Source organism: Saccostrea echinata, unplaced genomic scaffold (assembly GCF_033153115.1).
Source record: "Saccostrea echinata isolate AGI-Se365-2 ecotype Australia unplaced genomic scaffold, CSIRO_AGI_Sech_v1 ptg000009l, whole genome shotgun sequence".
In the NCBI taxonomy this organism is placed as follows: Eukaryota; Metazoa; Mollusca; class Bivalvia; order Ostreida; family Ostreidae; genus Saccostrea; species Saccostrea echinata.
The window spans coordinates 36368515-36440603 of NW_026889758.1; the positions used below are offsets into that span (position 1 = coordinate 36368515).

A 72089-nucleotide genomic window follows, 5' to 3' on the forward strand; every position below is an offset into this window, starting at 1 on the left:
TTTACACTTTGAAAAATTCTTTTTTTGACTTAATTGTCTTTCATATTTTTAAAATCGATGTTTTTTTGGCAACACTACATTTTTCCTGTTGCACTACCGACATGGTATAACATTTTTTTCAACATCAGCCATGGCCACAACTTGGTCAAACAAAAGTTGCTACAGTCTACAATTAAAGCTCAATACTTTGAAAATTATCAGGAACGTGTTTATTTCTACCATAAACCATTATTATTTATTTCACAGATCTTCAAAAAATATTGAATTTTCAAAATGTCACAAAAAGGTGTTGCACTCCTGACATTTTTAGCATTATTTTGGGCTTAACTTTTTTGTGAATTGAGATATCAATGAGATATTTGGCAGCTATGTAGACACTATCTAAAGACAAATACAGAGACAGAAAAATGTATTCCCAATGCCTGTACATTTAGAGCAGGTTGAAAAATATGGGTTTGGTCATTTTTTTTTAATTCTCCCATGTACACGATTTAAATAGAATTCATATTGATGCTAGTATATAATTCATTTTAATCATCATTGAGCAACAATGAATTTGGTTTCAGTTTATATTCTAGCTGTTTGTTACTCAATTGTTTTTTAAAAAAGTTGGTTGTCCATCCCATTTTTTTTGTAGACCAGCGAGCTACAGATCTGCAGGTATTGCATACTTCAGATATACATGAAGTTTGCTTCATGGTTCCATGCAAAAGAACACATGGCTTTTCCAGGTTATTCCTCTTTCTTTCTTATACAGATCTACTTATACACACCTGATCTTATTCATTCATAACATAAATTTTCTTCACAGATATTACATGCATGCCTTTATTCTTTTTCGTTATTGTAAGAACAGCAACTCTTGTTTCTATGTACACTTTCCCTATTTCAGAACCACAGTGCATTTGCCCAACAATTTTTACATTCTTGGATAGAAAAATAATTCCAAAAATAGTTTTGAAAATTTATTATAAAAGAAAAATTGAAAAAAAAAATGTAAAAAATTTAAATATATGTATTTAGTTCTTTTTCGGCTTGGGTGTGTCGTATCTGCTCTTGCTTCTGTAGAAGAGTAAAAATGGAATGGTGAGAGATGGCAGGGTCATGATGGCAAAAACCAACCAATCCAGCTGAAAAAAAATCATTTGTTCAAAATTTTAAAATTTTTTTAAAGCATAACAGTATTGTAAACACAGACTTTTTAATATGTCTCATACATTAAAAAAACCCCAGAATTTCATTAATGGATTATCTGTTATATATTTGGACAATTTCTATTACGACACAGTATCTTTTTGTTTCCTCTTCTGTACCCTTGTAAGGGTGGCTTTTTCAAAAGTTTAGATAAAGAGGACAGTGATATACATGACTGTACAGTCTTTTACTTTTTGTACATTCTGATTGTTAAAAATACCTAGATACATATGTACATGTACTTTATTTCTTACCCAAACTTATAGTTATTTTTAAGAAATAATTTTCGTAATACATAGTTTTCATGTCATTCCCTATGTTTTATATTTCATATGTGTTTATAAACTTGTACTTTTTTTAACAAAACTGTTTGTTTAAGGGTATTATAAATTCTTGTTCGATGGAATTCAAAATTCCAGTTAAATGGCATAATTTCTAGTTTAATGAATTTAAAAACTTTAGTTAAAAGGCATTATAAGTTTTAGTTTAAAAGCATTATAAATTTTAGTTTAATATCATTATAAATTCTAGTTTAATGGAATTATAAATTCTAGTTTAATGACATAATAATTCAGGGGAAGTAACCACAGTCCAGTACTTACAACATGAGGAGAGAATTTCCTGTCAAAGTCTTTGCTGCCAACAATACCTCCCTCTCCTGGGGCACTTGTAAATCCAATCTAAAATCAAATCAATATAATTAGACATAAAATGTTCTAAACACTCTTCAAAACTGTGAGTAAACATAACTTCCATATTTTCATACTTGTTTTAATAATATTAAAAGAATGTGATGGTTTTAGGAACTTTACCACGGACAGTTGTCATCAGAATTGATGATGACCATCTTTGGTCAAAATCAGTATTCACTTGTGAGAATTTTCTGCAACTTTAACCTTAAGATGTTAGTTTCCAGTTTTATCTTTGTTTTTGTAAATATCATTTTTTAAAAATTCTTTTAATTGAAAAATATTTTTAATTCCACCTATTCAAAAACATTTTTCCAAAAGATATACATGAACATGTAATTCAAAGGAGCACAAAGTTAAGCTAGTGAATGATTATGCAAGAACCTATGAATAATGACATCACATGAGGGTGCAATTAACTTAAACAAAACTCTATTTTTAAAAATTGTAGAAGTATCATACTTATAAAAAAATCTTTTGAGGGATTTAAGGCAAACTAGTGGGTATTGTTTTTTTTCAAAAAAACACATGTCTCCCCTTCTTTACCAACATTAACGAGTGCAAATATATGATCAGGGTCAAAAATAATAATGCAGTGCATCTCAACTCAAATTCTGTGTACCAAATTTCAAGTCTTCATGTCAAACGGATCTCAAGTAATGGTCTGGTCATGTTTTTCTTAATTTGACCTTGAAGAAAGTGGTCAAGGTCAAATATTTTGATGCAGTGCATTTAGTCTCAATGTTGTCTTTCCTTGTTCCAAGTTTGAAATCCTAATGTCAAAAAGTTCTCAAGTTATGACCTAAACTATATTTTCATGTAAACGATTGACCTTGACTTTATTAATAGGTCAAGGTGAAAAAATGTTGCCATTCACCCTTCCTCTATACCACCTCTCCATGTTCCAAGTTTGAAGTCTTAATGTCAGGGTTCTCAAGTTATGGTCTGGTCATGTTTTCTCTATTTGACCTTGAAGAAAGGGGTCAAGGTCAAAATTTTGAAGTATTGCATCTTGTAACAATGTCTTCTTTCTATGTTACAAGTTTGAAGTCCTAATAGCAAAGGGTACTCAAGCTAAGGCCTGGACTCTATTTTGATGTAAAAGATTGACCTTGACATTATAATAATTGGATCAAGGTCAAAAATTTTGGTGGCATGCATCCTTCCTTCATACCACTTCTGCATGTTCCATGTCTGAAGTCTTTATAACAAAGGATTCTTAAGTAATGGTCTAATCAAGTTTTTTCCCTATTTGACCTTGAGGAAGAAAAGAGGTCAAGGTCAAAAATTTTGGTGTGTTGAATCTTGTATCAATGTCTTCTTTCTATGTTACAAGTTTGAAGTCCTAATATCAAAGGGTACTCAAGCTATGGCTTGGACTCTATTTTGATGTAAAAGATTGACCTTGACCTTATAATAATTGAATCAAGGTCAAAAATTTTGGTGGCATGCATCCCTCCTTTATACCACCTCTGCATGTTCCAAGTTTGAAGTCTTTATGTCAAAAGGTTCTCAAGTTATGGTCAGAACTTGTTTTTTCCCTATTTGACCTTGAAGGCAGAAAGGGGTCAAGGTCAAAATTCTAATGCAGTGCATTTTGTCTCAAGGTCTTCTTCCTATGTTACAAGTTTGAAGTCCTAATATCAAAGGGATCTCAAGTTATGGGCTAAACTCTATTTTGATGTAAAAGATTGACCTTGACCTTATAAATTGGTCAAGGTCAAAAATGTTGGTGGCGTGCACTCCTTCTCAATGTCATCTATCTATGTTCCAAGTTTGAAGTCTTAATGTCAAAGGGTATTAAAGTTACGGCCTGGACAAAATTTGGAAGAAGAAGAAGAAGAAGAAGAAAATCGACAAAAACAATATGTCTCCCCTGGAAGGGGAGACATAAAAATTATTTTTCTGGACAAACTGGCAGTTTTATCAATCTAGTGACAGAATATAGAATCTATATGCCATTGCACCACAATTCTATCATCAGTTTTTCTTTCATTATTCATATATACACAGTTGTTAAAGAGTACATACCACTTCTGTTGCAGCATTTTCGGTGGGTTTGTAAGAGACTTCAGCTGCAGTAAAGTTGAAATAGCCATACTGTAATGGACGGAGAACAACAGCATGGGACACATTAGTACCACTGAGGACATTAAGGAATAAAATGTGCATTAATTCTTCAAGACAAGTTCCTATCATTAAGAATAATGAAATTCTCCTTTGTACTCAAACAAAAAACAAAAACAAAAAAAAACCAACAAAAATAAAACACACACACATATATTAATCACACCTGAAATTCGTAATTTATACATCAAATAGACTTTTTTTTTAATTGAATAAACACAATATCAGAACATTAAAGATGATTTAAAGTCACACTCATTAAAAAAAAAGACATGTAAATAAATATTTTTTTTTCAAAGTTAAAATTTCATTTCATATATAAAAGCATACATTCATAAAACAAATGTTAGACAGACAGCAAACAAAGTGAAAATTTGGAATGCAATTAATGCCAGATTCCTTAGGCCAGATAAAATTAAATTTTAGATTCTCATCCCCACCTGCCCCTCTCAAAGTGCCCTGTCCCATTGTTTTTTATTGGGGGGGATCAAAAGTATTTAATATGTTTTTACTCTATACCATTAAACAATGAGAAAATTTTGTATAAGAAAGAAACATATTTTCAATAAAAAAAAAAAAATCTGCAAACCCATCCCTATTTTTAAGCAAATTAGGATGAGAATTTAAAGTTTGAATTTATTTTGTCTTTAGCATTCTTGGTGTATTAAACTTTTAAACAATAAAATTTGGGGGGTTATTGAAAGGATATCTCATATTCCTACATTTTCATAGTGTCTACAAGTTTTCATAGATCGATCTGTTTAGATGTACATGCAGTAATGTGCTGAAACATTTGCCCTTTACAAGAGCTTAACAATGAGCTTTGAGTGTCTTTCAGAAACTAGCATCTTTATAGCAGAAACACAGTTGAAATTGCACATTCAAGAATAACATGCTTTTTTCCAGTGTTATCATATTAGACTGCAGGATTAAAATAAGTTTAACTTTTGTATAATTCTAGGTATATTTTTACAAACTGTATTACCACAACACACTTATATTTGATTACAGTATGAATAATTATAATCATCTCTAGCTCAGATTCTATATCATTGTTAGAAAAGGATACGGTGCAATTCTTTCCCACTTCACTTTCAAGTTGCCTTTGACAACCTCAAAGTCTTGTTCAGGGAAACCTTCCTCTTTTAAATTAACATTAAGAGCAGCACTGAAAACATAATTAAAACAATATAATAAGTCAAAGGTTATCCACTGTACTTACAATTTATATATCAAAATCTAAATGTCTGCATTACATGTATCCATAGGCTACAATAAGCACTGACAAAGTCTGTTTAAGGCAATATGCTTACAATTTGAAGGAAGTTGAGAAAAATTTTGCCCATGGCCTAATGTATGACAATTTTTAGGAATTAAATGCTTTAAAATTGTACCAACATTTCTTGCGCAAGTTCATTTTCTTGACATACAAGAGTTGTAACTTATATTCATTAAAAAATAAGAACTTACCTCCCCCCAATATTAAAGATAGTATATTCTACAGTTAAATCTCTGCCTTCTACTAGATACTGGTTTAAAACAATTTTAGAGGCCAAAAGTCTTGCAACATTGTCTTCTTCTGATAAACTGTTACCAGCAAAACTGATCAGCACTGCTAAAATCCAGAACTTCATCTGTCAAACAAAAATATTACCATATATCATTTTCCAACCACTAGCCCAAACAGTTCATTGCTAATTCAAATTAAAATGTTTTATACTGATGCATAAATATTTTATTTTTATTACAATTTATAATTCATATTATATTTATATAATACATCAATACATCAATGTATTCTGATGCAGAGGGAGTTGATATGGTACATCATTATCAATACATAAAATGAAGTAGCAATTTTTTTCTCCGGATGTATGTTTTGGTCTAAATATAAGAGTAGTTGTTGTGTTAAAAAAATGGCATAATTTGTTATGAATCTAAAAAAAAAGAAGTCAAATTTCTTTATCAGGCAAATGAAAAAAAAAAGTTGAAGTCTTTATTTTGCTATAGTCTTGCTTTTAATAAAGTGCAAAGGACTATAAGAATCAAAAATTTGAACAAAAAAAGTTGAAATCTGCATTTTTCTTTCTTAAAATCAATAAACAATAATCAAGAAACCAGTAAATGAACAAACTTGATCTGTATCATGGTATATAGTGATATTTTCCTAAAATATTGTGATATTTTTTCCCCTCAAAAGTCAAAATAGTTTATACACAGCCCTACCATTAACGTTTATATTTACTAAATAACGTAGTGATCCTAGCAATTATTCTTTATTGGTTGTGTATTTCAATCTAAAGATAAATTAATAATAGTTTTATCCTATATGGTTATATGATTTTTAAAGTTTAAAACTATATATTGATTATTAAAAGCACACTAGGCATATCAATTCGATCAATGATTGGAAGTTGGCAAAATCTTGAAGACATGGCTGACTGGTCAATGGCCACTTGTTGATATTTCTTATATCTAGAGTCCTTTGTTAATGTTTAAGAAACTTCATTATGAATATACACAGGGGTGTGCAATTACCATCACCCGATGCCCGGGACTACCAATTTTAGAGGTTGGGCTATCATAAATTTATACTGTGTTAGCCCGTCGGGAGAGTAAATCTAAAACGAAAGTATACGTATACTTACGTCGACTGATGTATGAATAAACTTTGTTGTAAAACCATAATCTTTAATTCGTTTTAACCTATATGTATTGTGAGTTGCTATCGCCAGTCATTTCAGTGACAATTATAGTCGATAAAAATAGGGAGAAGTACCTGACAATAACAACGTGCAAACCATTATTTGTTTTATTTATTTCAACTAAAATGTTTTTTTTTTAACCTTTTTGTTATACTTATACACGTATTGTTTTCGGTAGTTAATGGGCTAGTGACTGGCAACCTAGGGCTAGTAACTTTGTTACTGCCAATAGCCCGACGGGCTAGTAACTAATTTTTGTAATTGCACACCCCTGATATAACATTCTAATTACTTTGTTGACCTGAACAAAAAGGTTCTACCTCATTATCCTCGATAATTTTAAAGATGTATTGATTTAAGGGAGCCGACTGGGGTTTTATTGTGTGAAAACTACTATAGAGAAACTCTTTTAATTTTATACCATATGTACCTTACACTGACTTCAGTATATATGCCAAGTTTAGTGAACATCTACCGTCTGGTTATTTTCTAGGGACCATCTCAAAATACAGGTACATTTACTATAGGATTATATAGGAAAATACCATTTTTTTTGCACTTCGGAGCAAATTACACAAATGCTACTATAGACTTTTTGCTCAAATTATATTATTTGATGGGTAATACTATATTGTACATTTTGTGCAAGAAACACAAAATTCTACCGTCTGGTTTCCAGAGGGGGCATCTCAAAATGTCAAATATCATGATATTTACCTGTTTTCATGGAGTACAACAAAACATGACAGATACCACAGATTTACATAAAAAATGATAAAAATGATTGTGAGATTCTCAATTTCCTATGTTTAAAATTTCAAGAGAATCTATTTTATACTTTTTGTTTTATGATGTAATTAATGACCCCGCTTAAAGAACTTTGGTTATTCATAACTTCAAAAACAAGCTATTACGACATCTATCTACCCATCATTTGAAAAATCGTTTAAAAAATCAGTTATTTAAAAACATAATAAGATTTTTTAACCTTAGATTTCCTAAATTTTTTAATTTTTATGAATTAAGCAAAAATAGTTGCTTTAAAAGAGTAAATACGCTTTATTTTACTATGCTGCGTGAAGTATTGTGCAATGAAAAACCCAGTCGGCCCCCTTAAATGATGCAAGATTTGGAAAAAAGTAAACTATATAGCATGTGAGAAACTGAGAGATTTCAATCAGTTGCACATCTGTTATTTATGTCTCTGCTATTCCTTATAAGTTTTCTTAAACCTTCACGTCTAAATTTCTTTTCTTTTTTTGAAAGGCAAGTGTCTCTGCTATTCCTTATAAGTTTTCATAAACCTTCACGTCTACATTTCTTTTCTTTTTTTGAAAGGCAAGTGTCCTACTTAACATGAATCACATAATTAATGAAAAATAATTAACAGCTAGAACATAGAACATATATAAGGTCATAAGTATGTCCACCACAAATAAGTACACATATATAAATTTGTACAAGTAACCTTGCAGTCTTGCAGATAAACTAGAAACAAATATTGCAGAACATATGCACATTGACCTTTTTCTGCAATAAGAATTTACAATTCTTAGGAATAACATTTTGATAATTCTAATCTTTAGTATAGCAGATGCACAGATGTTACAAATACGATGAAATTTAATTAAAACACGAGTAAATTTGGCTTACTATCCTTTAATTTATTTTTTAAAAGGAAAATTTTACACATTGTGATTTTTCTTTAAATGAAATAAACAACGCCACGTATGCTGTCAGTTAGCTAGCATGATTAGTCTATATCATTTACAATATTCAGAACAAAGACTGGTGTAATTGATATATCAATTCAAATGTAGTCCTTAATGCTTATATTTCAGATTTTTAACGGATATGTAGGTTAACAATTCAATAAACTAAAACATCATCTCACCATACAATACCTTTCTTTCTCAGTTTCTGTCTACAAGCCGGTGTCCGAAGGGGGAAGTAATCAACGTGGCGGTGTAGTAATTTAGTAACTTCGATCCCGACGAAAAGTCCGTTTGACAAAGCGTGTAAAAACTAAAAACACTGGGGCTTGCTCCCGGCGTGTATTGATTATTAATAAAAAAAAAATCATATACGTAATACTAAAAACAACACGTGTTGTTTTAGTATTACGTATATGATTATTTAATAAATAATTATTACACGCCGAGAGCAAGCCCCTTGTGTGTAAAAATAAGAGAAATACTTGAACTTAAAATCAAAATCGAAAATCGGCTATGGAAATTTGCTAGAGGATTAAAAACATACACAATCAAAGGCGGATACAGGGCCGGCGCGCCAGGCGCACGCCCCCCCCCCCCCGACCTCGTTTGATTTTTTTTTTTATGTAGAACTTATGCCCATTATCCTAAAATCAAGGAAAAAACCTCTCTTATTTGTAAGTATTCGTCAGCGGACCACCACCAGGGCTTTGCCCTAGACCCACTGGGTGCTTCAATGCAGCCCCCAGCCCCCCTGCTGCCTTCTACCCCCCCCCCCCGTTATGAAATTTCTAGATCCGCCACTGACAATAGATCTGTTTCTGTTGTTATTAGTATAGTAATTATGGACTATACATTATATGGCATATGATAATTAAATTGTACATGAAAATAATAAGTAAACCAAAATCTAATTTTCAAACTTTATTACAAACAACAACAATTAAATAAAGTTTTACTTAACGAGGTTGGATCCTGATATTTAAAGTCTTAAACTTTTTTTGTCAAGTATATTTTTAAGTCTTAAACTTTTGCTGAATTTAAGCAGATTGATCAAAATTATCTTATATATTCAGAAAAGAAGAACAAAAGTGGGGGTCTATGATGTAATTTTTTCTTATTACTAAAAAAGTGTTAATTTTATGTTAAAATTGGCTCAATTTTTTCCTGGACTTTTACTATATTTGTTGCAATATAATGAAAGAATTCATAAGAAATAATTTGATAGATATTTCAGAGCCAGCATAAAACATTTCACTGCAAAAAAAAAAACAGCTCTGTGTGCAACCAGCATGGAAAAATAGGAATCTAACTTAACAGTACTGTAAAAGGGAAAAATTGATCATTTTCTTCTAAAAAACCTTCCGCCACAAAATAAAGTTCCTGGCTTAATCCTATTTGAATGGAATTTCATCGCGGTTTTTTCATTTGGACATAGTTTTATTTGCATTGTAGAATCCAGATTTAATGTTAGAACTTAAAAATGATGCGGAATTTTAGAAATAAAGGTCCAGACCAATATCTGCTCAAAAGCTCAGGATCGAACCTCCTTAAATATATTTCATTAGCATCAGCAATGTGTGAATGTAACTAAGGGTGAAATACCTGCAAAAGTAAGGGAAGAATGTAACCTAATATTATATACATGTATCTTCAAATTTTTTTATATTAGAAAGAAAGGAGGGGGTCAGGACCCCTGGAGTTTTCAGAGTTTTCAAATTTGTAAAAGTAAGGAAAAGTTTACCTCGGACCCCCCTCTACAATGAAAATACAGAACCTCCTATAAAACCCTAACCCCCGGTAAAACGGTAATAAGGAAGATCATTCATTATATATATATATATATATATATATATATATATATATATATATATATATATATATATATATATATATATATATTATATATATATATATATATATATGAAGAAAAGTGACTTGCCTCCCACCACCACCACCCCCACACAGGAAATATTTTGTTTTGGGGGTGGGAGGTGGACAACTTAATTATTAATTATTATTATTATAATATTTTTAAAAAAATTCGCTTGTCAAAACATCATTCGATTTTTTTAGTTAGTGGTTATGGACCCCCGCCCCAAAATTTCTGGATCCGCGCATGTCACTATTGGAAACTTCAATAAAAGTAATACAAATTTACCTAATATGCAAAACTTTTTCAGTAAAAAAAATCATTTTTCTCAAGAAATACAAATCATATTATTATTTCCTAATACCTGTATTGATTGTGTTATTATAGTGTTAAGCACAACTCTTTAAATATTCAATAAACCACTACTGTGTATAGATTATCTCAAAAGATATCTTAATTGTGTAACCCTGACTTTCTTCAAAATAGAAAACGTTAAAAATAGCAAAATAGGTACTTTTGTTGAATGATTATACCACGAATGACATAATACAAATGTCCAAGCGCAAGTGAATTCCAAACAAATTCTGCAAAAAGCTAAGTCGTATGGTTTAAACCAAATAAATAACAAAAAACAAACATGCATCAAAACCTATATAAAAGAGAGAAACAAATTGGTGGTGGTGGTGGTGGGGGGGGGGGGGGGGAGGTGGGTTCCAGCAATAAAAGCTTTCTATGAACTATTAAATTAAGAAACAAATGGCTGGACAAGGCTCTCTTTTCTGTAGCAATAATCTGAAACATAATAATATAATTAACAAAACACCTTACGCTTTTCTTAACCTACAAATTCATCAAATGTTCAATTTTTATCCACTAGGTTACAATCAATATACATAAGTTAAAATGCCAATTTTAGGTATACACATTATCGATCACAAACAAATATCAATAGAAGACTCGGGAGAAAAAAAACATAAAGCTTTAAAAGTCATTTGTCAGTGATGCACAATAAATGAATAATTATGAACATAATTATTTAAGAGGGCAGGGTGGCCATTTTTAGACTATTTAAATCTCCTGGAAAAGAAAAGCTCAGGTATAAGAAAAGGCATCAATATTATAGCTCGAACATTCGTTTTTTTTTCCTTATACTAAATAATGGTTTATGGCTAGAAAAAATAATATTTCATATAACTAGGTGGATCTGTTGAGTAATCTGTTGACCCAGCCTCCTTAAAAAAACAAACAAAAGCAAATTAATTGTTAACTAAATATATCACTTTCAAATTAACACATTTGTGTATAAACAGATATACAGTGACGGGAAGTTTTTAAAATATGTTCTTAACATATATGTGTATATATAACAGATATCCAGTGACAGGAAGTTTTTAAAATAAGTTCTTAAAACTTTAAAACTTTGATAAAAGACATTTGGACTTGCATGGCCTAAATCTATATACATGTATGAAAAAATGAGTTCTAATATATTATCCCATCCTGGTCCGTTATGATTCTTGCATTCTATTCCTGAAAAGATTTCAAACATGTAAGAAGTTTCCCCAAAAAATTTTCATGTAACAATTTGGAATATTGTCGTAGTTTAACGTTTATTCGACACTAGGACATGAAGAAATTTAAAATCTGACATTAAAATATGAACAGTAACTTCTACAACCTACATCAATTTCTATGAGAATGAATCGTCTGTTTTTTTAATAAACACACACTGGGCAAACGATCTTAATTGATTATAGATACTTTAATCCTTTCTAGATTTCTTTCAAATTTTGTTTAAATTGTTCTAGTTCTGTGGGGAAATTTCAACTAAACATTACTAAACAAACGGGTGCTGGAAAAGTTTGTAAGTAGCTATAGATCATTTGAGCCTCAGACCTGTCAGTCAAGGATAAACCTGATGTTTAGCTCGAATTTGGAAAATACATTATTTTACTCGAATCTGTGACCTAGATATAAAGCGAGATTCCAAATTCTTCTCGCGTAAGCCATGAGCTCGTCGTCACTTGAATCAAGATCCAGAAGCTTGGGTATCATTGTAACCTCTGTTCGACAGACAGTATCGGAAAATATTCCAAACACTCTGTTGTATCCGGAATATTCTTTCACGGTTGCTACTTTTATTTTCATATCGTTCCATATCCACTCTTCATTAGAAAACTCGGGGTAGGAGTACGAATTTACTTGCTTTTCACGAAGAAATGTTACCCTGTCTTTAAAATCCCGTGAGACACAAAGGTTATCGCCCTTCTTTTCCATCAAACGACAATTTTCATCAAGAAGTTCTTTCACATCACTCATCTGCCGTACAGATTCTATGTCAAGGATTCGCCTGGATTGCAACTTACATCGGACGTCTAAAGGGATCTTATTAGCATCTGTTTTTAACCGAATAATGTCACCAGCAAACCACTTTAAATCTGACAGACGAAACTCCTTAAAGCGCAAATCCTGATCAAGGACGCATAACCCTGTATGTGGCTTTCCAAAGTCTGCCTTACCAGTCTGGAGACTAACATGATATTTCTTTTCCTTTCCATTCTTTTTGAATCCAATTTCTTCGAGAAAACCATTGACTTTCTCCAGGTTACAATCAGATGGAATGAAAGAACTTCTGATTTTTCGCCGTACAGTTAAATTGTCTCTAAGGTTTGTGTAACTTGACCCTCTTCCACGTCCTCTTCCCCGCCCCCTTCCCCTACCACGACCGCGTCCCCTTTGATTTGAAAAGTGAAATTCTTTTCTTTCGATGAAATGTTTGCGGTGGAGAATTTCTTGCAAGTCTTTAATAGCCATTTGATCTACGTCTACATCTACCAGATATACTTTCCCAAAAGTCAATGCAAACCGAAGAACGCCATGATAGGTAACGTCATAGTTCTCTCTGACCACATTTATTTGCTCTAGAAAAATACGCTGAAATTCTTCACAACCTGGAGAATTATTATCCAAATGTTCTAAGGATGGTTCAGTATTTCTAAAAGCATTTTGCAGACATGGCAGAAGCGCAGGACCTCGATTTTTGTGATGTTCTTGTATTGGACCTCTAAACCACTGGAAAATTAGGATATCATTTGTCGATCTACAGCCTTCATAGAAAGTCACATATGCCCCTTCTATAAATGCTTTATCTCTTGCAAGTGTAGACACAAACTTAGAAGATTTCTCACTAAGGTTTTGTAACGAATTGTTTAGTTTCCAGAGTTGTTCTGAGCTACCCCAAGCTTCCATAATGATTCCTTTTGTTTCTTTAAAATTTGTTCTTCGAATTCTAATGACTGCCCCTGTTGCTTTAGAGAGCCGTCTTTCGATATAAGCCTCAGCAAACAAAAGAGAATCCCATGTATCGAGCGGAAGATTTACCACAAGATGATCATCAATGCGTTGAACATCCCCAAAAAACGAATTAATGTTATTTTTTTCTGCTATTTCTTGATATCCACAAAGCATTTCATTTAGTAGCGTTGTTGTGGTACTCTGATTTAAGGGGCATCTCAAGAGGTTTTTGTTTCCGCGATTTTTATGGGATGGATCTAATATAAAATTAATGACACCTTTCTTCACCTGGCTTGCAAGCAAAGCTCTATAATCTTTGAAAAAATGCATAACAATACTTGCAAAAGCTCTGGTTTTACTTGCAGATATATCGCCAATATCTGGGATGTACATTGTATCTGTAAATATATTGTTCTCAATACTATCAGGATCAAGCATCTTCATGTCTCTTGGAAGATCCCTCATGTTTAGAAAACTACTTATAATAACCATTGCAAATGTCATTTCATCGAAGCAATGTCCTGAACTAGCTTGGGACACAAGAGAGGTTTTTCTTCCCCAATCTAAAAGGAAAGAAATTACGGGAGTAATCTCTCTGTTTTGTTCAACAAACGTTTTGAAAAAAAATGATCTCCGTAGAGCATTAACGTCTGTTGAAAACTTGATGTAATATTCATTTCCCCCAAGAAGAACCCGGTATCTGGAATTCATGCCAGGTTCCGCGATATAAATGCGCTCTCTGTGGAGCAAATTTTGAATCCAATCAAAAACGTCTTTTCTGTTTCGTCTTGTACTTACATGGATATCTAGAGTTTTTTCATCGGTTGCCATCATACCTATTAAGGACGATCCGACAGGATAAAAAGATGTTCCTCTTACAGGAACAAGAATTTTTAACACAATCTTTTCAACATGTTTTAAGTTGTTCAAAGTTGTCTGTCTATGTTCCTTAGTATGGTAAAATCGATCAACAATAGACGACCCTATTTCAATCAAGTTATCAATACCCATGGAAAATTCTCCAGGCTTTCCTTCAGATATCGAATTTGCTGTATTTTGGTTTTTCTCACCTTTTACGGCAGCCAGTATGTCTGCAATGACCCAGGGAAAGCTCAGTAAAGGTTCAGGGTTCTCGGGACTTTGACTGTAAGTAACATAATACCAGGCGGAGGCTTTTGATAAAATTTCTTTCCTTATATTTTCCAAGTCCACGTTCGTTTCACCTCCAAATTCCTGGAAAAATTGTTCTCTTGCTTTCCCTCTAACAACCGACATTTTAGCCTTCACTATCTGCCCAATTTCATATTTCTCATTGCTTAGACACCCTCTTTGGGGATTGAGTCTCTTTATGACACCAGAAATAGCTTCTGTCTCATTTTCTATACCATACAAAGTTAATAATTGTCTGAGTTTATCATTGTACTGGTTTCTAGCAGTAACTGCATCATCTTCATATTTTTCCCACCCACTCAAGATCAATTCCTTATCAAGTCCTACATCCTTTATAATTTTCTGGTGGTCTTTTCTCCTCGTCTGTGCTTGTTCAAGTGCGCGACATTGACGAAACAACTTTCCAAGAACTTTTTTGGACATGTATTGTGGTTTATCAACTTTCTGCATGAAATCAGGATATTTATCAACCCTCAGATCTCTGATCATTTTAGCAGGTTTCCCCGTCTTTGGGAAGTCAACAGCATCAGAATGCATTTTGGCAAGCTGTCTGCAGGATTCAGTGAAGATGTTTTCTCTGTCTGCATGAACGACGTGTGCATTTGCAATAATGCCAAGGTTATCATTCTTAATATACTCACCAACAAAATCTATCATATCATCAACCCTAACATCTCGAGATAATCTCTCTTTTTCAGTTTTATGAAATTCCATTGGTTCCTTGTTTTCAATAGCATTGCAAAATCGGTCGTCCCAACTCACGAAATACATATCACCGTCTAGATCAGATCCTGACATTTCATCAGGATGTGGACGATTACCTTTCTGTGGAAATACAATACAGTCAAACATATGGTATAAAGCAGGAACATCAACAGCTTCATATTTCCGAAGATCCCCTGGATGAAAACACGGATTTTTCGTAACCACTGTTTTTCCTGTGTGAACAACTGAATCAATCTGCTGTTGTCCGGGAACTTTTGAATACTGAACAAACACTTGTCCATATTCTAACGTCCCGGTTTCATCCAGTGTTCCCATCATAATGCGACCCTTCTCATAGGGTAGCTGAATTCTGGCCCTTCGAAGCAAATCCCGAATTTTGCTTTTATAAATTGTTATCAACACGGAACGAAAAAATGGCTCTCTGATGAATACAATTCCTCTGTTCTGAAGGTTTTTAAACTTGATGTCAATAGATAACTGAAAAGAAGAAACAATATGCAAATAAATTTGTTTTCTCGGAATTTTAACAAAAATGTCTCAAACGTAATATTTCCTGAATGCTTACCCCTGACAGGGATTTCAGTGCTTCTTTGTCATAAATCATCATATCTGCTAAACTAAAAAGCATCTCTTCTTGAAGTGATAAGAAAACGCTATCTGGGACACCCAATCCAGACAGAAGAGTAATTACTTGTCTATTTAAATGAAGTCTCCCTGAGGAAAAAAAAATAATGTTAGAAAACAGTATAAAACATCACTTTTTATAGTACTCGTATGCAGAATTTTATGCACACATACCTGGATTTGTAACCTGTAAAATTTCAAGGTTTTTTGACGTTGATTGGAACTTGTTCATGCTTTCCCGAATGACGAGTACACTGCATTGTTTACTTAGAGTTGGGTCCTGTGAAACAACGCCTTTACACCCGCCGTATCGAATTTGGAATGCAGAGGGAGTTACTTTCAGCTCAAGGGTTGCCGACACCTACAGGTAATGAAAGTACAAGTGAATGAAATACTTTGAAAGAATTCAGCTTTCCTTAACGTATTCTTTTACATGATTTTTGAAATCGAAATTTTATGTCTAAAATAGTGTCTTCTTATAAATCTTAGTATTTGCCTGTTGGCTTCAGGAAGCAAGTAGAAAAATAGCAAAAAATGCTAAAAATACTAATAATCAATAGCAGACCTGACGTATCAACTAGACTTCAAGCTGAAAAAAATATCTAAAACTTAAATACTTCTTGCTTTTTAGTTTGACAAAATCTCACCTGCTCAGCAAGAAAAGGCGACAGTTTTCCTATTCCATCAGAAAAGCAGAACTCATTTCTTTTTATGTCTTTTTCATGTAGAACTTCCCCATGATTCACGCCAACAACCACCGTATCACGAGAAGCAGAAAAACAGAGTCCAAAGCGTGATACATATGATGCCACACATCGTTCTGTTGATATATCCCCACTTTGATCCCGAATTTTCTGTGCAGTGATACCTTTGTTTGGACAAAAGAACCAGAATCCATGTTCCCGAAGTTGACTGTTTGAACATCCTAAAAACTCATAGTGACGATCGAGGATTCGAAATCCCGTTCGTAAAAACTGTTTCATAGCGTCTGTAACTGAATCAAGAGCGGCTGGTTGAATAGCACTTACTCTTTCATAATCCTCATCACGGAAAACAATTCTTATAAAATACTCCTCATCATATTGCCGAATAATTCGATTTTGAAAAATTGGTTCTTTTGGATAAAATACGTGCTTTGTTGGCGTCAAGACTAATCGTCGGATCATTGAATACCCCGGAGGAAGATCTTCAGTCTCTTCGATCATCTGTCTGTTGATTTTCACTTGAGTAGAAATCATGTGAGCAAAGTGAATAAAAGGAAGGTCATTTGCTGTCATGGCAAAACGATACAAAGTCTCAGTTGTCAAAAACCCCATGTAACTCCTAAGAAGAGATATATTTTCTTCGTTTAAATGATCAGTTACTTTAAATCCTTGAGATAAAAGGCATATCCATGCGTATTCCATGTCAAAGTCGTTAAAGGAAAACTGCGAATCCCGTGGAATATGAGAGAGAACTGTGATATCTGCATAGACTACACTAAATCCAAGCCGTTTCAGTCTTGAAATTACCCGCCAGCCAACAGGGCACTCCGATTCACTCTTTGTGTTGTCTAGTGCATTTTCAGACCACTCAATGCAAAAGCTGCTTGATTTGCCAAACTCTTCACGAGTCGCTCCCTGAAATCTTACAATTTTTTTCTCTTCTGTTCTGTCCTCATCTATCCTTTTTCTAATGTAGAGTTTTGGATTTGATTTAACATTGACAAATAAGGCTGTAGACTGATCTTTAATGTTCACTATGATTGTATCATGCAAATAACTGTATGGAATTTCCACAACTTCGCTGCATTGATCATGAGATAAGGCGCTTTCTATCGACATCATTTGCTTGTCATTTTCAAACACCACTGTATTGCTGGCAGTCATTTCCCAGTGCTTTGAAAAATGTACTGGCGACAACATTGAGCCGCCATAGAATGTTACACCTTCAATTGTCATGAATGATGAAAAGTTAGAGTCATAAGCTCGCATGTTGCTTTTTCTAATCTCAAGCCAACAGTAAATTTCATTTGCTGGTCTCTTAGACAACCACAGATTGTTTAAAAACGATTCAAACTGTCTTACACTCTTTCCTTCGCTTGTATGAATAGTCATATTGTATGTTTTGGCAAACTCCCCATAGGAACCTTCATCCCCTTCAACTGCAAAAAATTCACATTACATTTATTTAAATAATTGTAAACCTTAATTGATTGATTTGAAAAGAAAAAAAAAAAACAATCGAACTTGGAAGGACAACGTTTAATTTTGCCACAGAATTAGTGTCCATCAGTGTATAGATATATAAAAAATGACCAATCTTTCCTTTAATTTATTTTTTATTTAAAATAAAAAAAAAACAAAAATGTCTATACATGTTTTAAAACTAAAAAACATACCTAAAAAAGAACAAAGGTACTGTGGAAGAAAAACATGTCATCATTAGGCGAAGAGAAGATAAAAATATGTAAAGAGCTTTCTCATTTTATAAATTTTAAAGCAATAATACCGTATTAAGAAAATTAATGTTTTCGGTCGTACGACACATTGGCACATCTTTCAATTACACATTGTGTTCAACAATGTGTCAAAATTTGAATAAAAAACGATTTGAGCAATCATTAAAAGCTGTACCTGTCCCTTTGTCGTGCAAAATTTTTGTGTTTGTGGGAATGTTTGTCCTGATTAGTTCGGCAGCTGAATCAGCATTCTTTAGGTAGTAAAAATGAACAGTGTATTCGTCTATAACCTTCGAATTTCCTCTTCGTTGTTTTTCCTCGTTTTGTGTTGTATCTTTTCTTTGGTCGGTCATTTGTTTCCTATTATAAATGGTAAAATCGCTGACTGATTCATTTTCTGTATCTTGAGAAGTTTGAGCGATGCTTTGGCTATGTATATCATTTCCCTCGACGTCTGTAATTGTCTCCATTTCGGACAGAAAACAAACTTCTCGTTCCTGATCATGAAGTATATGCACTTCCCGATGGGTCTATGTAGGAGTTTTTACGAAATCCTTCTCCTTGGAAACGAGAATGAAACCGAAAGTACACAATCTAGGTTGTATTTATCATTAAAAGTTTATCATTTACAATTATTCCAAGGATTCCTTAACGAATAAATGAAAAACATTTGTGTATTTATGAAATATACCTAAATCGATCGATAATTAATGTTCAGCCATAACTCGGTAATTTTTTCAACTGGGCCGAGAACATACTTTCACGGGCGACAATTCATTTTTATTTACAATGTATATAAAAATAATCTCGCTAAAAGCCGTTTATCTTGAACGTATTTTAATTTTATTATTACCAAAAAATTATACATCTGAAGACATTTGTTTGTAAAAGTTTTCAAGAAATCAAGTCTCCTTTTTTCAAAGCTTTCTTGCATGATACTATTTTATTGCATAAGCATATAAATTACCGGACATGTAATATTAAAAAAAGTTTTTTATTTTCTATTGTATGATATACAGGGAGGAATTGAAGCTGATCAGTACTGGCATGACCTTTCTAATGATCTTACTACTTACATGTTTACAAACGGGGTGTAACCAATCAAATAATTCTGCAGCAAGTTCAGGTTTTGATTCTTAGCTTGGTGGACGTATATTGGTGATCATGACAAGCGGACAATGTTACCATTTTAACTTTATAGTTTTGGGTAGCTGCATATTAGTAGCTCGCAGGTCTGAAAAATTGGGATGGACAACCAATTTGAAAGAGCTACAGTGTTGTCACCCATTGAAAAGAAGTGTTTTTATTGCGCACAAAAAGTGCGATATTTCTAGATTTATTTCTCAGTATTTTTAATCTGCAATCTTAAAATATTACTTAAAATATTATACGTACATAAAGCATTCACAGCTTAGTTGCAATTTGTCGTCGAAAATTGACAAAAACGCTTTACAAAATTATAATATTCTTAATCAGAAAGTGGCAGCCGCTGTCGGCCATCGTACAAACCTCCTTATACATAGGTAACTTACTACAGGAAAAGCATTGTCAAGTAAGTTTGCTGAAAAACATACGAGGGGCTCTAAAAGAAAACATATGAGGGACTTTGAAAGAAATGAGGGAAAACAAGGCGCCAAATACAGCCCCCCTTCACCTCACCCTCTCCCGCTTTCGCTAAAATCGTGAGGATATCAAGTCTGCCTGTAGCACTTTATTTTCTGGATGATATTTCAAGAGGTCCGCCTGCATGGTAGCTCCATTTTCACACTTTATTTTCCATTTAATATGCTTAATATTACGATTAATAATCAAAGACAATGTATAGGTTGCCACATACTTTTTTAGATATCAGGCAAAGTAGAAATATATGTCAACATAAAAAATGCACTTTAAATTTTTGGATAATCCAAGTCTTATTAACAAGTATGAAAATAGATTTACATGACAAACTTCTGATACTAACAAGTTCTAACAATTACTCGTTAAATATATATAAAATGCGAATATTTAGGAAATAATTATATACCATAGTTAATGAATGAAGAAATATAACCACTCTGCACATTAAAAAAAAGTGATTAATTATATAAAAAAAAATACATACATTTTTAAAAAAAAATATTACCAAACCATATTTTTTATTTAATTTATTGAACCTATTAAAAATATTCCAACAAAAGGCATATTTTTATCGGGCGCAAATACTAAAGAATTGATAAAAGACTATTACGTCATTTGAAAGTGGAGATGTTTTAAACTTTTGCATTGAAATTTTATGAAATAACTCCCCATTACTAAAAATAGAGACCCTTTGATTTTGAGGTAAAAGTCAAAGATCAAGATCTAAAATACAGTTATTGATATTACTTATTTCCTAAACATATCACTAGAGAGTCCTTAAGCTTTCACAATGAAATTAAATAAAGATTTTGAAACAAAAGGTGAAAGGACAAGTTCGAAAGTTCAAATAATGAATGAAATCGTTTACAGATTTACTTATTCACTGTCTTTCAGCAAAACATGACTCTATTATTTTGAAGTGAAAGGGTCAAAGGTCAAGGTCACAGTCTTGAATATTGTTCTAAATTATTTCTGAATGAAATCTCAAATAAACTTAGACTGTCCTAAAGTAGGGGATTAAATTCCTTGAATTAGTTTGTCTGCATAAAAAAGTCACAGTAATATTTTGATAAAACATATTACATGTAAATTTGCAATGGATTTTTTTTTTCGGCTTCTAAATATATCTACGCTAGTGCACATCTAATGGGGATACAAATTTTCAATGTTTATATCCTTCAAAATTTTTGAAAGAATTTCAAGACTTATATGTTGCAAGCGCGTTTCAGACTGATAGATTATAAAAATGTGTTTAGATACTAGTACGTCTTTTATCTAAAACTTATCATAAACACAAATTTCAGACGTGTTTAATTGTGATACATCGTCGCACTTTCAAAAACTAAAATTTATTTTTAATATTGAAGAAAATGGGGAAATTTGCGGTCTATTGATAAAAGACATAAAACTATAATTGAGAAGAGTCAGAATAGGACTGTAAAAAAGCAAAACCAGCAAACCAGTGTTGTCTGCTCATGTTCAGTGATTTGCGTAGTGTTAGCAAATCAAACACACCTGGTAGAACCTAAACCTAAACAATAACAGGCTTGTGCCCATGCATGTTTATAAACATCCTTGTTGTAAGGTTATAAAAAGATTTTTCAAGCAAGTTAAATTTAATAAACTGTTCTTTTTTAAATAAACAGAGGTTAAAAATCAATGTATCTATGCCACTTTAACGCAAGAAAAACCAAATATCATTTAGGGCACAATTATTTTCTTTTTTGAACTCGTAACATTTTTCCTATTTAATATGCCTTTGAATTGAGGTAAATAAATGGCACTAATTAAAAATTTCAAAAAAATGAACAAAAATATTAACATTTGAAAATAGTTCAGAATGTAAAATCAAGTGCAAAAAAGCACAGTAGACATTGGAATTACCCATTAATCAGTTATTTTTAAGCAAATCTTTTACCAAGATATAAAGCAAGATTCCAAGTTCTTTTTGCATAGGTCTTTAAGTCATCATCACTGGAAGTAATGTCGGGCAACTTAGGAACCATCGTTACCTCTGTTCGACAAACTTTGTCAGAAAACGTTCCTATGATGCTGTTATATCCGGAATATTCTTTAACTGTTGCCACATATATTTTCATATTGTGCCAGACACTCTCTTCGTCCAAAGAATCAACATAAGAGTATGAGTTTACTTGCTGTTCACGAACAAATGTTACCCTGTCTTTGAAATCAGGCGAAACACGAAGATTGTCATCTTCTTTTTCCATCAATCGACAATTTTCATCAAGAAGTCCTTTAATGTCATCCATTTGTCGTATTGATTCTATGTCAAGTATTCGTCTTGACTGTAGCTTACATCGAACATCTAAAATCATAGTACTGTCAACATCATCACTAGACTTTAATCTGATAATATCACCAGCGAACCACTTTAGATCTGCGAGACGAAACTGCATGAAACGCATATCTCGATCTAAAACACATAGGCCGGTATGCGGCTTACCGAAATCCGCTTCGCCTGTGTGTAGACTGACATGATATTTGTTTTCTTTCCCATCCATTTTGAATCCAATTTCTTCAAGAAACTCGTTAACCTTCTGTGGATTACAATCAGATGGGATAAATGAACTGCTAATTTTTCGTCTTAATGAAAAATTGTACCCAAGATTAGTATGATTCGATCTTCGTTGCCCCTTCCCTCCAGGCCCCATCTGGTCTGAAAAATGAAATATTTTCCTGTCGATGAAATTTTCTTGGTGCAGTGTATCTTGTAAGTTCTTTATTGACAACTGAGTTGCAAGAACGTTAACCACGTAAATTTTACCAAAAGTTATTGCAAAACGCAAAGCACCATGATAGGTAGAGTCGTAGTTTTCTTTGACGACATATACTTGCTTCAAAAAGGTGTGTTGAAATTCTTGACAGTCTAAATTATTATTGTCAACATGCTCTAATGATGGGCTAACCTTTCGAACAACATCCCTTAGGCATGGAAGATGCGTGGGCCCGCGATTTTTGTGGTGTTCTTGAATTGGTCCACTGTATGGCTGAAAATGCAAACTATCAGTCGTCGATCTACAACCTTCAAAAAAAATTACGTAAGCTCCTTCAATGAATGCTTTATCTCTTCCAAATGAAGTAACAAACTTTGAAGATTTTTCGCCAAGCTCCTGTAATGACTTGTTGACAGTCCACAGTTGCTCTGAGCTTCCCCAAGCTTCCAAAATAATTCCTTTTGTTTCTCTGAAATTTGTTCTTCGGATTCTTACTACTGCACCTGTTGTCTCAGAAAGTCGCCTTTCAATATATGCTTCAGCAAACAAAAGTGAATCCCATGTATCGAGCGGAAGATTTAGCACAAGGTGGTCATCATTAAGTTCAACATCTTTGAAAAAGGAATCGATACTATTCCTCTGTGCAATTTCTTGATAACCGCAGATCATTTCATTTAGTAATGCTGTTGTGCTACTTTGACTTAAACGGTGTTTCAGGAGGTTTTTCTTTCCATTTTTATGGGATGGATCTAAAATAAAATGAATTTTCCCCTCCTTAAGCTGGTCAGCAATTACAGCCCTATAGTCTTTGAAAAACTGTAAAACAATATTTGCCAAACTTTTGGTTTTGCTAGCAGAAATGTCACCCATATCCACAATGTATATAGTGTCTGTTCGGATAACATTTTTTTCAACACTTTTAGGGTATGACACTTGCATATCCTTTGGAAGATCCTTCATTTGCGAAAAACTTCCAGCGACTATCATTGCAAATGTAATTTCATCGAAATTGTGTGTAGAAATAACTGAGGTTCTCCTCCCCCAGTCTAAAAGGAAAGAAATGACAGAAACAATCTCCTTGTTTTGTTCAACTACATTTTTGAGAAATATCGATTTTCGTAAAACGTTTACATCAGTTAAAAACCTAATGAAATATTCTATGCCATCAAGATTGATTCTGTATTTTGGGCGCCAACCACGATCAGCAATTGAAAAGCCAGCTGTGTGCATCGTGTTTCGTATCCATTCAAGAGTAATATTTTTGTTTTGCCTCGTATTAACATAAAAATCAAGTGTTTTTTCCTCCAAACCCATCAGTCCTACTAAAGATGTTCCCACAGGGATACACGACATCCCCTTAAAAGGAACAAAAATGTCTTCTACAATTTTTCCAACACGTTTCAAATTGTCCAGCGTTATTTGCCTTTGATTCTTTGTATAGAAAAATCGACGGACAATGGAGGATCCTATATCAAATAAGTTGTCCTTAACGTTGTCGTCTTCTGTCATGTCTTCCTTTATGGATTCTTGTCTTTTCTGATAAGTATCGTCTTTTGCCAATGCTATCACATCTGCAATTACCCAAGGAAAGCTTAACAAAGGTTCAGGATTTTCTGAACTCTCACGGTATGTTACATAATACCATGCTGAAGCTTTCAGTAAAATTTCTTTTCCTATGTCTTCAAAATCAACATTTGCTTCGCCTCCAAAATCCTGAAAAAATTGTTCCCTTGTTTTCCTGATCACAACGGACATTTTCGCTTTTACAATCTGACCTATCTCATATTTTTCATTGTTCAGACATCCCTTTTGAGGATTGAGCCTCCTTATGATACCAGAAATAGCTTCGGTTTCATTTTCTATACCATATAAAGTTAATAGTTGTCTCAGCTTCATGTTGTAGTTGTTTCTCGTCACAACTGCATCTTCCTCATATTTCTGCCATCCATCTAAAATCAAATCGCCATCAGCCCTCACAGATTTTATGATTTTTTGACGATGTTGCCTTCTTGTTTGTGCTTGTTCGAGTGCTCGACATTGACGAAACAGCTTTCCTAGAATCTTATTTGACATATACTGTGGTTTATCTGCCTTTTGCATAAAATCTGGATATTGTTCTACTTTCAATTCCCGCGTCAACTTTGCTTGTATTCCTGTTTTGGGGAAATCAACGGCCTCAGAATGCATTTGAGCAAGCTGCTTGCAGGCTTCAGTGAAAATGTTTTTTTTATCTGCATGAACGACATGTGCATTGGCAATAATGCCAAGATTGTCATTTTTAATATAATCGCCCACAAAATCTATCATATCATCAACCATGACATCATGAGATAGCTTGATTTTTTTAGCTTTCTCAAAGTCCATTGGTTCTTGATTTGAAATGAAATCGCAAAATCGATCGTCCCAACTCACGAAATACATATCCCCGTCAAGATCAGATCCAGACATTTCATCAGGATGTGGTCGGTGACCTTTCTGTGGGAATACAATGCAATCAAACATATGTTGTAAGGCTGGGACATCAATGGCTTCATATTTTCGAAGATCCCCGGGATGAAAACATGGGTTTTTGGTTACTATTACTGTTCCTGTGTGGACAACAGCCTCTTTTTGTTGCTTTCCAGGAACATTTGAATACTGGATAAACACTTGCCCATATTCTAATGTTCCAGTGTCATCAAGTGTACCCATCATTATACGTCCTTTTTCAAGAGGTAGCTGTATTCGTGCACGCCTCATCAAATCACGAATTTTACTCTTATATATAGTTATTAACATAGATCGAAAGAATGGTTCTTTGATAAACACAATTCCTCTTTTTTGAAGATTCTTGAACTTGATTTCAATTGATAACTGTAAAGGGAAAGAAAATTTAGAAGACACGATGAATAGGACGTGCTATGCGAAAATTGTCAAACATAGCCTTAATACATACCCCCGAGAGAGCTTTTAGTGCTTCTTTGTCATAGATCATCATATCTGCCAAACTAAAAAGCATTTCTTCTTGCAATGACAAGAAAACTTTATCTGGGACACCTAGTCCGGACAGAAGAGTAATTACTTGTCTGTTGAGATGTAGTCTGCCTACAAAACATATATGTATTTAGTAAATGTATCTTTGTCATTTCTTCCGTCCTGTACATACATGTATGTAAGTCGTTTTAAATACCTGGATTTGTCACTTCCAAAATCTCGAGTGTTTTTGACTCTGAAGTGAACTTGTTCATGCTCTCTCGGATGACAAGAACACTATTTTCTTTACTTAGAGATGGATCCTGTGAAACAACTCCTTTACATCCCCCAAATCGAATTTGAAATGCAGATGGAGTAACTTTTAATTTAAGCGCATCTGTAACCTAAAATAAATTAAGTACAAATATTTCGATGTAAAAAAATATTTTGCACACAATTTTATTTCGACAATCTTAGTTAAAATTATTGCGATTTAAAATTTGCAAAAGTTTAAAACTTAAAATCTCTGACAGGGCAAAACAAAACATAAGATGCAGTTTGAGGACTTCGTAAGCCCTGGTCATATAACTAGAAGCACATTGACGCCATGACACCATTGTTCACAGAAATGTTTCATATGGAGTGAAAAAAAGGTCGTTCAACAAGTTTCAGTGATTCGCCAAAATGATCACTTGTACAATCGGTCTTATATTTTAAAAACTAAATCAGGAAATCTTTATTAACCAGCATACATGTTTTATTCATTTATATGTTTAATATTTGGATGTTTTACTAAAAAAAGGTAAAGATGATAAATAGAAATCGATCTAAAAAAATCTACAAACAATACAAATTTGTAAACAGGGCATAAAACACGAACCCTGGAAATTTCAGAGGTGGGATGAGGTGCCTAGGAGTATGCACACCCTGTTGACCAGTCACACATAGCATAGGTATTGATCAGGTAGATGGAAAATTCCATTGTAAAATTTAGTATAAAAACATCCAGTACTAGTTTATATTTGCTAACAAGGTCATTATCATAGAATTTATGACATTATGACTTTAAACGAGTTTGTTGAAAACCCTGTAACATCAACTTATCTGTCAGTGCATGGCAAGTTTCAGTTTAAAAATTGATCGTACTCAGAGCATGATTTCTAGTATCGAATAAACACCATATGCAGTTGACGGCGTACATGTAATATTACGCAGCACAGTTAAGGCGACAATAAGGAGGCGGGGCCTAATTTATACGGGAAATGCTTACTATGACATCACACAAAAATATAAGTTCTTCAAATCACCACAATATGAAATGATTTGCTATTTTAAACTGTTGGATAGCTTTAAACCACATCAATACTTACTATTGCATGTATTTTTGTCGTTGGTTAAATCCCACAAAGCAATATATATACAATTCACTGATCGCAATGCACTTGTCAATGTGACGTCATATCGTAAAATTTGTCGCAGTTTGTATGCAGTGAGAGGCGGATCAAGTTATATTTTATACAATGAAAAATGTATTTTGTAATTAAATGAAATATTATTTGCAGATATATAAAACGCTATTAACTTGGATGCGATGTCTATTTTATGATTTTATTCATATACTTTCCGTACATTCCCTAGACAAGCGATACTGCCGTATATTTGTATGCAGATTCATTGAAGGGTAATAGAAGGGTCGTAATAAATCGATATATTGCAAGGGCATACCCTCAATGAATTATGACAAGCTTTTACACATAAACTGAAGAAGTATGAAGATATTTGAAAAGTGCTGCAAACCTGATGAAATCTTGCAAATGAATTAATTATGTCTATATTTAATGTATTTGACCAGCAAAATATTCAACATACGGTCTAACAAATGTAATTTTAGCAATTAGATAGTAGAATCTATATAGGTTCGCAGCACTTTTCACAAATTACAAAGAGTGTTGAAAATGATTAAAAATTAAACTTAGATTTTCAACTTAGTTATGCCCTTGCATTATTGGAATTAATAGATGACCTCAATACTGCAGATATATTTGCTAAAATCACGTGACAAGTCTAAATAAGAAATCTAATCGTCCTCAACATGTAGTTTTCAACCACATTACATTTGTCCGATAATAGTAAAGTCCTAAAAAGAATCGCTCATCCTTGTAAAGAATGTATTTTTTATCTAACAAAATCGCCGATATTTTCATTTGGCACCTTAACTGTACTGCGTACTACACAAATAAGGAAAATTGACGATGGAAATGCTAAAGTTATCTAGTTTGTCATACAGTTTAGTTGTTAGTTGGCCCTTATCGTCTACAGTCAGTAAAATATCCAAACATGAAACAGATGTGATTGACCTGAATATAGACGATAATGGCCAACTAATAACTAAACTGTATGGTAAACAGAATGACTTAAGCTTTTCCATCGCAGCTCTGTTAAGGCTGCATAAAGGGGGCGGGCCTAATTTATACCGGAAAAGTTTACTGTGACATCACACAAATATAGCAATTCCTTACAATAACAGAAAATGAAATAATTTGCGAATCTAAACTGCATAAGAGTAATGAACTACATCAAAACTTACCACTGCATTCATTTTTGTCGCTAGTTAAATCCCACACAGCATGATATAAACAAGTCACTGATCGCAATGCACTTGTCGACATGACGTCATCATGGTAAAGTTTGACGCATTTTATGTGCAGTGAGAGGCGGATCAAGTAATTTTTTCACAGTGAAAAATGCATTTTATTATTAAACAGAGTATTATTTGCAAATCTTAGGTAGACCATTAATACAAATCTGAAACGTTTGTTTAGTGCCATTATTTAAAAAATATCGAGAGAATGTATTGAATTAATTCTACCGTGTTTTTGTCTACAGGGTGTGCATGGTTCACGCCGAGGTGCCTCATTAAATCGCCTTTTCGCAAGGGCATACACTTAATAGATCTTGACCATTTTTTAAATACACATAACAGACGTATTCCTTAACTTGAAAAGTGCTGCTGCTTTCCTGAAATCGATAGCATAATTTAATAACTACGTAAAATACTTGGTAAAGGTCACACATATTTCGACATTAGCCTGATAACTTGAAATTTAAACTAATAAAATGCGAATTCTATTTAAAGCAGCAGCATTTTCCATAAACTACAAGTTCTGTAGAAACAATCTATTACTTTAATTTTTAATTTTAACTAGGGTATGCCCTTGCGATATTGAAATTTGTTTGTGACCTACATACAGTACACATTAAATGCATTTATCACGTGACTATCAAATAACGTGACTAAACCAAACTCAGTACAGAGCGGGGTATACAATGTTATTTCAAAGAATGTTAAAGTCATAAGATAATATAGTACCCTTACAAAAATAAATTCAGTTTTAAAAGGTTTGTATTTATGCACGTTTATATTCTGTTGATTTCTTTGAAGTACGCCTTAACAGTGCTGCGATCGTCAACTTCCCTTATACATGTATACGTATTTATACTCCCACATTATATGCATATGGTGTTTATGTCTCCCAATAAATTCGATACGCAAGAAGATGTTCGGAGTATGATCAATTTTTAAACCAAGGCAAGCTACTGACAAACACGTTGATGTTACATGGATTTCAACAACCCCACTTAAAGTCAGCTTTATACTGACACGCACGTAGAAGTAAGTGAAAGTTTTATTGAAAAGGATATTTCTAATGAACCTGAATCGCATTTGTCAAGATATGACACATCTCAAAATATGTTAAATAAAGACCATATAACTTTAAAGAAAATGATATAATTTAAATACATCGATTATATCTTAATAAACAATAATTCATACTTGTTAATTTACGTGGACATGCCACCTAATCAGCAATAGTTAAATTTCTACTGTCGTGGAGAGAGAAAAGTTTTACGTCCTGAATGCATATTATACAAGGCTTATCGGCCGCTTAAAGATTTTTACGAGCTGTAATCTACACAGATCTTCGTGGTCTTACTTGTTCTGCAAGAAAAGGTGATAGCTTGCCAATACCATCAGAAAAGCAGTGCCCATTCCTTTCGATGTCATCTTCGTACAGCACTTCCCCAGGATTCACGCCAACAACCACCGTATCACGAGAAGCAGAAAAACAGAGTCCAAAGCGTGATACATATGATGCCACACATCGTTCTGTTGATATATCCCCACTTTGATCCCGAATTTTCTGTGCAGTGATACCTTTGTTTGGACAAAAGAACCAGAATCCATGTTCCCGAAGTTGACTGTTTGAACATCCTAAAAACTCATAGTGACGATCGAGGATTCGAAATCCTTCTCGCAAAAACTGTTTCATGGCGTCTATTACTGAATCAAGGGCGGCTGGCTGAATAGCATTTACTCTTTCGTAATCTTCATCACGGAAAACAATTCTTATAAAATACTCCTCATCATATTGCCGAATAATACGATTTTGAAAAATGGGTTCTTTTGGATAAAACACGTGTTTTGTCGGTGTCAATACCATTCTCCTTATCGTTGAATAACCAGGTGGTAATTCTTCTATTTCGTCTTTAAGCGGTTTGTCTTTACTCATCTGAGTAGAAATCAAATGCGCAAGGTGAATGAAAGGCCACTCACTTGCAAACGCTGCCAAACGATGCAGTATCTCAGGAGTCAGCAATTGCAATGAACGCCTTAAAAGTAGCATATTCTTTTCATCTAGGTGGTCAGTCACTTTAAATCCATGGGACAAAAGGCACCTCCAAGCGTATTCCCTGTCAAAGTCGTCAAAGGAAAAATTCAAAGCTCGTGATGGACAAGACATTATTGTCACATTAGCATATACCACAACAAACCCAAGGCGTTTAAGTCTGGAGATCACTTGCCATCCTTTTGGGCATTTTGAGTCGTCATTTGTGGTGTCTAGTACATTTTCAGGCCACTCGATACAAAAGCTGCTTGATTTGCCAAACTCTTCATGCCTTGCTCCCTCAAAACTCACGATTCTAATTTCTTCTGTTCTTATACTTTTTATCAATTTTCTTTCAAAAAGCTTAGGATTTGATTTAACATTGATAAGTATTAGTGTAGAGTGGCTTTTTAAGTGCACAATAATTTTATCATACATGGCACTGTACGGAATCTCTATAACTGTGTACATAACTCCTGGAGGCACATTGCTCTGAATGGACATAAGCTGTTTATCATTTTCAAATACAACTTTGTTGCTTCCACTTTTTACCCAGTGTTTTGAAAACAGTACCGGCGATAGCATTGCTCCCCCGTAAAATGCGATATCTTCTATAATTGTGAGTGATGAGAATTTACAGTCGTAAGCTCGCATGTTGATATTTGTGATCTCTAGCCAACAGTTGATCTCATTTGACGGTCTCTTGGAGAACCACAGATTATATAAGAAGGATTCGAACTGCCTTATTTTCATGCCTTCCTTCGTATGAATTGTAGCATTGTATGATTGGGCAAACTCTCCATACAAATATTCTTGTCTTTCATCTACAAAGGAATAGACATACAATACACTATTTTAAATTATCGGTCGCACATATATTTTTTTAACCTGGATAAATAAAAAAAAAAAGCGTTGTTACTTAAAATCTACATATTCAACATGCGTGTATCTGGAGAGAGGAGGGACTGAACCTCGAACTAGAATTTCCTTCTATTTTTAAAGAGTTTTAAAATTTTACATGGAAAAGTTACTTTAAAATTATCTTGGACCCTCCTAAGTTGGTAAGGAAAGTCACATATATGAAAATGTGAAGATATAACGAAAAGAGATCGATCTAAAAAAAAAAATCTACAAAACTGTGAACAGGGCATAAAACATGGACCCTGGAAATATTATAAGTGGGATCAAGTGCCTAGGAGGATTAAGCATCCCTTGTCAAACAGTCACACCCGCCGTGAGCCCTGTGTATTGATCAGGTAGACGGAATACTCCGTTGTGAAATTTAGTGTAAACACAAAGGTCTGACAATTGGTATGAAACATGTCAACCAAAATATGATCCAGTGATAGGTTATATTTGCTACATGTAACAAGGTCATTATAACGTCCATAGAATTTACAAAATGCTGACTTTAAGCGAGATTGTTGAAATTCCTGTAACATGAACTATCTGTCAGTAGCCTAAAAGTTTTAAAAGTAGTTAAAAAATTGATCGTACTTAATGCATGTTCTTGAGTATCGAATTAGTTGGGAGACGTAAACATCATATGCAGGTGACAGCGGAATATTACTTCATAAATAAGGAAAGTTGACGATGGAAAAGCCGAAGTCATCTCGTTTGTCATACAATTTAGTTGTTAGTTGGCCCTTATCATCTATGTAAAGGAGAAAAGCAGAAAACTGTCCATTCTCTCACAGAATGGACAGTTTGAGGCCTTTCTCCTACTTAAACATGATTTCCTTTGTTCTGAAAATTAAGTAAAAAATGTACAAAATGACAGGTAGCACACATACAAGGACAAGTTCATTATTTACGGACTGGACAGTCACAGGTAAGCTGGGGATGCAGAGCAATTTGTTGAATAGCTATTGTGTTTCCAGATGCAAATAACAAAAGGTCTTTTTCTTAAGAATGGACAGTTAAGGTGAATTTTGTGGGATACTAGTATTTATACAAGTATGTGATGCTTCAAAATTAGTTTACAGTTTGCGTTGTAAAGGCATACATGTTTTTCTGTGATGGAGAGAGTATATGACAGAATCAAAATCTTATAAACCAAAATATGCACAAAATTAGTGATATATGGATGTGGAAACAGAAAAGTAAAAGAAATATTAGCCAAATTTTGACCCAAAAATGAACTTCGACGACAGATATATATGATCAAATTCAAATCAAATCTGGAAATGTTTTATTTGAATTCTATTTTTGAGGATATATTAACTGCAGCAGTGTATTGGCGAGATGCAAATTATGTTCCGAGTGTTGGATTAGCCATGAGCCAATCTTCGACCTGAAATGTTTTTCAAATGAAATTTGGAAATGTTTCATTTTTATTTATTTTCTACCGAAATATTAACTGCAGCAGTGTAGTGTTCATGGTGCAAACTGTTTTCTGGGTGGATGATTTAATATTAGACGTACTTCTGTCTGAAAATGAATTCTCCTCGAGGGAATGATTTTTCCGGAATTTAAATCAAATGTGAATTTGTGTCATTTGAATTCAAGTTTTGTGAAAATTAAGTTTTGGGTATTGAAATAATGTGCATCATTCATGGATTTAAAAGAGTAAAATCGAGTTGATGCTGTGCAGACATTGTGTTCTGGATTAACTTTGATCTCCGCGTTCTTTTTGTTATTTACATGTAAATTAAAAAGTATTTAATGTATTTGATTTTGTTTCCCTCTTGAACACATTCCAAAGTTAGCCTGTAACTCTCCATTCTGTTTGTTTTAACTGTCCATTCTTTTTGAAAAGAACTGTCCATTCTTAAAAGAATGGACAGTTTTCCAAAAAGAATGGGCACTTACAGGTAACTTATTGGATTGTTTGAGGAGTTAGCTCAACATTAAGCTATAGAATGGACAACACAAACAAAAGGTTTACGTCACAATCATGTTTTAAAGTCAGTTTAACATCCAAATATGAAACAGATTTGGCAGATTCTGTTGTGTCTTTTATTTCGAGTTCACTGGAATGTATCTAGTCGACATATGAATGGAATTAACTATACGAGGGTCGTAAAATCGTGGACAAGCTGTCTAGAGTGAAAAATAATCATCACTGCGTTTTAAAATGTTCACTACTCTTTAGAACATTTTTCATCAATGTGCATAGCAAAGTTCAAATAGATATATGCTCAAATAAACAAAATATGAGATTTTATGTTATATGTGGTATTGCCTTAAGGCGCACGGATGATAACGTCAAAGTGTTTAAAGCAGCGTTACGTATCCTCTTTGCTAACAAAAAAAAATTGGACAAGCCCGCTTAAATTCGGGAATTTCATTGATGCACATACATATGTACTTGAGTTTCTCTTTATTCCATCATAAACAGTCGAGAAACCAACCTCGCACACACATGAGACCTTCTGAAGATTTATTAGTAAGTTATGGACAGTACTCTCACTATCATTCAACTAAATAGGCTATCTTATATCGACGGTCCACGCTGGCTGACAGCATCTTTCGCTATTGCCGGTAGCTGTGTGTCCGTATGTTTTTTCTACCAGAGAACTCGATCAAAAAGCTTCCGCTTAGAAAACTCCCATTTCACTTGTAGTGATATTTTCTTCTATAGTCATTTAAAGTTTCTTAAGGCGTCATTACTACATCTAATTCAAACTACTGTCCGATGCGCCAACGTCATCAAACGCGCCATTTTTCGTGTGTTGTGTTCACCACTTTCCCATTTCAAATGCTCGGGAAACTGCCAAATATAAAGCAAATGCCTTGAAATTTTCCAAAATATGACATAATAGAAAGTGGATTAAAAATAGGATAATTTTTACCCAAACTTTATCTATTTAATACTTTTATTTCGAAATAATACTCGTGTTTTCTCTAATGAAACCCTGATCGTGCGCCGTAGGACCGTATCCTGTACACATTCAAGCATAATAAAATCTTTGTCTATATTTCATATTAAAAAATTAAGATGCACTTAAATATGATAAATTAATATTTGCTGAAAATTTCAGCTTAGTGCGCCCATTATTTTTCGATAAAAAAGCTTTGTCCACGATTTTACCGGACGACTCTCGTAATTGTTAAATTAATTGATAAAATATCGATATATCTGAATGTTGAGTTGTAGGCTCTGGCAAGTGTTTTCTGCTTCTCATGTAGAAGTTTTTGAATAAATTCTGCTCCATACGAATACAAAAAAAAGATCGGCTAATAAAGGTGCACAATCAGTTTCCTTCGAAATTCTAACAGTTTGTTGGAAGACTTGGTCTCCAAAGACTATATAAATGTTGTCAATGAGGAATTCCAGCATCCTTTTGATATCAACATAAATGTGTATTTTTAAGGTATAGTGAGTCTCTGTTCCATGTTTTTGTTGAGCAAAAAAAAGTACATTGTAACTATGTTTTATACATACTTTGAAGATATACTAGTACTTACAAAATGGAGTGAAGACCCACTTACATGGTAAAATTGTGTTGTAGTATGAAGAAATTTAATTTTTGCCCTCTTTGGTTTGTGCATGCCATTTTATAGATGAATAATTTTAATACATGTGAGATTATTGCAAACTGGCAATTTTTCAAAAAGTATACATAAATATTAACTGATATATCACAGGAACTTTTATTTTAACGGAGATTTAATTTTTCATGTTCTTTATCGTCGAATCATAGGCATTTCGCACGTCTTGTTCGCCCATCTTCTTTGTTCCGGGACAAAAGAGTGTGTAAGTCTTTAAACTGCCAAAGCCTATCGAGCAATTGTGATTCAGGAAAACGGAACTTCTTATTTAATAAGCTAATAAAGTTAGAAATATTTGTTGATAAACAATAAATAAAAGTTATCACAGTTCAGTTTTGCAGAAACGTACAATCAATGGTACATGAAGAAGAAATATTCTATGTGATTGCTACGGTAACCTTTTTTTTTTAAATTAAATATCTTTCATAAGGAGTGGCATTGTTTTAATTCTTTGACTATTGAACCTTAGAATTTTTGGTTTATTCTCACGTGTACGTGTACACGTAATTTTTTTTGGAGCAAAATAAGAAGTGTGTTATGAAGAGCCAAAACGGGGAGTTTCATATTTCTAAATATTTCACCTCTAAATACAAGTGGTACTGGTGAATATGGAGGTCCATTAATCGTCTATGTATAGCAAGGAAATCGTATGATAATGTTAAGCTATGAGCCGTGTACAAAATCGTGAAATGTGTGTCCATGCCCAATTTGATCCTACATGTATATTTGAATTTAAATGCACTATAAAAAATATTTCCTTTGATAATTTTGCTAAGGAAATCAATTCATTTACCTTATTAAGTAAAAGACAAGTTTTCAATATCTGGAGGAATGGTTAGGATATTAAGCAAATTCAAATACATAAAATAAATTAATTCACTACTGCAGCATACATGTAGATAATCATAATAAGTGAAATGTCACTTTATACTGTATCACACATGTAAGTCTAGCTGTAGAATTTAGATATAAAGCTATAGGTATATATATACCTATTCTCTTTTCATCCACTATATCTGTATATGTCGGAGCGTTTGTCCTCATCAGATCCTGGGCACAATCAGCGTTCTGTAGGTAGTAAATATTCACAGTATATTTATCTTTTATCCTTGGTCTATTCTTTTCGGGACGTTTTTGGATTTTATCCTCCGTTTTTGGATTGCTTGCCTTAGCCTGGTCATTATTATTCCCAAGTTTACCAGCGGCTTCACACTTGATACTTTCTCCGAGTTTATCGCTTTCCTCTAAGTCTGACGCTGTAGCCATTCTATTACTTGGACTTGGAAACTAAAAATATTTTGCTAAACATTGTAATAATATCTGAATGTCATTTTCTATATTTACGATCTACATCTAAATATATCGAAACCGAAAGTATGTTGTTTTATGGGGATATTGCTAATAAGCCGTTTGGCAAAAGGAACTGAACAGAACAGAAAGTATTGGTGATTAGACAAAACTTTAAATTGATCTATTTTTAAGTTTAAGAAATATAGTGAATTATAAACAACTTTCAACTTTTCAAAAGACAGTTTACTACGAAAGCCGGATAGGCTCATTTTTGAGAAGACAAAAAAATATTTAACTCGTAATAACGAGTTAGTATCTCGTAATAACGAGTTAGTATCTCGTTATAACGAGTAAGTATCTCGTTATAACGAATAAGTATTTCGTAATAACGAGTTAGTAATCTCGTTATAACGAGATACATGTAATTATCTCGTTATGACGAGTTAGTTATCTCGTTATAACGAGTTAGTTATCTCGTAAAAACGATTTAGTTATCGCGTTATAACGAGTTAGTATCTGTTATAACGAGATAACTAACTCGTTATAACGAGAAAACTAACTCGTTATAAAGAGATAACTATCACGTTATAACGAGTTAATTTTTTTTATCTTGTCGAAAATGAGCCTATCTGGCTTTTGTATTTAATATATTTTAATACATTAAGTTTAATATATTAAGTTTAATATTTTAAGATTTAAAAATAAGATTAAATAAGATTTAATATATTAAGTTTAATATATTTTGCGTCATTATTACATTTTGCGTTAAGCAAAACGACGCAAAATATATCAAACTGAGATTATTATATTTTGTGTTATTACATTTGCTGATCAACGCAGAATTTACACGTAATAACTCACGCTATGGATAATATATCAAAATTTAGATATCATTGAAAACTATTTTAAATACATTTCCTGATGTTTCAAAAATTTATTACTCTGTGGTATTTAAATAATATAAATACATGTATAGCAGCTGTATGCACTTTTTTGTGTTTCTAACATTCTGTTTCTAAATTTACACAAATTTTAGTAACGCCAATTGAAATAATTATTCGTATTATTAGATGCAAAAACTAAACCCTCAAAGTTCAAGGGGGGGGGGCTATTTCCCGAGGCACAAAAAGTTAATTGAAGAATTTACAATTAAATATTGCAGAAACCCTTTAAAATATAACCTGTAGATAAAATCAAATCCTATTCGATTTATATAAAAAGCAAGAGGCCCAAGGGCCTTGACGGTCACCTAGGTATAATTAATACAACACTGTAAAGGATCCATAGAAGTATTAAACAAAATTAACTGATAGAGGAAGCTATGTTGCCCGAGAATTTCAAAAATCTGGTGAAAAAACTCTCGCTTATTGTACATGTAACATGCAAGACCCGAGCGATCTCCTTTGGATCGTACTTGGTTTGCCCAAGTATTACAAGGATGATAATGAATGCAAAATATACAAATACAATGGACACTTGCCTAGTGTGTAATGTATTCAATATATTGTGAAATCACTACTTTTCATGGGGGTTTAATTTTCATGGTTTTCGAGGTATGAAGAGACTCACGAATTCTTGTCCACCACGGAATGTAAAATGCTATATACATTTAACTACTCAGCAATTCTTCATCCAGAACTCAAATCCCCACCAACCAATAGTTTTTCCTCTAACCACGAAAATTTGACCCCTTGAGGGGGAGTATTAAAACGAGCCATCAACTTCTCAATAGAGAATAAGGTTCCAGCTGACTGCATAAATTTTCTGTTCTCTAGTTTTAAAAGTACTTTTTAAAATAAAAATTAGAAATCATTTTATTTTATCTGTTGAAGCGTATTCAAATGTATAAATGGAACATGTATTTGGTGTGGTAGTTTAAGCTTCAGACATGTCCAAGATTTTTCAAACTGAAATTTGACACTTTAAAAAATGATAATTATAAAATCTTTTGAGAAAAAAATTCACAACAACAAAAATGAGACACAGACCTCCCACCTGCAAATGTATATATTATATACTGTGGAATCATTTAAATTCGTGGGGGTCAATGTTCGTGGGAAATCAAAATTTTATTGGTTCGTGGGGATGTAATTTCATGGGCAGCTCGTTTGTTTGGTAGATTTAATGAATTAATACGTTGACAAAATAATTGTTCATGGGGATGTAAATTCGTGGGTAATGGTTACCCACGAAATCCACGAACATTGATCCCCCATGAACAATGATGATTCCACAGTATAGGAACAAGCAAGTAATCAAAGACAAGAATAAATTAATAAATATTATAGTAAATAAATAGTAAAAAATAAATAAAAATAAAATTAAACAAAATTAAAAATGCATTCCTCCCCCCTTCTTGAGTTCATACCAGAATTCTGAATTCATTAAAGCTTTTCATGCAATATTTTACCAATATTAAAAACACTTTTCTTGAATGTATTATTCAATAGGAAAATTATACTATGTCACAAAAAAAACTTATTTTCTAGTTTGTGTATTGAAAATAATCCTGAAGACATTCGTAATTAATAAACTTTATTAACAAATAAATTCGAGTTGTTTCTTTTCCCTAAAGTCTAGTGAAAGGGGCCACAGAGAGATCCGCCCCTCCATTGTGCGTATTACGGGAATTCGTTAAACTGAGTTTTTTGTTTTACCAAAATGTAAACAAGTACGCCTCTGTTAGGGTTCAGGTCTATTTTATTGACACAGTGAGCAGTATATATTAACATAGCCCTGAAATATAATAAAACAACAATATTATATCACATCAAATCAATCCTATTTATGCATCATTTATACATACATCTAGCTCTCATAGATAACATATTTATAATCATACATTATAGACAAGATGTATCTTTATGTACATTGACTCTCAATTAAGGGAGATAACTCTGACATCTGATACATAGACATTACATATTTTCTCCCATAAAAAGGCATAAAAAATATTACTAATTAAAATAAATAGTTCCTCACCATTCTGTTGGAAAAGGCTTTAATTACCACATGAATGTATGATGTCATAAACATGTATATGGACTCTGTAATTCAATACAGTATACATTAAAATATATATTCCATTAAAATAAAAAAAAAATCATCTGTTCACTTTGAACAAAATAACCAAATATCTTGGTCATAAAATATATAGTGTAACTTGAACATAACAATTTACACTTTCAATATATAACATTACTGATCTTCAAAATCAATAATTCCAATCATAAAAATAAATATCTTTCTCTCATGGTCATTCATTCTATTAATATAAAGTGTAGATGGGATTTATTATAATTGCATTTTTACAGACTACACAAGTTAATTAACTATTAGCAATAAAGAAAAGTTAGTACTTACCAAAAAGTGAAAAAAGTCAGTCTCCAAGTCAAGGTCATGAGAGAGTCCATAAAATGAAGTCTTGGTAATCTCTCAACAAGACAAAGAATGAATATTTTGGCGGTAAAACCAATGACCAAAAGAATAAAACCAATGAACTCCAACTTTATAAACAAACTACCAATGAAAACCAAGAAAACACCAAAACCTCTTACCTGCCCTAAGGTAACTAATTATCTATATACAGGTGTACAAGTTTACAGGTAGGGCTAGGGAAATAAAGGGGTGGATCCAACATTTTATGTTTTTCTATTATGGTAGTTTAATTTATTTACATTTAATTTAAAAAATTTATTTATTAAATATATTCCACACTACTACAACCTCCCCCAGGCTGCAGAATGACGTCCACGTCATTCAACGGTGAAGTTTACGGCAAAAATAACAGATATGTACTAATATTAAAAACACATTACTGAGATGATGACACAATATTTAAAAGAGTCGTCTGGCACAAATTAGAGTCCACACTCTGTAATAACCCATCCTTCATCATCTCTTTTACAGAAATATAGTAAGGTTTATTAAAAGGTGAATAGAGTACGCATATGAAATATCATTAATTACAGGTTATTAAAAATATCTTAACAGTTTCCGCTGATTCAGTCAATGAATGACGTCACATGTCAGGTCTATGACGATCGAGTGCAAGTTAGTTGAAAACGAAAGTAACCAGGATGTGTACTATAAGGGTGTTTTTGATTATTAGAATTGATAAAACTTCATTAACGCAGGATTGGAATTAAAATTACGATTCTCCAGCATCTCGTTTATGCGGGAATTTGTCGCGAGATTTAAGATGGAAAAGACTATATATTTTGTTTCTATGTATATAACATTCTTTTTTTGTATTTTTAATCAATCAAATAACGTTAATTAATTATTTACAAGGATTTGTTGATTCATACAATTTAGCAAAGAGGAGTAACTCTCATTTGCTTCACTTATTACAATTTTGTAGTCTGTTTGCTTCCTAGATACCCATGAGCAGAAAAGAGACACATTCACTTATTTATGATTTTATGTTTACATTTATATTATTGCATTTAGTTTGTTTAATACTCAGGGGCAGAGGAGAAGATTTTTCAAAGCATTGATGCATTTTCACCATATAATCATTAGAGCCCCTTCCAAACACTTGAACCCCTGACCCTAGGGCCATAAAACTAACAATTTTGGAAGAGGCACCATTGCTCATCATAAGGATGCACTTAGTTCATCGGCGTAAAACCCAGGAACAGAGAAGATTTTCAAAGAATTGATGCATTATCACTATACATATAATCCTTATAAATGTAAATATAAAATTATAAAATTTATAATTTAGCTGCTATACATGTATTTATATCATTTTAATACCGCAGAGTAATGAATTTTCGAAACATCAGGAAATGTATATAAAATATTTTTCAATGATATCTAAATTTTGATATAATATCCATAGCGTGAGTTATTACATGTACATTCTGCGTTGATCAGCAAATGTAATAACACAAAATATAATAATCTCAGTTTAATATATTTTGCGTCGTTAATACACTTTGCTTAACTCAAAATGTAATAACGACGCAAAATATATTAAACTTAATATATTAAATCTTATTTAATCTTATATTTAACATCAATTCTCTGTAAGGATCAAAAATGCTTGGCCACGCACTATCATGGAATTTTATCTTATCACTATAATATTAGAGAGTGCCCTATATAAAGACTAATGGTGGGTAAATTTTGGACAGTACCTCCTTGGTTTCCATAGCAACGACTTTGAAATATTTTGTTATGGCAAAACTGACCTGATTGTCATCACTGTGTAAAATAATTCTGTGCTTCCTTAATGTAGAAAAGTTATGAACATAACTTGGGTTTCATTTTATAGCTAAGTAATCAAAGTTTCTGTGCACCTAATTTTTATTCAGTTTAACGCAAGGTTTTTAATATAATACAGATCAATTTACATGAATTTATCATAGAAATGAATACAAATGTGCCTATTTCTTGATATGCATATAAATTTTTGCAGGCAATTGAAACTTAGAAAAAAGATCTTTTAAGTAAGATCTAGCTTAGATATAAAAGATGCAAAAAGATTTGAGGTGGGGAAATCAGTTAAAAGTCATATTCCAATCCCCGCAAATTATAACTTTTCCTAAAAATTAACCTAGAGTTATTTCCCTTTGCTGACTCTTTTGCATTGAAGACAACAAATTAAACTGGTGTTATTTTCCTTTGTTGAATCTCCTGTATTGAAGTCTTAAGAAGTTTATAACAACATGTGGCAAAAACAGACGCCAGAAAAATAAACATGAATCAACAACAGAAAAATGATGTGTTTTTCAACTTTTTAAAGTGGAATTCAGGTGTGAATGACAAAGTAAGTCATCAATCAATTAATGAAAATGAAGGAGACACTGCTTTCTCAGCATTCAACTTGATAATGATTAATAATAGATTTTTAAAGTCAAATTCACTTTGCGAAATATTGAAACAAAATTTATGAAGTCTGACTTGCATTCCCATCATGTGGGGTTCCATGTACTCTAAAACCCATGAGAAAGATGCAACTGGAGAAGAACAGCAAGCAGAAGATACGGCAGTCAGTGGGAATGGTTAGAACAACCCTAGGCACAGGTATAAATTTTGATGTTTTCAATATTCATTTTGTATAAAAACAGTGGCGGATCCAGGAATTTCATATGGGGGGGGGCGCAGTAGAAGGCAGGGGGTCTGGAGGCTGCATCGAAGCCCCCAGCGGTTCCAGGGCGAAGCCCCCGGAAACTGACGAATTCTAACAAATAAGAGGTGGTTTTTTTCCCTTGATTTTAGGATAATACAAACAAAATTGCGCACTGGCGCTGGATCCGCCGTTGAAAAACTACATGTAAGAAGCTTTTTCAAATAAACTGACATAATGTTTAAATTAAATATTCTTTTTTATATAATAGACTTAATTGGTCTATTTTCAAAGATCACCATGTTAGCAGGACATTCCAGATATATATCTTATTTATATATTTGCATTATAGGAATTTGTGCTTGCTTCAGAAAGCAACTTACTTTGGCAAATCATAACTACAAAGTTTATCAAAAGGAGGAGAATGTTATAGAAGATGTAAGTTTGCATGTAATGAAAAATATACACATGGCAATATAAAAATATATTTATATTTTTGGTAACGTTGTTCAATTTAAAATCCGATTTGGCCTAAAAATTAGTAGGGGTTGTGGGTAAAAATTAGAGATGGTCAACTTAACAGAAAAACATAAAAAAATTTAGCCTAAAAAGAAGTCATATAATTCAGATTCACTGTAAAAGAAGAAAACATATTTAACTGCAGCTATAAATACACACTAATAAGATATAAATATAATATACCCATGTAAATGTATGTATTCATGATTGACAATAATTATGAATTTCTTTAATTTGAAAAAAAAATATATTCTAAACATAGTTTAGATGTACTGGTGCTTTGAAAAGAAAAAAAAGAAGATGAAAAGATACATAGAGAAATAATTTTCAGTAAAAAGCAGGTGAATTTTTTTTAATATAACAATTGTCTGGATATGGAAATGAATAGCATTTTTCATTTTTTAATGCCAACTACCACAATGAATTTATCAAATCTTTTATAAAAGTCATAATTTTGACAAATTCTGGGGGTGTAGTAATTATGAAAAGAAATACAAACTGGAGTATGTGATGATAAATTGTTTCAGTTACTTTTATCTTGTACTTGGCTACACTGAAAATACTGTATTTGTACACAAATTGGCGTATTCAAAATTTAGCACAATCACTGGGAGTAATCATGAATTAGCTCTACATACGTCTGCGCCATGTATTGTATTTATTAATGATTTATTTAGGATATTAATTAATAAGCGCATTTTTGTCTGCGCCAAAGGCAATAAAATATGAAGAACAGGTGCTTGGGGACGGAAACCACCCCACCCCCTCCCCTGCATTCCGTACCCCAAGGGTTCTCCCCAACTTTTTAGCTCACCTGAGCCGAAGGCTCAAGTGAGCTTTTCTGATCACATTTTGTCTTTAGTCCGTCTGTCCGTCTGTCTGTCTGTCCGTCCGTCTGTCTGTAAACTTTTCACATTTTCGACTTCTTCTCAAGAACCACTGGGCCAATTTCAACCAAACTTGCCACAAAGTATTCTTGGGTGACGGGGATTCAAGTTTGTTCAAATGAAGGGCCAAGCCCTCTTTCAAGGGGAGATAATGAAGAATTAGTGAAAAATTAATAGCATCTTTAAAAATGTTCTACTCAAGAACCACAAAGCCAGGGAAAATGAAACTCATGTGGAAGCATCCTCAGGTAGTGTAGATTCAAGTTTGTTCAAATCATGACCCCCGGGGTAGGGCGGGGCCACAGTGGAGGATCAACGTTTTACATATAAATATATAGGAAAAATCTTTAAAAATCTTCTTCTCAGGAACAGCAAAGCCCTGATTGATCATATTTATGTGGAAGTATCCTCAGGTAGTGTAGATTCAAGTTTGTTCAAATATTGACCCCCTGGGGTAGGGTGCGGCCACAATGGCGGATCAAAGTCTGAAATAGAAATATATAGGAAGATTTCTTCTGATGAAGAACTGCAAAGCCATAATTAGTCATTTTAATATGGAAGCATCCTCAGGTAGAGTAAATTCAATTTTGTTCAAATGATGAACCCCGGGGGTAGGGTGGAGCCCAATAGGGGGATCGAAAGTTTTACATAAGAACATACAGAAAAAATATTTCTTCTCAAGAACAGAAAAGCTGTGTTTAGTCATAATGATATGGAAGCATCCTCAGGTAGTGTAGATTCAAGATTGTTCAAATGATGACCCCCTAGCGTAGGGTGGGGCCACAATGGAGGATCGAAAGTTGTACATAAGAACATATAGAAAAAATATTTCTTCTCAAGAACAGAAAAAACTATGTTTAGTCATATTGATATGGAAGCATCCTCAGATAGTGTACATTCAAGTTTGTTCAAATGATGACCCCATTGGATAGGGAGGAGCCACAATGGGGGATATTTTTTTTTGTTATTTTGACATGGAAGCATCATCAAGTAGTTTAAAATTCAAGCCCCCCCCCCCCCCGGTAATCTTTTCAATACTGAACTGATTTGTGCTTTTGCCTAGCCAATGTGCTCAGGTGAGCGATGTGGCCCATGGGCCTCTTGTTTTTAATATAGAATTTTTTTTTCTATAACACATTCAATAAGCTAATAACCTAAAACTAACCTTTTATAAAAATTCATAATCTCTGATACTAAAAGTTTTTAAAATATTTTATATAAAAAAAAAAGTCGGGGAGAACCCTTTGGGTATGGAACGCAGGGGAGGGGGTCCCGTCCCCAAGCACCTGTGATATGAAGCCAGTTTTTTTTTAAGTACACATGCAGGAATTTTGAGGCAATTTATTTCAAATTGTAAATACTAACTACGTACTAGCTTAGAATTGTAATAAAAATAGATATGTATATATACTTGTATTTGTTGTCACATGAAAAATGTAGTAGATATTAAACAGTTGATTTTTAATTAAAGTTTACATGTATGTTTTTTATTCCAGGGGAAAAGATGAAGACTATTTCAAGTACAGTGCATCACTTTTCAAACCCATTTAAAACTCTTCTTGACTGGTCAGACACAACACCACATAATGGTCAACCTCTGATGTAAAGAGAAATCATGGAAACATCAAGCCTAGTTGTTTCTATTGTGTACAAAATTGTTATATAACAGCTATTTTCTACATTTTGTTTATTTCTAAATACACATTTTGGATCATGTTTAGATGTAGATTCTTGCTTGATTAATAATTTGAAAAAAAAACCCATGTATTTCAAAGTAACGATAAAATTATACACATGAATATGTGTATGTTTTCTGATTGTAAGACTATATATTAATGGTTTTATTTTTAATGGGGTGTTTATTTTTGGTCAGTCTAAATAATTCTAAGTTTCTTTAACTATATAAAATTAATATATAAAAATATGCATCTGAGCAAAAGCAAAATTTAAATGAAGGAAATTAACATTAGCTTATCAAATTTCAAACCTGCTAAATCAATATCTACATGTACCTACCTATGTATAAAAAAAAAACGTAATAATTTATTATTCATTTATTATTTTCTGGTTGGAAAAGTATCATTAGAGTTTTTATCCATTATCTTTTCTCAATTTTTTATCTAGTATTTGAAAATGTTGTTTACTGAAATAAGTTTAGTGAAAAGTTGAATAGCTAATTTTCTTTAAATTTTGAGTTATCTACCCTTTGTAAAGGATCATGAAGAAATAATAATAATTGAATTAATTTAGCTTTATCTTATTTATTATCTTTAATAATATGTATTAATCATTCGGTTTGTCTTATCTATTAGTGAGAAAAATGCTTGGAAAAGAAATTTTATAAAACAACCAGTGTCTAGCAAAATTTTGAACAAAATATTATTTGGCAAAATGCCAATTTTCGAAGTTTAAAATACCGAAAACGAAATAAATCCCCACTCTACTTTTCATAAAAGTTAACTAATATTATTATTGTGTTTTTAAAATTTCATGTGATTTTTTCTTGAATTGCCTGCATTTCTTGAGAGACTTCTTGAAATATAGGGTAAAAATGGCCATTTTCAAAACGTAAGAATTTGGTCATCTTGGAGCCATCAACTGAAGAATTTGCAGTGACTTGTAGAAATTTTTTTTATTGTGTTATATAGTGCTTCATTCGTTCAATTCATATAATGTATGAATTATCTCAAAATAATAAAGATAAATAAACCACATGAAATCAAGTATACAGCACTTTTATGCTTGAAATGAGAGTAAATGGGGCAAAAATCTATTTTAGCCCGTTACCATGGCAACCAAGGGAGTAACCTTAATTTTTAATGTTGATTATGTCATAATGTATGGGCATTAATCACCTGAAAAAGTTTCATAAAAATCGCTCATTGTGTGTGCCACAGCCCTACAGGAAAATTTTGGTCCTTGCAGAGAATTGATGTTTAATCTTAAAATATTAAACTTAATATATTAAACTTAATATATTAAAAGATATTAAATATGAAAGCCAGATAGGTTCATTTTCGACAAGATAAAAAAAATTGACTCGTTATAACGAGATAGTTAGATGTATCTCTTTATAACGAGTTTGTATCTCGTTATAATGAGATAATTATCTCATTATAACGAGTTAGTTATCTCATTATAACGAGTTATGTCTACACAATAATTCATATTTGTTTTAGGTGCAGAACTTTCAATCCAGCAAGATAGGGAAAGGAGGTTGCTCTGAGTATCAACAATTTATTAGTGATGTCTATCCTTTTCTATCGTAGTTCTAGGTAGTGAAGGCATATGATTAATGAGTCTACAAGAGACATTAGAAATCGAATTTTACATGTTTTATATTCGTGGTACTTGTAGTCAAGTACCTGGAAAGGTCTAGTTTATGTTGTGTAGGCTCCACAGTTATAAAGAATATTTAGTTGGAAAAGCAAGGATTTGAATAGAGTTAGGACCTGAAGAAAACAGATTTCAAATATGGTGACAAGCTATTATAGTATTCATTTAATCCTAAATAAGAAAGATTTTTATTTGACATATGAAGTATTGAAAATTTCAAGATTTCGTTTAGATTCACTGTGGGGATAAAAAAAAATTGGATGCTGTAACCCCTTGTGTAATATTCATGTTAACCTTATAAGCGAGACTTTATTCTTTAAATACCTGTTTTATTACGAAACACAATAACATAATTTATTTGATTGCAAATAATTCCCAATGATAATCCTTCACTATCAGTAACATATGTTTTCCCCCAGAACAATGTTACTTTAAATCAGCTTGAATAAATTTGTACTTGTGCTGCTGTTGATATGAGAGGGGTATACTAGAACCAGCCATTTTTGAGAGCAATATTTTTCTCCAGATGTAATGCATCTTTTACCTTAGTTATTCGTTATACCTATAACATATTTGCTATTAAAAAAAAAACCCAAGGATAATCTAATATAAAATCTGTTCCTAATTCTGCATAAAAATTGCATATTAAAACATCAATAAACAAAAAGTATATTTTCTATTTAATATCTTGAAGTCATTCAAAAAGGGAAAGGGGGCTGGAGTAATTTTGTAAGTGTTTATGACAGTTTTCCCAGTAAATAGGATAGACTTAGGGCTGTTGGTCGTGGGTCAGTTAAATACGGCTCCCCATTTTATGGGTTGACCAGACCTGTTGTTTCCAAAGGTTTCGGCCATCTGGCGATTGCCCAGAGCCATTCAACTGATGCTTAATTCATTGTGCTGTTGCTGCTTAAAACAAACTCATTTACTGTGGAAATGCCTGCTGCTCTCAACAAATTCATGAATTGGTCCGCTTGCTTGAAACAAACTCAGTTACTGTGCAAAATGTGTACTGCTTACAACAAATTTATGCAATGCTTTACTTACTGAAATATTTTAGTTATGTTCTCGGTTAACCCGTATGTAAAGTTTATGTAAAATACATAAAATATAATTGCAAGGTTAATTACCGTTCGCGGTATACCCGGAACGGCCATTATGTTGTTTATTGATAGTATATGTATATTTTGTTTGATGTGGTGGACAATATTTGAGCCACACCCAACATTAAGGACCTGATCATATGTCATAAATGAATGATCAATAATTAGGCGGCTAGCCATGTTTCAACAGATTTCTCTTTCCTTATTTCTGGTTTCTATCCCCACAATATGAATTGTTTTCCTATATATAAATAATAGAATCTATTAATTTAAGGAATAGATGCAATTATTTTATGAGGAAAACATTGTTGCTGCTATTTGAGCTAGAAAATAATTAAGATCGGGATTGGAATATCTCAAATCCCCCTCTTTGCCCTGGTTCCAAAAACCATGGACCTCACAATATATGTCTCACGAGTGAAATAAATTCCATATCCAACTACAAAACATTAAATTTTCTGTTTATTTATATAGAGGAAAATAAAGCAAACATGATTCCACGTTTATTTTATTATTGGCGATTGTTGGTCGTGGCATATTAAAAAGCAGCAAGGAGTCGCCAAGCCCAGTTTACACCAAGCAGCAGCATAATAAGCACAATAATGGCCGTTCCGGGTATACCGCGAAGGTAATTAATCTTGCAATGTTATTTTATGTGTTTTAAACTTAACATTTATGTAGAGTTATCGTTCCGGGTTAACCGCGAAGGCAACTTAAAATATTTTAGCAAGCAAATTATTGCATGAATTTGTTGTAAGCAGTACACATTTTGCAGAGTAAGGTTTGTTTTAAGTAAGCAAAGCAGACCAGTTCATGAATTTGCTGAAAGCAGCACACATTTTCACAGTAAATAAGTTTGTTTTAAGCAGCAGCAGCACAATGAATTATAGCATCAGCTGAATGGCTAGGCACAAACTGAAACATGAAATGACACAACGGAAAAAACCATTTCATTGGAATGCCATGCTGGAATTTTTCGAGCGATGTTGAACACACAATTAAAAATCACATCTTAGTAAGGCCAATGGAATGCCACGACGAACATCTTTAAGTAAAGTGAATCCTCAAATCAAAACCTGAAATGATAGAGAAAGCCCAACAGTAGACAAAACTTCTTAAATTTATTTAAATCATGATGCTAAATTCCATTAATACTCTAAGGGGATGGGATGGGATTAGAAAAACTGTGACTGAAAGCATTTTTTCCCCCAAAATTCTGTCTGCTTCAAAATTCGTGTACCTTCAAACGAATATTCGAACACTCCATTTACACTGAATAAACGTTGAACACCAGATACCAGACTGACAGCTGGATGGACAGACAGAAACCAGGCGACCAAGTATGATCAGAAAAGCTCACCCGAGCTGAAAGCTCAAGTTTAAAAAAAACCTATAATTTTTTGTAATCAGCATCTGTGTATAGTATTTAAAATGAATTGATTCAAACACTCCATTTCGATTTAATAAAAAAAAATGGACACCGGACATGCAGGCCAATGATTGTCTTCTTCAATATCATAAACTCAATATTAGTCAATATAACAATGCAATTGAGAAAAGAAATAGTAAACACAATTATATATATATATATATATATATATATATATATATATATATATATATATATATATATATATATATATATAAATAAGCAATTATGAAGAATGGTCGTACATAAATATAAAATAAACTTCTACACTTAACGTATTTTTTCTACATTTCATATATTGTATAAAGTATGTTAAACATGTATCTCTATATCTTTCTACTTCAGTCTTTAGAACTTGAATTAATAGGGAAAAATGTAATAATAAATGCCTATAAAGTATCTTTTTGTACTTATATTCAGTAAGTGATCTGATATGAAAAATGTAGGAACGGCGTGCTAATACGGGTAAATCTATGGAAAACAATCAGGTGAAAATGATTGGCAGCTACTTGTCAAATTTATCCCCAAAGAATAGTGCCATTTCCCATAATTGTTTTGCATATTGTCTGATTTCTTCATCAGAAGACCTGATATCAGGTAGAAATGGTATTATAACTACCTCTGTTCTTTCTGAAATTTTGAAACACTGACAAGATTTCACTTGATATTCCTTGACTCTAGAAACCTCCACACGCAACGTGCGCCAAATTCTTTCTTGAATGTTTAAGGTTTTATTCGAATAAATTTCTGTTTCTTTCTCCCGAATAAATGTAATATTACTGTTGTTAACAATAAATTCATTTGATTTTTTCTTAATGAGTGCTCCACTTCTACTATGATTTAGAAGGTCATCGTATCCTCCAACAGTTTGCAAAGCGTGTCTGTTCAAACTTCTGTAAGACTGAAGTTTGCACCTAATGTCAATGGAGTTTTCATTATAATTTTTTTGTGTTGATTTTCGGATTATTTGACTAATAAACCATTTTATCTGGGGAACCTCAAGTTGTAAGAAATGCAGATGGTCATCTAGGTCGCACATACCCCACTTTCCAATTCTAACTTTTACGTTCCTTTGAATATTTTCTTTGTTAAAATTAGCATTTAGAAACTTCTTAAAGTTGTTTGAATCACCCTGCATTGGTAAAAAAGCGAACGAATAGGGCACACAAATGTGACCACTTCCATGGCTCGCAGATTTCAGACGTTCACGTCTTTCTTCAAAATTTTGCAAAGTGCTATTTAACTCTGATAATGGCATACAATTTTTCTCTATGTCCATTATATAAAATGCACCAAATGCTAGAACAATGCACAAGTCGCCATGGAACATAGCACTATATTCGTTTCTGATTTTCTCCCATTGTGTAAGAAATGAATTTGGAAAGGAATTCTCACCACATTCATCACTACAGTTTCTAAGACGGGGATAATACCGATTCCTGCTGGTATGATTGTGTTGGCATAAACCTCTGTGGGGTTGAAATATTACTTCTTCATTTTCGTGTCTACTCCCTTCAAACAAGATTGAAAAGGTTAATGTACCATCGACAGTTGTCTGTCCGCTTGCCGTAGATGTTATCTTTTTAGATTTAACCGAAAAGTCATAAAGAGCCTTGTTGAGTCGCATAAGTTGGATATTTGTTCCAACTGCTTCAATTTTTATGCCGCTTTTCAACCCAAAATCTACTAAATGAAATGAAACATCCATGCCTGTAATTTTCATTAATTTGAATTTTGCATATTCCTTAGCATATTCAACTGTACTCCAAGACTCAACGGGTAAGATACAAGAAAAATATGTCTCAGTCTCATCGTTTTCTTCACGACGAATAGAGTTCACAGCTAAATGACATGCAATTTCGTGGTATCCAACCTCGCACTTTTGAATGATTTCCTCCTTAGTATTTTTCAGCCATTGAAGTGAACTTCTTGGTAACTCTGAAGAGGCACATATACTCTGGATATAGTGTCTGACATTTTTTAAGCAATCAAATAAAATTCTCGTTCTAACAAATGGTTTGGAAATGTTTATGTTGGCGAAAGATCTCTTTAGGAGCATAATGGGTAGCATGTCTGCAATGATGTCGATGGGAATTTTGGTTGAATTATGTTCCCATAAATACTCAAAGAGAAAATGTGCTACATGCTTTAGACATGTATAATTGTCAAGAAACTCATTCAATAATTTGCTTTGTGTTAGGATCTTTTCATTCACTATGAATGTTATAAATCCATCTACACCTTCAGCCAGTTTGATCTGATAACATAACTCTCCTTCAAATGGACCACTCTTTACACTAGTTGCATAACTATTTAGACATTTTAAAGTTAAGTTACCGATTTCTGGATTTTGTGTTCTAATCCCCAAAAACTGATGACTCTCTCGACAAGTTATCACAATTCCATTTCCAGATAAATTAATCCATTCTAGATGGAGTCCCTGAGTAACATTTTGTTCAACCTTGTGACGTAAATCGTATAATCTATATAAAGACTCCGTTCGATCTCTGTCCAAAAGTTCCCAGCGCCTATCAAAGGATCGTTCAATTTCTTCAAAAACTTTCTTTAGTTCCTGATTGTTCTTCAGCAGACATAGAATATCTGCTACAACCCAGGGAAAACTTAAGAATCGTGGGTTAGACATTTTGTACGTTACGGTATACCAAGTAGAGGCCTTTCTAAATATTAGTCTTGCTGATTCAAGTGAAAAATGGCTTTTTTCTCCACCAAACTCCTTAAAGAAAATAGCCCTTGTTCTTCTAAATAATAGGGACACTTGGTCACGAACTGTCTTCCCAATCTGATACTTCTCGTCTTTTAAGTAACCTTTTCCACATTTCAGAACTTGTATCAAACCAGTAATTGCTGCAGGTTCATCTTTCAACCCATACGTATTCATAATCCTCAAAAGTTTGTCATTGTAAATATTTCTTTGTAAAATTGCATGCATACATTCTTTTTCGGTGGGTAACAATGCCAAATCTTCGTCAACAATTAAATCGGAAGTTTTCTCTCTTAAGATATTCTGCTGCAATAATTGACATTGACGGAATAGTTTTCCAAGAATTCTGGAAGAGTGATATTGGATTTCATCTCTTTTCACCATAAAATCTGGATACTGTTGGGGACGAACGTCTTTGCAGATTTGTGGTCTTTTACCCGTTTTAAGACAATCTACAACTTCAGAATACATTTCCGCTAGTTCAAGACAGCAATCTGAAAAAATGCCTTCCTGTTCACTGTCAGACCTCGCTAAATGGGCTTCTGCTATGATTCCTAGGTTATCATTCTTTATGTAATTCACTAAAAAATCAACAATATCTGTTGCTTGAACATCCGAGGTCAATTTCTTTTCTGAATTATTTTGAGAATTCACCTTGTTCTTTTTAAGTATATGAAACCGTTTATCCCAGGAAACGAAATACTCATCCCCATAAATATCTGATCCGGACATTTCATCTCGATATGGACGAGGACCACGTTGTGGAAAAACAATACAATCTTTCATATGCCTGAGGCCAGGAATATCTACAGCTTCAAATATCCGGAGATCTTCTGGATGAAAACTCGGATTTTTTGTGACCACTACTTTACCTAATACAATTTGGAGTTCTTTTCCAGAATCAGATGGATCTGTTGAATATTGAATAAATACTTGTCCATATTTTAATGATTGACTTTCATCAGAAGTACCGATCATGTAACGACCTTTATCTAAATCTATCTGAATCCTTGTTCTTTGTTTTAAATCATCGAGTCTATGGTGGTAAATTGTTAAAAGTAGAGATCTGAAGAAGGGTTCTCGAACAAAACTTATTCCCTTCTCGAATAAATTTTGAAAATTTATGTCCAAGGATATCTGTAAGTTAAAAAACAAAAGTCTGTGTTACAATCAATTTAACGAGCTTAATGTTTTAGTGTGTGTTCATACAAAGGGTGATCAAAAAGTTTTCATATACATTAAAATATAATGAATTCGTAATACTCACATTAATTTTCTTTCACTTATTTAATTTTTAATTTTAAAAATAAAAAAAAACAATAGATACTTAATTCATGTTTTTGTTTATTTTATTTTATTTTTTAATGTTATTTTTTAATTGATTTATTTGTTTGCTTTTTTTTTTTAGAGAGAATAATTATGTTTTGGATAGTTTTATTATGTAGCCACTATCGAAGGTAACTTGAAACAAGAGGCCCATAGGCCACAACGCTCACCTGAGTATCTATGGCCCTTCTGTTTTTCATCAGCAGACTCCTTTCCCTATATATTTTTATGTAAAACTTTGATCACATATCATGGCCCACCCTACTCCAGGGGGTCATGGATTGAAAAAAAAAATCAATCTAAACTACATGAGGATGCTTTCATGCTGACGAAACAAGGATATCAACAGTCTCGTTTGAAGTAATCATTTCGCAAGTTTCTTGGTCGATACAATGACCTTGTCAGCACATAGTTGTTAGGCCATTATTTATACACTGAACTCTCTACAGATTTTTCCGTTTTTTCTGATCATGATAAGGAGCACATGGCGGATGTGACCGGTCGGCAGGAGTTGCTCACTCATCCATGGCACCTGATCCCACCTTTAAATTTTGAGGTCCGTGTTTGCTCTGCTCCAGATTTGTATTGTTTCATTGGACTTTCGAGATTGAATACTGTTCGTTATCTTCATATTTCATTCCATATGAATATGACTAATTATGGATTTGCCGTTCTTGAGAAGAACTCTTATTAAAAAGAAAATCCTCTGTATTCCTATGTAAAACTTTAATTGCCCAATGTGACCCCGGCCTACTCCCAGGGGTCATGCTTTGAACGTACACGACCTGCAGATGCTTCATATAAATATGACTAAAAGATTTTTTCACACTTCTCCTGTATATTTTTTGTATATTCCTATGTATAACTTTAATTCCCTGTTGTGTCCCCACCCTGCTCCCGGGTCATGATTTGAACAAATTTAAATCTACACTAGTACTACCTAAGGTTGCTTCTGTATAAATATGAGTAATTATGGCTTTGCTGTTCTTGAGAAGTTTTTTAAAGATATTTTCTATAAATTCCTGTGTGAAACTTTGATCCCCTGTTATGGCCTCACCCTTCCCCTCGGGTCATGATTTGAACAAATTTGAATCTTCACTACCTGAGGATTATTCTGTATTAATATCACAAATTATGGCTTAGCTGTTCTTGAGAAGATTCTTAAATATATATATAGAACGGCAAATAGATATTTCCTGTATATTCCTATGTAAAACTTTGACCCACTGTTGTGGCCCCTCCCTACCCCAGGGTCATGATATGAACAAACTTAAATCTACAGTATGTAATGAAGCTTGCACATTAACATAATCTTTTCTGGCCCAGTGGTTCTTGAGAAGAAGATTTTAAAAAGATGCCACCAAATTTTCACGAATTCTAAATTATCTCTCCTTGAGAGAAGGCGTGGCACTTCCTGTGAACAAAGCTAAACCCCCCTCACTCAAGAATGCTTTGTGTAAAGTTTAGTTGAAATTGGCCCAGTGGTTCCGGAGTAGAAGTCCAAAATGTGAAAAGTTTACAGACAACAGACGACAGACAGACAGTCAGCTAGACAGACAATTGAGCCTTCTGGCAGACCAGTTCAGACTTGAACAAAACGTTTTTCACCTCCTTTAAATTTTTCAGAGCTTTATCGTCGTAAAGAAGCATGTCGGCCAATTCAAACAACATCGACTCTTGGAGATCCTGGAATGTTTCGTCTGGAATTCCAAGTCCAGAAAGTAATGTTATTATTTTTCGGTTCAAATAAAGTCGTTCTGTGAAATGAATAATTTGCTTAAACAAGTTATACGAGTTTGATTGCAGTGTACAATAATTAGCCAATAATTTTCGCATAAGCACACGCATGAATGTTAATTTGAATACAGTTACATAAGTACAACAAATAACACAGCATCTCATAATGTATTACACATAGGTTCAGGAATTTCAGGAATATACTTAGGATTATTTAAAGGATTTTTACGTGTGAAATGTCATTGAACAAAACAGAGGCCTAAAATATAATACGTTTGATAGTTTTGTTGTTTTGGAACACAGCTTTGTAAAGAAAAAAGTAAATACCTGGGTGTGAAAAATCTAAAATCTCCAGACTTGTAGAACTTGATTGAATTTTTTTCAGGCTCTCTCTGAAAAGAACATCTCCCCGCTCAAGTAATGGATCTTGTGTCACTACACCTTTACAACCACCATAGTGTATTTGGAAAGCAGACGGTACAGATTTCAAATTCATGTCTTTTGCTATCTAAATTACAATTTGAAAAATGATATACATTTCTAAGGTTATCTTAAATTTGGCGTCACAGCTTTATTTTGTAATGATTAATAAAATTCAATTTTACCTTGGCAGCTAGTTTGGGCGAAATCTTCCCAATGCCATCAACCAGACAAATTCCACTTCTCTTAACGTCTCTTTCATAGAGAACCTCCTCTTTGCCTATCCTAACATCTAACGTGTGGTAATATGCAGAAAAGCAGAGTCCAAACTGCGACACGTTAGATGCAAAAAACCTCTGTTCAGACAAGTCGCCATGTTTTTGTCTTATAGAGGCTGCTTTGATCCCATCATGAGAGCTAAAGAACCAAAAACTATGCTTACGAAGTTCACAGTTTGAACATCCTAACAATTCGTAATGGCGATCATGAATTGTTAAACCTTCTTCGAAAAATCGTTTCAAGTCTTCCAAAATGTATTCTAGTCCATATGGCTGCACTGCACTGAGCTTTTTGTAATCCTCATCGCGATAAACAAGCCTTAAGAAGTAATCTTCATTGTACTGGCGTACAATTCCATTTTGAAGTATTGGCTCTTTTGGGAGGAAAACGCACTTCGTAGGTGTTAGCAATACTCGCCTAACCATTGTATAATTCATAGGAACGTCGTCCTTATTAGAATGTTCTGACATTTCAATCGCTTTCGAAAATTCATCCATGAAATTGATGAATGGTTTTTCTGCAATATTTTCTACCATATTGTAAAACACCTGTGAACTGACTCCCATTCCGATTATTTTCTCAAAGACTGATTGAGTAAGGTGGTCAACAACTTTAAAACCCTGTGAACACAGTGATTTCCAAGCATATGCTATATCAAACCCTTCAAAATCTAGTTTAACCTCTTTATCGGAATTGCCAACCTTCACATGAGCATAAACAATGGAAAGATCCACATACTGTATAAACCAAATGATTCTAGAAACCATTGCACTTTTGTTCTTAAACCTTATGCAAAAACAGTCTAACTGTCCAAACTTCTCATATCCAGATTTACTGGCAGGTATTCGTTTTGATGCATCATAGGGATGAATACCTGTATTTTGAAATAACTTTGGAGTTGACTTCACATTGATAAAGAAAATTGCTTCACTGTTTTGTAAATCAACTATAATATAGTCGTGCAGAAAGTTATACCACATATTTATTTCCATCCTAATTTCAGAGTTTGTAATGATCAACAAAGCTTTATCCTGTTGAAATTCAACGGAAGCCACTGTTTCCCAATGCCTCACGAAATTAACCGGAGAGATCATGCTTCCTCCAAGAATTTCAACCCTTTCTGAAATTTCTTTAGACCCTTGAGGAGACATGTAAGTCCGTCGTTTACTTGGCAGAACCTGCAACCACGACATATTTTCTGTCGATCTTTGATTTGTTTCCCATAATTTTAGGACTTCTGGTAGTAGTGCATTATCTAGTGGCGATTCAAGGATCACATTATAAGATATCTTATGGTCACCATAAGTACGAATATCATCTGAAGAAATATAAACAAAAGACTGATATAATGCAAATAATTTCTCCTTAAGATAGATGTATGTATAAAACAATATTTTATGGAGTTGTTATATTTAAGGTGGCATAAAACATAACATGCTAAACATCGTAATTTTTATTTCCTGCACATATAAATACACTATATACTCCTGTGCGTTTCTTCCTAAGAATGCAATTTTAGATAATCAGTACTAATCCAAAATTTGGAACTGTAAAGCATAACATAACAATGTTGGTGTACGTGTATAAAAAGCATGAAGAAACCAGCTGCCTTGCAAGTGAGCTGAACATTTCTAGTTATATCAAAATGCATGTTAATTTAACTTTGAGCATCTGTACTTGATATGATAATAATATTGAGAGAATCTAACAAACTGACTAATTCGGGATTTTCACCTGATCCAAGATATTTTTCCCATTAGCTAATCAAGCAAAATATACATATAGCTCCAAAAAGACTTACCTCTCTCTAATCTTTTTGCATCAATGAACTTTATTGTTCCTGGTAATTTTCTGATAAATTCGCGTACTGATTCCTCTCTCTTAAGATAAAATAAATTCAACTAAAAATGTTCTTTCCGGACATCTGAAATTTCTCTACCTTCTGCTGATTCCGCCATACTCAAAAAGTTTCCGCTTATGATAACTGTGTCAAAATTTTGTGGAAAAACGCAGGGCTTTTTTTTTTAATTGATTATTGGGAATTTAAAAAGAAACTGCACTGAAGGCTAACTTCTGTATAAAGATTATAGCGTTCAATTGAATGAATACACAGAATCCATAGTAGGAGACAGACAATGAGATTTAGCATTTTAAATATTTTATCATTTGATCTTAGGTTAAAACAGACATCTATTTTCATTGAAAATCCACTAGGTTCACATTTCGCGCAATAGACTTTTAAAGTCCAGAAGCTTCCATAAGATAGCTTTGGTTAATCCCGTCTGAAGTATATGACTTCTGTGCGAGGTTTTCTTAAACTGTTTCAATTGTTTCATATGAAATATTACTTCGCATTTTTTAAATATAAAGACGATAATTACTCAAAAATAAAACACTTGGAAATATAAATGACATAATAATCAGGCAGTAAGGACTACATTGCTTACTGATCTTGATTGAGAAATGATTCCCCAGCTCTCTAGGTCCCTCGTCCGCCCATCTGTTATCTTAATTTCTTTCATTTTTTCTTTTTTTTTTTTTTTTTTCTTTTTTTTTTCTTTTTTTTTTTTTTTTACATTTTTGACGTCTTCTCAAAAACTATGTGCAGTTTTTACCAAACTTGGCAAAGAGTATCCTTGGGTAAATGGAAATTTGAAATTGATTTGTCAGTAAAGGATCATAACATTTAATTAGAGTGGTGCATTGAATAATCGTTGTCTCAAGAACTGCAGAGTCATAATTAGTCACACTATTATAGAAACATTCATTTCTCAGGTAGTGCAAATTAAAACTTGTTCAAATCAGTGCCCTAGAGGTAGTGTGGGGGCTCAATGAGGGATCAGAATTTGGAAAATACATAAACCTGTTTTATATTTCTATGAATTTGGACAGTTGAAATTGCTTCATAAATATTGTAGATGACATTGTCTTTTCACTGACATGTTTTTTCCCCCTAAGATATCCTGTAGATAGAATTTATTCCTCTAGATTAGGCTCTCTCACGGAATTTCACCCACAGTCTGTACTCTCTTCTTCTAAAAATATATGAACTACAGACCATGGTTGAATATTGCTAAATTACTCAGAAGTTACTCAGAATTTTCAGAGAACACTGAGTTTGTGTGTATGAATGATGACGTTGTTGTTAAGATGACTTCTCATAATTATTATATTTAAAAATTCATGAAATTTTCACACAGTGAAGAAGACAGTATAATAAAGTGTTGGTATCATTTCAGTTAAAATTGACCGTCCTATTTTAGTAGCAAAGCCAGGTCAAATTCTTCTCGTTTTTTCTTGACATTAAGAACCTAAAATTACTTTTGCCAACAATGTTACATACTTTTAAAAAAGAAAGAAAGAAACGCATAATAGGATTTTGTTAATTTTGTTATACATTTCTTTTAGATGAATATAATTCATTCGAGTAAAATTCATTACTTTTAACGCTCTTGCCATTCTACAATTCAAAACCCACAGACACAAAGACGTGATTTTGCAAAATGCTAATATTTTGTCCTTTTAACACTTTTGTTTTGCTGGATATGATCCACATCATTCTATCAAAAGCTGGGGTTCTCGATTTTTTCATTCTGGTATTTTTGAAAAGTGACGCTAATTAAAAGTGCTGACTCCGAAGGATGCGTATAACAAAAAAGAAATTGGGGAACTGGAAGAAGGTCTACAGTTGCAAAGCACCACATCTCACCTAAAAACAAATACCAACAACATAGTACAACAAATGATCGCCATAAATATGGCCGACACATCAGCAGCACAGGATCGCTTCATTGTTTTGCGTAATCTTCATAAACGTTCTTCGATGACGTCGTCTACAGCGTTGACTATACCTGAACTGTACAGAATATCAAACATGACTATTAGCAATTGACTACGGGATGCTGGATTTAGAGGCAGAGGACTTATTCATGTCATTGTTCTGAACCCACAACACCGCAAATAACGACTTCAAATGTCCCAGACCAACAAAGTATGGCCACAGCAACACCGTGGAATAGTTTGGTTTACCCACGAGTCCAATTTCTTTTATTAGAATGCCTGATCGGAAAGTCAGGGTGCATAAGCTTCGTGATGAACGTTTTGTAGAAAACTGCCCCCGGAAGGTTGATGCATTTGTGATGGTATCGTAATGATGTGGGCAACGGTATTGTATACAGCCAGGGCAGATTTGGTTCATATTCAAAGGGCTTTGATGGTACAACGATACTCTGTCGATGTCTTTAAAATACCTGTACACATATATCTCTCCAATAATGCAGCATCATGGAGCGGTATTTCAATCTGACAATACACAGCCACATACGGCTCGTTTGTCAAGCGCATTCTTGCAAAGCCACAGCATTCTGTTCTTCTTGGCCATCTAAATGGTCAGATTTAAACCCTATTGAGCATGCATGGGACAAAATGGACAGGCATAAACACCAAAGACAACTGCATCCCAAGACTGCAACAACTGACACAAGTTCTACATTTAGAGTGCGATAGCATTCCTATGCACTTTTTATAACACTCATCTGTGGGGCTTGGGGATATCGTTTAAGGCGATCGCTGATGTATGTAGGGGCATACCAATGACCTTGAACTGTATGTGATTGTAAAATTATTGGGTAATTATGACATTTAGATTGTAGACCTATTGATATTGCCATTAGTAACAGGGGAAATTAAACCAAATAAGTGTAGCGAAGTTTCAATACCGACTTACAGAACTGATGACATCGCTTGCTAAAAAAATTTGAAACGTCAATAGACGTTAAAATCAAGTTAATGAACATAACAACTGAGGATTCGTTGGCTGTATTGACAGGAGAGTTTGTTGAAATTCAGAAAACGCTGCAAAATCATGATGACAAAATCTTGAAGCGAGCCCCCCTGATTCCGAAAGGATAAACGAACTAGAGGGGAGAATGAAAAAGCCAGAAGAACCGTTGCTCTATCAGCACCTTATCTACAGATACCAGAACCAACGTGATGACTTTAACTTTTCAATCGTCAACTTCCCTTACTTATGCAGCAATATACCCTTCTCACCTGCATACGTGGTTCATATTTCAGTTGATTCGATTCGCCAGAGCATGCTCTACGTATGAACAATTTCTAAAACGAGGTAAGTTATTGACAAACAAGTTGATGAAACAAGAATATCAGCAGTCTCGTTTAAAGTCATCATTTCGTAAGTTCTATGGTCGATACAATGAACTTGTCAACAAAAATACAATCTTTCATTAAATCAAATGCTGACTGACGTTTTTGATACTAATTGTTAGGCCATTATTTATACACTGAATAGTCGACGGATTTTTCCGTTATTTCCCGATCATGACAAGGAGCACACGGCAGGTGTGACCGGTCGGCAGGGGATGCTCGAATACTGTTCGTTATCTCCACATATTTCATCCATAATGGTCAAGGCTGGTTGATTTTTCTTTCATGGAATTGACTGAATTGATTGAAACACATTGTCATAAAAATATTGGCATGAAATTATTTTAATTTTTATTCGCAGTTACTAAATACTGCTTCCTTCATACAACCTAGGAACTGATCTCAGTCGGTCTACCTTTCAACACATGTCACATCTTTGCACTTCCCAGCATAATGAGTATAACTATTGTAAATGACGACCTGTTGGCTCTTTGTCCCCTGAATACAAACTGTGCAACAAAGCCATTACTACTTTTTTCCTTGCTGTATGGATGATTCTACCCGTTGAAGGAAGTACACGGTCACTACACGTGCTTTTGTTTACCTCTGTAACATACTCTTTATTGGTTTTCACCGCTTAGAGAATTCTACACGGGAGATCACTCTCAATCACTATTTGATAAGTGAAAAAACCCACGTATTAAACCTATTTTTCTCCGGAAAACCCTGATTTCCAATGTCTTTAATTGATAATACGTCGTCGATATATCTAAATGTCGAGTTGAAGGCCACAGCAAATGTCTTCTTTTTCTCATGTTTAAGTTCTTGAATAAATTCTGCTTCATTTGAATACAAAAATAGGTCTACTAATAACGGGGCGCAATTATTACCCATGGGAATGGCGACAGATTGTTGGAAGAACTGATCTCCATAGATATCTTACATCTTACATAAATAATCTTACATAGATATTGTCAATCACAAACTCAAGCATCATTTTTATATCAACTTCAGAGTATTTGTGTGTACAATCAGAATGTTTTTTAACAAAATAATGTTGCAAATGACCAATGACAAGGTAAATAAATGCACGAGTTCTTTTTTTTTTATTGAAAAAGCAGCTGTCTATGATGTCAAAAAGCCTGGACTTTAATATATTTTGGGGAATGGTTGTATAAAGTGTTTGTTTGTTTGTTGTTTAACGTCCCTCTCGAGAATTTTTCACTCATATGGAGACGCCACCACTTGCTGGTGGAGAGCTGCTAATTTTGTCCTATATTCGGCACTTACCACCATTGAGCAGTGAGGGATCTTTTTCGTTCTAGCACCTACTGCGACACGGGACCTCGGTTTATACGGTCTCATCCGAAGGACCGGTCTCCACGTCCCACAGTGGGATTCGAACCCGCGACGTAAGGATCAACTCCTTACTCCGCGACTCTAGAGCAGACGCTCTAATCACTGCGCCACGCGGGCGACTTGTGTAAAGTGTTGAAAAGTCGTTCCTTTTGATGTCATTGATTTTGGTTAAATTTTGTGATTTTAAATTTTCTAAAAGTTCCTTGGAGTTTTTAAGCATCCACATCTGATTTACACCACTTTTCGTATATATTGTTGTACAGTACTCCTGAAGTTTCTTCTTCACTGTTGATAATATTTTAGTGAGGAGTAAAGCAAGAGGCTTGGTAGAACATTTACTGGAACCCGGTATATGTATCTTTGTTTGTAGGGATTTTTCTGAAGTTTTGAAATTCAGAATAGGTATGGTAATTCAAATTCATTTTGATTGTTGGGAATATTAAAAAATTTTAAAACTGGCATATGATGAGCTATGGGTATAAGTTGGATTACCACTTGCAGAATTAGATCCTAGTTCCTCTAAAATACAATTCAAATAATGAGCCTTACAAACAAAGACAATGTTGCTACTCGTTTTGTCAGCTGGGACCAGTACATACTGATCGTGTAATCTACCTATTTCTTTTTTTCTCTTCTGAATTATTGAAAACAGAAGGAATCGATGGTTTTCATATTGCCCCTCAATCTTTTAATGCGAGATTTAAACATCCATCTGATACTTTTAATCCATTCTGACAAAGTGTCAGGGTCTTTTTCATGTTTGGCCAATCGCCTGGCGTAATCTTCCACAGAATTCATAATATTTATGAAATTATGACGCCAATTTAAAGATCGGGGTTCCTTAAATTTTGGCCCTTTTAAAATAAGTGATTTTAGGTTCTCATTATTAATTATATTGACGTCACCAGTAATGACGTGTCCAGCAGGACTATATAATTGTAGGTTGTAGGGTGTACGTAATATCTTAACATGAAGTCGTGATTTATACCTTAATGCATGAGATCAAAATTCTGAATTTTTATCCAGATGTATTTTTTTCTACGAAGTAAAGTCAGGGACTAGCAAGAAAAAACAGTTACTGACTATTTTCGAATTCCGCCATGCGCCATTCACATTTCCCCGCTTTGTTTGACAATTGTGCTACCTGTTGTTTCAAAGTAGCAATTTCCTCTCCTTGTTGTCGCAACAGTTCATTGAATTTTGCATTCATGTGGTCAAGATCCCGGATCTCTGTTGCGGCTGCAGACACAACCAGTGGTAATAAGCATACAGAAATGGAATTATTCATTATGATAACGCAGCTAAGCACGAAGGTCCATCAATTATCAAAACTCTTAAATTATTCAGGGAATAAGAAAATAAAGTGCAAAACTACGTTGCGTATGTCCTTAAACTCAAATAACTGCCCTAGGTGAAGAAATATTAATATAGAAATCACAGAGAAATTCACTTTATAAGGATACTCACTTCCGCCCAAAGGATAAACATACGAACAGTTATGAAAAGTTAACCTAGCTACTGTTGTTCAAAAGTTAAAGCTAAAATGTTAACTACATGTATTTGATTAATTTTTGCAGAAAAAGAGAAGGACAGTCAAGACAAAAACATAATGCCCCCGATCTTCGATCCTTGTGAACATAAAATCACTCATTCTACACCTTGAAAAAAAATTCATTACCTCAAAAATATAACAGACAAAAACATCGACATCATAATCAGTTCTTTCATACATATAATTAGGAAACAACGCTGGCACCTGATCCCACTTCTAATGGTTCCAGGGCCTAGAATGTTTACGGTTTCTTTTGTTTATAAGATTTATAAAATTGATCACTTTTCGTTATTTTCACCTTTTTCATTAGCTGTAATGTTGATATATTTTCAGGAAAGAACATGTGCTCGTTGATTCTCTCTCTCTCTCTATCTCAGATTCAACACGGCTTGTAGTGGGTGCTTTACTTTGCTTTGATTAAGTTATCCTTCTTCTTACAAGAATACAATCACATACATGTATTTACCTTTCTATGTATTATGTGTATAATCAATGTTTATGAACTAAACATCGAAAAGAGACTGAGTAAAATAAAATGACTCCTAGGATATAGAGATTTAAATATAGCAGGTTTACATGTACTCAATCCGCGTACTTTGTCTTTGACGACTTATCAGAAATAGACTTAAAACCGATTATGGAAATAATTAATCACACACATTTACGTATATACATTGTAGTTGTACAGTGTATTTATATGAATACTCCTACAACTGTCGAGGGAAATAACCAATTATAAATCTTTCCAATATGTGTACATTATCAAATATATACAATCTATTACTACATGTAGTAGTAATTACAGTATTCGTCTGTTTTCGATTGGGGGTGTTTCACACGTATAGAAAACTACGTCATGTACTGGTATGTCAAGTACCACGAAAGAAACATAAGCATATACATAATCAGGAAAAATGAGTTTCTAACTTTGAATTATGGAGATAAACTATGATTCCATCTTTTAAAAAGAAAAGAAACTCTCACGATTTCACCTATTATATAATTTGGAGCAACTTCATCGCTGCAACATTTCCAGCATTGAAAAATTAATTCTCAGGGATTTATACAATTAATATGAAACCTTTTTAATTAGGCTTACATTTAGAGAAAAAAACATGAGAGTTGAGATAAAATTTTACTCCTAAAAAATAAAAAGCAATCTTTGTCTTACACTGTATTGATTGAAGCGGAAAGGAAAAATCTCCAATTCTGAAGAATTTTAAACCCACACCCTTAGTTTGTTGGAGTCAGTGAGGACGGATAGTCTATTTTAAATTATTTTGCAACGAGCACTTTCCCAATGATTTTTTTTTTGTTTTTGTTTCAAAAGAATATTACAAAGGTAAGTCACTTCAAGAGGAGGGGGGGGGGATTATACTCACCAAGATCTATGATTTGTCAATATATTTAGGCCATACATGTATATTTACTGGACTTGTAGTATTTAAAGCTCAAACATATTTTATACTGTACTATGTGCTTAAAATATAAATTTTTGACACAATCGTGTACTATTTATTGAGAAAATATCACTAAAAACCGATTTTTTTCGAAATAAGTCAGAATTCACCATGGATCGGACAATATTCACCATACATCGGACATACAGTATTTAAACCAGAAAAATATCATATCTTGATCTCGGTGCTTTAAAGTTAGTGACATCGAAACATTTTTATCTTTTATTTAAAACTTAACCTTCTAGTTTAATTTGAATGACTATTCCGATCCACAAATGTGAAGAGATTTTAGTTGCATCACATCGCCTTAGAAAGACTTTACAATGCTACAATGTCTCGTGGGATATCATCATCTGTAGTTTAGAGAAATAAAATTGAGTCGACTTCTAGCCGTCATATATCGATAACTTGTATTTTCACTGAAAATTTAGAGTTTCTATTTTCTATTTCCGTAAAAAAAAACAGCTGTCATTTGGGTTTTATATGAAAATGGAAGCGATTACCTACATGTGTATGCATCGGAAAGTGTCCGATGCATGGTTAATTTGTGTCGGATGTACGGTGAAATAAACGTACTAGTAAAAACAACTCTTAAAAATAATATACAAACATTGAAGTAAAATTTTTGAAAAATTTCTTTAAAATTATCAATCATTGACAAATTTCACCTATGTCCGTCTCGTTCCGTTGAAGTCTATTTCAAAGAACGACAACTCTAAAAATTGCAAAATCGGAAAATTCTGGTTACTCCCCTTTGATGATGCAAAATATGACGTAATTTCAAGGGCATTCTTGTGGTATTTTTATTACAACATGAAAATAAAAATCGACATCATTAAAAAGTTTAAATCTTCACCTTTCAGACAGAAACAAGTAAAAACACGGGGAGACTCAAGTTCAATGAAAGTTTATTGTTTAAAGTTGTCCAAAACAAGGTATGTGTCCGATGCATGGTTAACTCACCCTTCATGTTACTGATTTCCAAGCTTTGTTTTCCTTTATGTCCAAAGCGAAACCAGTTCATGTAGGCACAGTGTAGTTATTGTTTGTGTTAAAAATAAGATTTTGGAGGTAAACATGATAATGTTTTTAGTCTGTTTTATGTTGCTGGTATTCAATTTTTTTTTATCCAAGAAAGGCTATATACTAATTAATTAATGATATCAACTTATGGAAGATAGGACTTTGATAGAAACATAACTGCAGACCAGACTGAACTACAGCTTAGTTCCATACCCCACTGGATTCTAGTGATAAAGTCATTGGAAACATTTTATCTTTTTTGACTGACCATGAAGGGAAGGGAGGAGAGAGCAAGTCAGTGATCAATCAGTCTGGCCTGTAGGGCGGGTCTCAATTGATCATACAGTGAAAATGCATTAATTCTTTGAAAATCTTCTTCTCTACAACTAGGTATTAAGGTAAATGCAAAATTTACAACATGGCAATTGTTATCATGTAAATTTTGCATTTACCTCCATCAAGTCAATTCAAAATTTACAAGGGAAACGTCCTTACTCATTGTATATGCATTAGTTATAATGTATATAATGCCTATTGGACAAGTAACAGAAAAGTGAACTGGCTGGAACATATATAATATACTCCATTCCTACGATACCGGTGGTTCTTTGGTACCGGGGTATCCCTATAATTATAAATTTGCTCTTTGTTGGCGACACCTAGTGGCCAGATATTTTTAGAAAAATATTGGTGATAACTTGTTGTCATTACTATGGCTTTAGATCTTAAAATGTTGCAAAGTCTGGTAAGTTATCAAAAGCAACATTAAATGGTCACATTTTTAAACTTTACCTGTAACAGTCTTCGAACCCTATAATGTAAAATCGTCACAAACTATGAATTTATAGATGCATTTTACAACTGATTGGCATATCTGTTGTCGTCTGGTTTATTTACATTAAGAATGAGGTCATAAGTCATGTGCTTGCTGTAAAAATTGTATATGGAACACAGTTTCAGCAAGAATTATTTAACCCAATGAAAGAGTCAAAAATATGTATTTTTATATGACTGCAAATAAGCATGAAGATTTTTTGGCCTGGCTTTTCTTCCAATTATTTTTTCATAACATTTTATCTCATAAAAAAAGGAATTATCTTCTGTTTTAAGGATGTAGCTAAAAAAAAAATTAAAAGAATTAAAGTAAAACACAATAGACAAAACCTGAAAATTCAAAAAGGCATATAATGCTACTTTTAAAGGAGTGTCAAGCAACAAATGAAAATTCAGCATCAACAGCTTTACCTCCAAGTTAAAAAAAAAATCAAAGATTATGGAGCAAATCCTTAATGAAAATAGATCCGTAACATTAAAAAAGTATATCCAAAAGGGAAAAAATTCCAATTTATATTGATTGTGGTGAAATTTAACATTTGGAAATTGGAAATGAGGATGATGTGTATGTATACTATGGGAGCCAAAGGAGTCAAGAATAATTACTTTTATTAAATTGGCGAAGAAGAGTTATTTGTGTGGAAATTGATTCCATTTACTACTCTACTGTAAAGTAAAGGAAATGAAAGAAGGGGGTTCTTTCAAGTGTTTCTTAATTATGAAAAAAAAATCAGTTTTCTTGAATTTGTGGAAAAAATATTTTCACAAATGATTTTTTTTTCAGAATATTGTTTTTTCCCCATAACATTCTGATAAAAAAAATGCATTTTAAAAGATATTTAATCTCAAAATGATTTACATTTTAAATAAATTAATTTGTTCACTGAATTTTATGACAAAACTTTGCTTAATTGTAACGCTGGTAGCGCACCATACATATACGCCGGTATCAGAGTAACGTCCCTTGACACTAGCCCTTACCGGCGGTGTAGTTTTCATGTGTATTTCAAGATTTAGTGAGTAAACAAAACAATTTCAAGCTGATACATAATTGAAACACGTGATTTATTGTTGATGAGTGACATTAATTGTTTACAATTCTAAGTATTTAATTTTGTTTTCAACCTTCATCTATAAGTACACCAGTACCGTAGAACCCGGCATACACTCATAAAACATACTGTAAAAAATTCATATTAACTTTATTAAATAAAGAACACTTTGCCAAATCTTTCTTACACATACATGTACAGTGTAGTTGATTTCCCCGATATGTTTTTGTTTGTCTGATTAGCATCTGTTTGTATATACGTATCTTCACACTTCTTGGCAACATCTGTCTCTGTTTATTTTTATTATGCAAGTCAATCAACAAAAATTCAATAGTACATCGCATCAAGACGTAATTTTTCAATACTTTATAGAATCATTCCTCACACTGAATTAAGACCAAGCAGTTTGATACTATAGAGAACTGCTTCTTTGAACAATAAAAATGGACCTCTGACATTTTCATATCTTGTGGTTAGTCTTCCACAAAATAACTGTTAAGAATAATGTTAAAATCCATTCTGATTCTACACAAAAGTACCGAACTCTAAAGTTGATATCAAGAAGTTAATGTAGTTACAAAACTGACAAACTGTCCATGATTAAGTCCAAAATCATAGTTTAAAAAGCTTGCCGATTTCATAAGTTGGTGGGGTAAAACATATAAACTACCTCATCAAATTGTTTTTATTCACATTAAAATCCCGATAAGATTACAATAAACAATAAAATAAATTGCTATTTAGTATATTTTGGTCATAATCGTAATTTCCGTCGCAAAAAGGGCGCCTCGTCGATCTTCCCACAATCTGTTACATATCCAATGGACACAAATTGTGCATCTTCGTTAGCCAATCTGTTTCTGTTTTCTTATTTTAAGGAGAGGCGAGCTTCTGACAAATATGTTGATAATACAAAGGTATTAAAAAAATCGTTTAAAAACAGCATTTCGTAAATTCTATGGTCGATACAGTCACGTTTACAAATATAATCTCGTTAGGTTGAATGATGACTGATGCCTTTCATACAAATAATTAGGCCATTATTTTAATACTGAATTGTTCTACGGATTTTCCCGTTTACCCGATTATGAAAAAGAGGCACGCGGCAGGTGTGACCGGTCGACAGGAGATACTAACATCTCCTTTATACCTGTAGAAAAGTATTGGAATAAGAAACTTTGTGAGATTCGTGCTATGAGTAATCAAATTTTTTATGCAGATACATTTAGTCTAGTTTTTCTAATGGTATTATGTTGCGACGGTTTTATAGAATCACAGATTACTAGACAAGTTTGTTTTTCGGGGACAGGAAACAAAATTTAATTTGTATTAAATAAATGAAAGGCTAATTGAGGGAATTTCTCATTAAACAATATGATAACGTGTATTCAACTCGTTTATTCAAAATTGATTATCTCCATCAAATAACTGTAAGATCGAGTATGTTTCCTTTATCGGATGATTTTTGGTGAATAATTTATTGGCCCTTCCTCCCACTACTCTCGGATAAATGCTAGGAAAATCTGTATTTTATTTATATCTCTTAGTATCCTACAGTGTATCATCTTTTTGTGCATGTGTTAAAAGAGTTCAAGAGTATTGAGCTGTTCACTAAAATTGAGAATAAAGAAATGAACAACTAACTTTTGTTACTTTAGTGAGGATATCAATTGACGTTAATATGTGGCACTATATAGTGCCAAACGTTGTGATGTTCATATTAGATGCATTTTTTTTTATCTATACTAATATTAACAAAAACTCAAACTAAAAGGATATGATTGCATTATATATGTTATCGATTGTTCTTTAATCATTATACCTTATGTCTTCTGATGATTGATGTGGATTGTAATACATGTACGTTTTATTCATCATTGATTTGTCTCTTTGCCTTCCGAGACTCATCTTCTGTTCATCAAATATTTGTATCTGTATCTCGAATAACGAATGTGTATACTGTCACATGACACAAGATCTATACATTATATATCTGTATTTTACTCAGTGAACTTTTGTATCATCTGTGATATTATTGATACGGTGTAAAATATGACCTTTTTGGAATTATCATAAATTACTATGTGAATTAACTTTTCCGACTTTGTGTAAATTGTTATTAAAACTTTTCGTATATTTCCGCAAATGTGTTAAATTCTATGAATTCCGCACAGCCTTAATCCCACCCGAGGCACAATCAGAGATTGACACTTAATCCCTTAATTGACTTCTGTTTATATTTATTGACACTTAATCTTTCATCTACTTTAATTCTATTATATACATGTCGCTAAAATGTCATCATTCGCTCAATAATTGTTTAATACTTGATTTCTTAATACTTACTGTTAATCCTTTTATTTTGTTCTATCATTGTTCAATATGTATGTTTTGTTGTTAAAAATTATAGTCAGTTGGAATCAGACCTTCGGTGCTGATAGTTCCCAAACTCATGTAAAAGTTTATTCCATGTTGATTCTCTATAAAAGTACAAAAATTGTAACTCGTGTTGACTTGTTGGGGGTTTTATGAATCTGGGTTCAACAATAAGAGGAAAACTCAGGGTTGGCCCAGAATTAGAATTTGACGGACAAATTCATACCGTAATATTATTCTCATGTGGGATTTATTTCTAAACTTTTGCCTTTTTCATAACTTTTTACAGCAATCACAAAACTTTTCATGTAAAATCAATTATATAGATATTTCATAAAATGTAGTTCTATGAAAACCATTTACTTATATATGTACAACTTAACAACTAGTGCATGAACCAAATGTATATACAGCATTCGTAAATCGTTTTAACCATGTTTAGCTTCCCTAACTGGTTTTAGGTCACCTTCATCTCTCAGTGGTATCCGTTATTGTAAGGTGTCACTTCGTCCGTCGGTCGTTAAATTTTTAACTTTTTAAGTTCTTTTCTGAAACAGTTCAACCAATTTTAATCAGTCTTGGTATATGTTTATGGCATAATTATATGGATGAAGGGAATTGAAATTCCTAGGTGCATCCTAAGGTCCTCTTCTCTGAGGGTATGTGAAATGCCCAAAGCCATTAAGAGATTCATGCAATCGTCAAACCTCTTTTTATACTTACGATCATCTAAAGGTTACACGGTTATAAGAATTCTATTAAAATTATAACTTTTCTGTTCCCTGTGTCCAAGGTTCTGGTTGGGTTAAGTTGGTTACAAATTGAAAAATCGTTTCAACTTTAAAAATTACTTGCAGAACCAAGCAGGCAATTGCAGCCATGTCAAATGTAAAAGTTTGATTCGGGCCTTGGGGCATGACTAGGTTGGTCATATATTGAAAATTAATTATACCTTTGATAATTTCTCTATTCGTGGACAATTGCAAGCAATTTGTATATATGATGACAATAATCTATGAACTCTTGACCAGATTGTTAACTTTGTGTCTCCTGGGGTCAGGCACAAGGTATAGGGTTAAGATTAATTTATGGTGAAAATACATTATATCCTCTGAGCATCC

The 72089-nt window shown here is 33.2% G+C and overlaps 2 protein-coding genes across 2 annotated transcripts; both read right to left on the reverse strand.

The window, feature by feature from the left end:
* Nucleotides 1-952: 952 nt before the first annotated feature.
* LOC133182685 (uncharacterized) lies at nucleotides 953-18820 on the reverse strand. The gene is made up of 10 exons (XM_061317538.1): nucleotides 18730-18820; nucleotides 16762-18257; nucleotides 16289-16475; nucleotides 16056-16204; nucleotides 12428-15967; nucleotides 5481-5644; nucleotides 5080-5178; nucleotides 3915-4026; nucleotides 1797-1874; nucleotides 953-1130 (listed from the first exon to the last, which is right to left on the reverse strand). The coding sequence occupies exons 2-10, from the start codon at nucleotides 18208-18210 to the stop codon at nucleotides 1020-1022; spliced, it is 5889 nt and encodes a 1962-aa protein (XP_061173522.1). The 5' UTR covers nucleotides 18211-18257; nucleotides 18730-18820; the 3' UTR covers nucleotides 953-1019.
* Nucleotides 18821-22002: 3182 nt separating this feature from the next.
* Nucleotides 22003-58104, reverse strand: LOC133182687 (uncharacterized). Its single transcript, XM_061317539.1, has 11 exons — nucleotides 58086-58104; nucleotides 56053-57464; nucleotides 55775-55955; nucleotides 55319-55467; nucleotides 51427-53521; nucleotides 51058-51131; nucleotides 36015-36309; nucleotides 29857-31352; nucleotides 26079-26265; nucleotides 25845-25993; nucleotides 22003-25762 (listed from the first exon to the last, which is right to left on the reverse strand). The coding sequence occupies exons 1-11, from the start codon at nucleotides 58102-58104 to the stop codon at nucleotides 22076-22078; spliced, it is 9744 nt and encodes a 3247-aa protein (XP_061173523.1). The 3' UTR covers nucleotides 22003-22075.
* Nucleotides 58105-72089: the final 13985 nt, after the last annotated feature.

Excerpts from the sequence above, each read along its gene's own strand:
- LOC133182685 (XM_061317538.1), bottom strand. The coding sequence starts at position 18,210 with ATGACTATTCATACAAGCGAAGGAAAGAGTGTAAGACAGTTTGAATCG. Across the intron at positions 16,476-16,761 it reads CGCCTTTTCTTGCTGAGCAG|GTGTCGGCAACCCTTGAGCT; the intron begins GTGAGATTTTGT and ends CATTACCTGTAG. Across the intron at positions 15,968-16,055 it reads CACTGAAATCCCTGTCAGGG|TTATCTATTGACATCAAGTT; the intron begins GTAAGCATTCAG and ends TCTTCTTTTCAG.
- LOC133182687 (XM_061317539.1), bottom strand. Across the intron at positions 31,353-36,014 it reads AGTGGATGAAAAGAGAATAG|ATGAAAGACAAGAATATTTG; the intron begins GTATATATATAC and ends ATTCCTTTGTAG. Across the intron at positions 26,266-29,856 it reads CACCTTTTCTTGCAGAACAA|GTTACAGATGCGCTTAAATT; the intron begins GTAAGACCACGA and ends AATTTATTTTAG.